Genomic DNA, 70,224 nt, shown 5'->3' on the forward strand with positions numbered 1-70,224 from the left:
TCCAGTATGGTGCAACTGTACTGCAATATTACATGGACTACAAACACAATGACTCATACATGAGCTCTCTCTTTCTCGCTCTCTCTCTCTCTCTCTCTCTCTCTCTCTCACACACACACACACACACACACTTTTAACAAGGGGTCAGCCCAGTCCTTGTCCAGAGTGTTTCACAGTGTCTTCACGGGTTTCCTCTGGCTTCTCCAGTTTCTTCCCATCTCCTAAAAACATGCTAAGTGATATATGTTAAATTGCTCCTAGGTGGGGTGCCACGGTGGTGTAGTGGTTAGCACTGTCGCCTCACAGCAAGAAGGTTCTGGGTTCGAGCCCAGCAGCCGGCAAGGGCCTTTCTGTGTGGAGTTTGCATGTTCTCCCAGTGTCTGTGTGGGTTTGCTCCGGTTTCCCCCAAAGACATGCAGGTTAGGCTAAGTGGTGGCTCTAAACTGACCGTAGGTGTGAATGGTTGTTTGTCTCTGTGTGTCAGCCCTGCGATAACATGGCAACTTGTCCAGGGTGTACCCCACCTCTTGCCCATAGTCAGCTGGGATAGGCTCCAGCTTGCCTGTGACCCTGTAGAACAGGATAAGCGGCTACAGATAATGGATGGATAGATGGATAATAATATTGGCTGGCTTTTTTTTCATGGTATAGCAGATATATCTTGTATCATATCAGATTTATGGTATATATCTCAGGCAGCACAGTGGTGTAGTGGTTAGCACTGTCGCCTCACAGCAAGAAGGTTCTGGGTTCGAGGCCAGTGAGGGCCTTTCTGTGTGGAGTTTGCATGTTCTCCCCATGTCTGTTTGGGTTTCCTCAGGGTGCTCTGGTTTCCCCCACAGTCCAAAGACATCCAGGTTAGGCTAATCAGAGGCTCTAAATTGACTGTAGGGGTGAATGCGAGTGTGAATGGTTGTTTGTCTCTGTGTGTCAGCCCTGCGATAAGCTGGCGACTTGTCCAGGGTGTACCCTGCCTCTCGCCCATAGTCAGCTGGGATAGGCTCCAGCTTGCCAGCAACCCTGTAGAACAGGATAAGTGGCTACAGATAATGGATGGATAATAATATTGGCTGGCTTTTTTTTTGTGATATAGCAGATATATGGTATATCTTGTATCATATCAGATATATGGTATATATGTTATATCTCAGGCAGCACAGTGGTGTAGTGGTTAGCACTGTCGCCTCACAGCAAGAAGGTTCTGGGTTCAAGCCCAGCAGCTGGCGAGGGCCTTTCTGTGTGGAGTTTGCATGTTCTCCCCGTGTCTGCATGGGTTTCCCTCACAGTCCAAAGACTTAAGGCCAATTTATGCTGACAACCCAGTCCTCGCAGACGGCGTCGCAGATGGCGTCTGCGTAGCCCCCCCACCTTCGCAGACGCTCTGCACGCACCTCCCAAAAATTGTGACCACCGCAGAAGCGTCGCAGACAAGAGGGCTCTGATTGGTCCACTCTACATCCGCTGTACACGCACTTCCGCTTCCCTACTTTCCCGGTTTGGTTTGTTTTCACGACCGCCATTTTTAAAAACACAAGCGAAGATGGAGCAACACGAAGAGCGGTTGATCGAGGAAGTGAGGAAGTACGTACATCTATACGACTCCAGTTCTAGTCATTATAAGTAACCGGAGGATAAACACTCCACTAACCACACCCACCAACTACTCCTAGCGATTTCGCGACTTCGTGCCCCCTTGCGTTGTGGTGGTGAATAACATCGCACACGCCTATTACTCCCCGCTCAACGATAAATTACAACTGTCTGCGAAAAGCTATCTGCGAAAGCCTTGTCGCAAGAGCATGCAGAGGCCCTTAGGCTAATTGGTGGCTCTAAATTGACTGTAGGTGTGAATGTAAGTGTGAATGGTTGTCTATGTGTCAGCCCTGTGATAACCTGGCGACTTGTCCAGGGTGTACCCCGCCTTTCGCCCGTAGTCAGCTGGGATAGGCTCCAGCTTGCCCGTGACCCTGTAGAACAGGATAAGCAGCAACAGATAATAGTGTGTGTGTGTGTGTGTGTGTGCGCTACCCTATGATGGATTGCCTGCCATCATAGCTGGGGTGTATTCCAGCCTAACGCCCAGGATTCTGGGAATAGGCTGTGGATTCACAGCACCTTGGTTAAAAATAATGCATATAGTTTTATATAAACTCAACAAAAATAAAAACTTTACACTCGTTTCAAAGTCAATAATTTGAACATTTTGGAAAATAGGTTTGAAAAAACGATTGTATTCAATTATCTTGTCATTAAAGATGCTATAGCATACAGATCATGTTTGTCATGGAATCGGTTCCACCGGAAATGCGACAACAATGTCCATGATCAAAAACTGTGAGTCACAACTTAATGCAGAGCAGAGCGCAGGCGATTTCGAATGGTTTGGGCAGTCACTCGACCTCCAAACAATTCATTCCCAGTGGATGTGGCAGTGACAAACCGATTACGCAAATGACGTAAGACAATCTGTCAGTCTTCTGCGTGTGACGTCACACGTGGTCGACCAGGACGGGGGCGGTCGGCTGTGGTGCCAGTTTGATGGAGACGTGTCTGGAGATTATGGATGGTCTGTCGACTGCATCCCATAACCCTCGCAACGTCAGTGACGGATGTTCCCGTATTCAGCATGCCAATGGCACGTTCACGCTGAATGTTTGACAGTCGTGGCATTGCAAATTAACGAATAATTAACCATAAAACCTTGTTTTTCTGAGATGACACTCTACTCTGCTACCGTGAGATCAATTGCACGTGTATCAATAGGTCACGTCACTTGTGTCATGTGGAAACGTGATTTTAGCGTGCAGTGCCCTCGCACGTGCTACGTAGGCCCGACCAGTAGAATGAATGTGTGACGTAATGCCCTTGACAATGCATTTAACCATAATCACAACAAGAACTCTTTCAAGAAAAGTTTCTAAACACTATTTGAAAAATAATGAGGGTCAAGTTTTTATTTTTGCTGAGTATATAAACAGTTCCTCTGTTTAAGGAAATGGTTCCTCCAGCAGAACTGGAGTGAAACGCTGTTGAAGAGGTTAGTGCGAGTCTCATCTCATCTCATTATCTCTAGCCGCTTTATCCTTCTACAGGGTCGCAGGCAAGCTGGAGCCTATCCCAGCTGACTACGGGCGAAAGGCGGGGTACACCCTGGACAAGTCGCCAGGTCATCACAGGGCTGACACATAGACACAGACAACCATTCACACTCACATTCACACCTACGGTCAATTAACCTGCATGTCTTTGGACTGTGGCTGAAACCGGAGCACCCGGAGGAAACCCACGCAGACACGGGGAGAACATGCAAACTCCACACAGAAAGGCCCTCGCCGGCCACGGGGCTCAAACCCGGACCTTCTTGCTGTGAGGCGACAGCGCTAACCACTACACCACCATACCGCCCTTATCTAGCTACTCATTTCATTATCTCTAGCCGCTTTATCCTGTTCTACAGGGTCCCAGCTGACTACGGGCGAAAGGCGGGGTACACCCTGGACAAGTCGCCAGGTCATCACAGGGCTGACACATAGACACACAACCATTCACACTCACATTCACACCTACGCTCAATTTAGAGTCACCAGTTAACCTAACCTGCATGTCTTTGGACTGTGGGGGAAACCGGAGCACCCGGAGGAAACCCACGCAGACACAGGGAGAACATGCAAACTCCACACAGAAAGGCCCTCACCGGCCCCGGGGCTCGAACCCAGGACCTTCTTGCTGTGAGGCGACACCACCGTGCCGCCCGTTAGTGCGAGTCAAATCTCATAAATGACGTTGTGTTTATGATCATGTAATATTGCAGCACTGTTGATACTTGTTTGGCCGTCCAATCATACGCGCTACCTTATGAATATTAATTTGATGACGCAGTTACTTCCGCAAACTTAGCCGAGTTATGAATTTTGGGGTTGTTGTTGTTTTTCCCCTCAGCTGAGGGTGGACCGGACCTGCTCGGCTCGGCTGAGCTGGTGCTCTTTATTATGTCTCTCTTCTTTCTTTCTTTAATTTATTTTAAATGTAGACAGATAAAGAAGCTACAGGGATGTCGATGATTTTATTAACTCGTTTCTGTAAAGTTAGTCAAGCTAGCATAGCTCGATAATTAGCTTTTGCGTTCAGGGTCCGAACAGAAATGGATACGCGGATATCGGAGCTTTTCGGGACAGGTTCCGTTTTTAAACCCGGTGCTGCTCCAGGAACCGGTTCGGCTTCAAATAACGCCGCGGCAGTGGCTCTGAAAAAGGCGCCGACGAAAAATGGTAAAAAAGCAAAGAGCCGCTCGGTCCGATATCCCAAATCGAGCAATTATCCGCCTTATCTACCTCCAGAGGTGAGCCGAGCTTCCTTCTTTATTATTCTTTATTATTATTTATTATTAGCAGCAGCTTTGGTCAGCTGAAGTAAATATTAGCGCTAGCTAGCTAGCTAACTCTGTACTTCCACTGGTCCATAGCTCAATAATTAGCTTTTATTTCCACTGTAAATAACATGTTCATGCTTAACCCCAACTTGTACAAGCAGTTTAAATATTTGGTTCAAATACAAGCGTAAAAAAACCCCTAATTTTATTTAAAACTAAAATGTTCCCGGCTGAGAAAAAGTTAGCTCCTGTGGCTGTTTTTTTTTTTTAATCTAACTCTACAGGACACGTCGACGAAGTTCCTTTGGTCTTTATTAGGTTTCTTTTTCGAAAAAGAAAGACTGTCAAACCACTAAACCTCATCCTGAATAATACAAAGAGTTTAATAAGTTACATTTTAATTACATGAGACTGAGTATGAATTTTGTCCAGCAAAGTGAGCATATCTGTGGAGCTGAACCGGTCTAACAGCTGTGTTTGTAAATATGATAGAGGGAAGAAGAAGAAGAAAAATGTTTATACTACAATATAAACCATTCATTTCAAAATATTCATGTTTGAAAGATATCTTGTGCTGACTTTGCTTTAAGGGTTGTTTTACAATCAGGGTACAAAGTTTGTGTCACAGGGGTCCAAAATTCAAATTGATTCAAACTGGTTTAAAAAAAAAAAAAAAAGTGTGTGTATATATATATATATATATATATATATATATATATATATATATATATAAAATCTGCACTTTTGGAAATTAATACACATATGAACATAGGCGGGCGGCACGGTGGTGTAGTGGTTAGCGCTGTCGCCTCACAGCAAGAAGGTCCGGGTTCGAGCCCCGTGGCCGGCGAGGGCCTTTCTGTGTGGAGTTTGCATGTTCTCCCCGTGTCCGCGTGGGTTTCCTCCGGGTGCTCCGGTTTCCCCCACAGTCCAAAGACATGCAGGTTAGGTTAACTGGTGACTCTAAATTGACCGTAGGTGTGAATGAGAGTGTGAATGGTTGTCTGTGTCTATTGCCGCTTTTCCACTACAAACGCGGCTGAGTTGGGCTGAGCCGTGCCGTGCTGAGTTGGGCTGAGTCGAGCCGAGTGGGGCTGTTGGAGTTGCATTTCGACTACCACCGTGCTGGCTGGAAGTGGGTGGACACATTGGGTGGAGTTAGCGAAAGTGGGTGGACGTCACGTGATGTCGTTAAGCGGCGCAAACAGTGACATCAGTGACCTTTTAAGCGGTAGTCTCACGACCCAAATAGTAAACAATAAACATGGAGGACATGGAGTTGTTAGTGTTGCTGGTCTTGGTGCTGTGGCTTGTTGTCACCGACAACGCCAACAGATACTGGCAAGAGCGTATAGATGAGGCGAGGTGCATAAGGCTTCAGAAATTCTCGTAATTCGTAATTATTCTTCTTCCGGGTTTGCGGTGTTTACAGATCCCAGCGTGCTCATGGGGCGTGTGTGGGCATGTGAGGACACTCCTCCTCACCAATCAGTGCACAGGGGAGTGTCTGCTCACGCCCCTAGCCTCACTCAGCTCGGTTTGGCTCGCTTCAGCCCCACTCCAAAACCGTGTGAGTTTTAGGGGCTAAGCAGGGCTGAAGCGAGCTGAGTCGTGCTGTTTTGAGATAGTCGAAAACGCGAGCCGTGTCGGGCTGAAGCGAGCTGAAGTGAGCTGAAAAAGGGTAGTGGAAAAGGGCCATATGTGTCAGCCCTGTGATGGCCTGGCGACTTGTCCAGGGTGTACCCCACCTTTCGCCCGTAGTCAGCTGGGATAGGCTCCAGCTTGCCTGCGACCCTGTAGAAGGATAAAGCGGCTACAGATGATGAGATGAGATGAACATAGGCATGTGTAATAGTTTGTATTATAACAAGATTAAGTGTAGCTTTAAGCAGGGCTGGGAGAAACAAATGGAGTGATTCTCGGAGAGGACTTTTTTTTTTTTGATAATTCAGAATCCACTACTTCCATAGTGCTTTTAAATATAAGGCTGTAAGCTTTGTGTTAGTTGTCTCTAATATTTATGTCCCAATATCTTGACCACATTTTAGGATGAAAATCATCATTTTAGATATGTTATTTTATATTGAAAAATTAGCTCTCTCGGAGAGGACTTTTTTTTTTTTTGACACAATTACATACTAATTTGATCAAAATAGTCTGAAACTTACTGGCATTCAACATTAAAACTTAACTATGTTTCCAATGATATGGAACCAATATGTGTTTTATGGTATAAAGAATGATTTAAGTGCATCCCTTTTGGAGCTACCTGTGGTCAAAAAGCAGTTTTTCTAAATGACACGAGTAATTTTGCTAAATATGATGTATATATTGCCATACATTCACCAAAAATAACGTTATCACCAATATTTTTTTGCATGGTAAATAGAGCTATCACAGGGCTACAATAAACAACCAAGTTTATTTAGTCAAGCCTTTTGATATTGAAGATAATAAGTGTTAAATGTGACTTTTAGCTTGCGTACCCTGATTGTAAAACAACCCTTAATATATAGCCGTTAGGAACACGGATTACTCCTGAGGTAAGATGATATGACTAACCTCAGCCTGAGCTGTCTGTGCTATTTAAAAACACTGCTGTGTGAAGTTCATTCATTCATCTTCAGTTATCACATCCTGGGAAAACTGGGTACGAGGCACAACTACAGTGGTGCTTGAAAGTTTGTGAACCCTTTAGAATTTTCTATATTTCCGCATAAATATGACCTAAAACATGATCAGATTTCACATAAGTCCTGAAAGTAGATAAAGAGAACCCAGTTAAACAAATGAGACAAAAATATTATACTTGGTCATTTATTTATTGAGGAAAATGATCCAATATTACATATCTGTGGGTGGCAAAAGTATGTGAACCTCTAGGATTAGTAGTTAATTTGAAGGTGAAATTAGAGTCAGGTGTTTTCAATCAATGGGATGACGATCAGGTGTGAGTGGGCACCCTGTTTTACAACCCCGATTCCAAAAAAGTTGGGACAAAGTACAAATTGTAAATAAAAACGGAATGCAATAATTTACAAATCTCAAAAACTGATATTGTATTCACAATAGAACATAGACAACATATCAAATGTCGAAAGTGAGACATTTTGAAATTTCATGACAGCAACACATCTCAAAAAAGTTGGGACAGGGGGCAATAAGAGGCTGGAAAAGTTAAAGGTAGAAAAAAGGAACAGCTGGAGGACCAAATTGCAACTCATTAGGTCAATTGGCAATAGGTCATTAACATGACTGGGTATAAAAAGAGCATCTTGGAGTGGCAGCGGCTCTCAGAAGTAAAGATGGGAAGAGGATCACCAATCCCCCTAATTCTGCGCCGACAAATAGTGGAGGCAATATCAGAAAGGAGTTCGACAGTGTAAAATTGCAAAGAGTTTGAACATATCATCATCTACAGTGCATAATATCATCAAAAGATTCAGAGAATCTGGAAGAATCTCTGTGCGTAAGGGTCAAGGCCAGAAAACCATACTGGGTGCCCGTGATCTTCGGGCCCTTAGACGGCACATACAGGCATGCTTCTGTATTGGAAATCACAAAATGGGCTCAGGAATATTTCCAGAGAACATTATCTGTGAACACAATTCACCGTGCCATCCGCCGTTGCCGGCTAAAACTCTATAGTTCAGAGAAGAAGCCGTATCTAAACATGATCCAGAAGTGCAGACGTCTTCTCTGGGCCAAGGCTCATTTAAAATGGACTGTGGCAAAGTGGAAAACTGTTCTGTGGTCAGACGAATCAAAATTTGAAGTTCTTTATGGAAATCAGGGACGCCGTGTCATTCGGACTAAAGAGGAGAAGGACAACCCAAGTTTATCAGCGCTCAGTTCAGAAGCCTGCATCTCTGATGGTGTGGGGTTGCATTAGTGCGTGTGGCATGGGCAGCTTACACATCTGGAAAGACACCATCAATGCTGAAAGGTATATCCAGGTTCTAGAGCAACATATGCTCCCATCCAGACGACGTCTCTTTCAGGGAAGACCTTGCATTTTCCCAACATGACAATGCCAAACCACATACTGCATCAATTACAGCATCATGGCTGCGTAGAAGAAGGGTCCGGGTACTGAACTGGCCAGCCTGCAGTCCAGATCTTTTACCCATAGAAAACATTTGGCGCATCATAAAACAGAAGATATGACAAAAAAGACCTAAGACAGTTGAGTAACTAGAATCCTACATTAGACAAGAATGGGTTAACATTCCTCTCCCTAAACTTGAGCAACTTGTCTCCTCAGTCCCCAGCCATTTACAGACTGTTGTAAAGAGAAAAGGGGATGTCTCACAGTGGTAAACATGGCCTTGTCCCAACTTTTTTGAGATGTGGTGTTGTCATGAAATTTAAAATCACCTAATTTTTCTCTTTAAACATTTTTGATATGTCATCTATGTTCTATTCTGAATAAAATATGGAATTTTGAAACTTCCACATCATTGCATTCTGTTTTTATTTACAATTTGTACTTTGTCCCAACTTTTTTGGGATTGGGGTTGTATTTAAAGAACAGGGATCTATAAAGGTCTGATCTTCACAACACATGTTTGTGAAAGTGTATCATGGCACAAACAAAGGAGATTTCTGAGGACCTCAGGAAAAGCGTTGCTGATGCTCATCAGGCTGGAAAAGGTTACAAAACCATCTCTAAAGAGTTTGGACTCCACCAACCCACAGTCAGACAGGATGTGTACAAATGGAGGAAATTCAAGACCATTGTTACCCTCCCCAGGAGTGGTCAACCAACAAAGATCACTAGATCACTCCAAGAGCAAGGCGTGTAATAGTCGGTGAGGTCACAAAGGACTCCAGGGTAACTTTTAAGCAACTGAAGGCCTCTCTCACATTGGCTCATGTTCATGAGTCCACCATCAGGAGAACACTGAACAACAATGGTGTGCATGGCAGGGTTAGAAGAAGAAAGCCACTGCTCTCCAAAAAGAACATTGTTGCTCATCTGCAGTTTACTAAAGATCACGTGGACAAGCCAGAAGGCTATTGGAAAAATGTTTTGTGGACGGATGAGACCAAAATAGAACTTTTTGGTTTAAAAGAGAAGTGTTATGTTTGGAGAAAGGAAACCACTGCATTCCAACATAAGAACCTTATCCCATCTGTGAAACATGGTGGTGGTAGTATCATGGTTTGGGCCTGTTTTGCTGCATCTGGGCCAGGACGGCTTGCCATCATTGATGGAACAATGAATTCTGAATTATACCAGCAAATTTGAAAGGAAAATGTCAGGACATCTGTCCATGAACTGAATCTCAAGAGAATGTGGGTCATGCAATGAGACAATGACCCTAAGCACATAAATCATTCTACCAAAGAATGGTTAAAGAAGAATAAAGTTTATGTTTTGGAACTGCCAAGTCAAAGTCCTGACCTTAATCCAATCGAAATGTTGTGGAAGAACCTGAAGTGAGCAGCTCATGTGAGGAAACCCACCAACATCCCAGAGTTGAAGCTGTTCTGTATGGAGGAATGGGCTAAAATTTGTCCAAGCCGGTGTGCAGGACTGATCAACAGTTACCGGAAACGTTTAGTGGCAGTTATTGCTGCACAAGGGGGTCACACCAGATACTGAAAGCAAAGGTTCACATACTTTTGCCACTCGGAGATATGTAATATTAGATCATTTTCCTCAATAAATAAATGACCAAGTATAATATTTTTTGTCTCATTTGTTGAACTGGGTTCTCTTTATCTACTTTTAGGACTTGTGTGGAAATCTGATGATGTTTCAGGTCCTATTTATGCAGAAATATAGAAAATTCTAAAGGGTTCACAAACTTTCAAGCACCACTGTATGTACACCCTGGACACTTACAAGTTCTCACCCAGGAGCAGATCATAGTGTCATAAATTCTTGATGCATCTTGGTCGGGAGTCTGGTAACAGTATGAGTTTGACCCCGAACAATCATCATTCATGTCCTAGTATGTACTCAAATGAGGAGGGTCAAGAAATTCAGTTCTGTTTGCGGCTTAGTTGTCAAACTAGGCGAGAAAATACAAAAAATTCTGCCGTGCTAGACTGTGTGTCATGAAGCGTCCCAGTCGCTGCCACATTGTCTCACCACTAGTTATGTCACTCAACAAGGACTGTTCGTTGTGCCTGACGCTGGATATTTTGTTGACTGTGACAAAATTGTGTCCAAATCAGGCAGAATTTGTGTGGTCTGATCCTGGCATTAGAGTACCCAGTCCATCTTCTGGCATGTTTTGGGACAGTCAGAAGAAATCTGCACAGATATAGGGAGAACACGCACGCACGCACGCACGCACGCACGCCACTGCTACTAGTCCATCCATCCATTATCCGTAACCTTTACATTATATACACATTATCCTGTGCAGGCTCACGGGCAAGGTAGATCCTATCCCGGCTGACTACGGGTGAAAGGCGGGGTACACCCTGAACAAGTCGCCAGGTCATCACAGGGCTGACACATAGACACAGACAACCATTCACACTCACATTCACACCTACGGTCAATTTAGAGTCACCAGTTAACCTAACCTGCATGTCTTTGGAGGAAACCCACGCAGATACGTGGAGAACATGCAAACTCCACACAGAAAGGCCCCTGTCGGCCACTGGGCTTGAACCCAGGACCTTCTTGCTGTGAAGCGACAGTGTTAACCACTACTAAAAACTGACTCTGGGTCAGCTTACTTATTTCCGCGTTCTATCAGTTTATCCCCTTTTTTTAAGCTAAATATAGAAAGATTATTGGTTGTTAGGGTTTAAAGTACAAATATGTACTTTAAACCCTATTTTGAACCCAGATTAAACGTGGCTCATACCATACTGAATGGATTACGCAATTATTACACTTAAAGGAACAGTCCACCGTACTTCCATAATGAAATATGTTGTTCTCTGAATTGAGACGAGCTGATCCGTACCTCTCTGAGCTTTGTGCGACCTCCCGGTCAGTCAGACGCGGTGTTGCTCCTGTTAGCAATGTAGCTAGGCTCAGTATGGCCAATGGTATTTTTTGGGGCTGTAGTTAGATGCGACCAAACTCTTCCGCGTTTTTCCTGTTTACATAGGTTTATATGACCAGTGACATGAAACAAGTTCAGTTACACAAATTGAAACGTAGCGATTTTCTATGCTATGGAAAGTGCGCACTATAATGACAGGCGTACTAACACCTTCTGCGCGCTTCAACAGCGCATTGATACCTTCACTCGGAGTTGTACCATTTTTTTTTTAGACAGGGCGGACGGACCAGGGCATTCGCCCGCCTGGCCGTGCCCGACGAGGAGCGCTCTCGGCCGGCTTGGGAGGCAGACGGCAGTCCCTCCTGGAAGTGTGGTTTTACCATGGGCCTCATGCGGAAAAATGACAACGTCCCATTTTTACCATGGGCCTTAGGCTGAAAAAATGACACAGTCCCAGTTTTATCATGGGGCTCGAGCTGTACCTTTTTTTTTTTTTTAAAGACAGGGCGGACGGACCAGGGCATTCGCCTGCCTGGCCGTGCCCAAAGAGGAGTGAAGGTATCAATGCGCTGCCGAAGCGCGCAGAAGGTGTTAGTACGCCTGTTATTATAGTGCGCACTTTCCATAGCATAGAAAATCGCCACGTTTCAATTTGTGTAACTGAACTTGTTTCATATCACTGGTCATATAAACCTATGTAAACAGGAAAAACGCGGAAGAGTTTGGTCGCATCTAACTACAGCCCCAAAAAATACCATTGGCCATGCTGAGCCTAGCTACATTGCTAACAGGAGTGACCGCGCGTCTGACTGACTGGGAGGTCGCGCAAAGCTCGGAGAGGTACGGAGCAGCTCGTCTCAATTCAGAGAAGAACATATTTCGTTATGGAAGTACGGTGGACTGTTCCTTTAATATATTTTGGTTTAACCTAATTTCTGTTTCCCCGAGCGCAGGGCAGTGTGTCCACTCAGGTGTTTCGCTTTAGATGGTGAATCCTTTGTGTCCTGTCTGATCGGCTTTTCAGTGTGTTGGTCTATGCTTTGTGACCTAGAAAACTAAAGCGCGTTAATTATTGTTTCAGTCCTATTCATTAAAGACTCTGGCCTTTTCTTTTGTTTCAGGCTGAAGAGGGAAATATAGAGTACAAGGTAAGCTTTTATGATTTACTTCTTGCTTCATAACTTCTCATTAGCCAGAATTTGAGACCTTTCCATGAATAGTGAAACAGATTTTGACTTTTTTTCTTGAACAAAATTGTCATTGGCAAAGCACTTTTGAGCTTTTACTAGAACATAAAATTGTATGATTGTTTTTATGGTCCTAGATTAAACTGGCTTGCTTCCTCGTTCAAGCAGGACAGGAGACATAAATCTGTCTCAATATTTTGTTTTTCCAAGCTGTGCATGTGTTTTACTGATATATATATTTTTTCTTCTTGAGATGTTTTGGGTATTTTAATATTACAAGTTTGTATCTGCCACTTATTTTTAATCCAGTTATAACTTTACAATATAAAGGTCACCATTTGTAACATCATACCACATAGATTTGTTGATGCTGTATCCAGCCCTTATCACTTCTCTGGCTTGTAAACAACCTGACAGACACTGGTTTAAAGAATGATGCATGTTTTAAGATTTGTCCTAATCTCCAGTTTAATGGTTTTATGGCTCTCTGGCTCAGCTGAAGCTCGTGAACCCCACACAGTATCGCTTCGAGCACCTGGCCACACAGATGAAGTGGAGGTTGCAGGAAGGCAGGGGAGAGGCCGTGTATCAAATCGGCGTGGAAGACAACGGTTTGCTGGTCGGATTATCCGAGGCCGATATGAGAGCGTCGCTCCGGACCCTCCACATGATGGCTGAGAAGTATGATCTTATTTGTATTTAAACTGTTGCATTGTTGGAAGAGGACAATACTGAAAGATGGCATGGGGTGTTTTTTGTTTTAGGCACCACAAATGATTGATAATGAGTAAGCAGCATAGAGGACTAGAGAGTACCCTCGCAATGCTGCGAAACACTACTATTTAACAGTTGTTCCACGAAATCGAGTCGTATGTGAGCTGATGAGGTGCATAGCTCCGAGTCGGCTATAAGCCATGTATGATGAGATTGAGTGGAATAACTGTTTTATTCTATCCAGGTTCACTGGATTTTGAGAAACGGAGCATTTTTATTTCTTGCGAATTCGATAAATAAAAAATTTATACAAAACGTCGAAATGACAGGAACAATTTGTGAAAAATGCTCTAATAATAATTTGAAAAAAAAGTATGTTATATACTTTCAGTATGTTAAATACTGGCAGCACGGTGGTGTAGTGGTTAGCGCTGTTGCCTCACAGCAAGAAGGTCCGGGTTCGAGCCCTGTGGCCGGCGAGGGCCTTTCTGTGTGGAGTTTGCATGTTCTCCCCGTGTCCGCGTGGGTTTCCTCCGGGTGCTCCGGTTTCCCCCACAGTCCAAAGACATGCAGGTTAGGTTAACTGGTGACTCTAATGCCGCTTTTCCACTACAAACGCAGCTGAGCCGTGCCGTGCTGAGTTGGGCTGAGTCGAGCTGAGCGGGGCTGTTGGAGTTGCATTTCGACTACAACCGCGCTGAACCGTGCTGGCTGGAAGTGGGTGGACACATTGGGTGGAGTTAGCGAAAGTGGGTGGACGTCACGTGATGTCGTTAGGCGGCGCAAACAGTGACATCAGTGATCTTTTAAGCGGTAGTCTCACGACCCGAATAGTAAACAATAAACATGGAGGACATGGAGTCGTTAGTGTTGCTGGTCTTGGTGCTGTGGCTTGTTGTCACCGACAATGCCAACAGATACTGGCAAGAGCGTATAGATGAGGCGAGGCGCATAAGGCTTCAGAAATTCTCGTAATTCGTAATTCTTCTTCTTCCGGGTTTACGGTGTTTACAGATCCCAGCGCGCTCGCGGGGCGTGTGTGGGCATGTGAGGACACTCCTCCTCACCAATCAGTGCACAGGGGAGTGTCTGCTCACTCCCCCAGCCTCACTCGGCTCGGTTTGGCTCGCTTCAGCCCCACTCCAAAACCGTGCGAGTTTTAGGGGCTAAGCAGGGCTGAAGCAAGCCGAGTCGTGCTGTTTTTTGGTAGTCGAAACGCGAGCCGTGTCGGGCTGAAGTGAGCTGAAGCGAGCTGAAAAAGGGTAGTGGAAAAGGGCCATAAATTGAGCGTAGGTGTGAATGTGAGTGTGAATGGTTGTCTGTGTCTGTGTCAGCCCTGTGATGACCTGGCGACTTGTCCAGGGTGTACCCCGCCTTTCGCCCGTAGTCAGCTGGGATAGGCTCCAGCTTGCCTGCGACCCTGTAGAAGGATAAAGCGGCTAGAGATAATGAGACGTTAAATACTTTCATTCCATATTTTATTGTGGGTTATTTTTTGTATTTTTAGGGGTTTTGTTTTCAAATAGAGTTTTTTTTTTTTTTTTTTTTTTTTTAAATTTCGTCCTCGGTTGGTTCAGCACCACCCTCCGCCATTTTGTTTTTCTCTACTCACAGTATACGAGCTGATATTCTGGTAGTAGAGTAGCCAATCGGAGTGCGCAATTGCTCATATCCAGTGAATGTGGATAGAAGAATAACACTTACTGGGCCACTGAGTTTACGTGATTATCCACATCTTTGTGGTGGTCTCTTAGGGTGGGTGCTGACATCACAGTTCTCAGAGAGAGGGAGGTGGACTATGACTCGGACGAGACACGAAAAATCGCAGAAGTTCTCGTCAGGAAAGTGCCAGATGACCAGCAGGTCAGAACTCATGTTTACAATTTAAAGCAGATATTATGTTGTCACACACACACACACACACACACACACACACACACACACACACACACACACAATTAATACAATGAGCTAGTTCTCTGACCCTTCTGTGTGATTATATTCGTAGTTCCTGGACCTACGGGTAGCTGTGCTGGGTAATGTGGACTCGGGGAAATCCACTCTCCTGGGCGTGCTCACTCAAGGGGAGCTGGATAATGGCAGGGGCAGAGCACGATTAAACCTCTTCAGGCATCTCCATGAGATTCAGACCGGCAGGACCTCCAGTATCAGCTTTGAGATCCTGGGCTTTAACAGCAAAGGAGAGGTGAGGGATCGAGTTTTTGTGTCCTATGTCCAGAGCTCAAGTCTTCAAGTCTATCTTTTGTTTATTTTTGTGTTAAAAATCGGTGCTTCCTGCTTTTCCCCCCCCAGACCATTTGCTTTGTATCTGCATTGTTATTTGATGATGCGTTCTGGGTGGAATTAAGCATTACTTTCCATTATCACACAAGAGGAAGTTGTTTAGATCGTGTTATGTTGTCCCTAATGGTTTTAATGACCGTCCATTCTGCAGGTGGTGAATTACAGCGAGTCACGGACAGCAGAGGAAATTTGTGAGAGCGCCTCGAAAATGATAACCTTCATAGACTTGGCTGGTCATCATAAATATCTAAAAACTACCATCTTCGGCCTCACCAGCTATTGCCCCGACTTTGCCATGTTGGTGGTCAGTGCAAACACTGGTATCGGTAAGTCAGTATCTTGGTCCTAGCTCTGCGTTTAAAGATGGTAGTATAGACTGCAGGACCTTCCGTTCTCTACAGATGGTTAAGGTGACTTGGTTAGCAGAGCACGTACTGATAAATGTTAGATAAGAGGGTAAAGTAACACAAAGCAGCCTTGCAATATTTAGCTGCACTGCAGTCTTATCACACTGAAGCAGACTTCTTGCGGCTTCTCAAATAACCCGTGTAGCTTATGTAATTTTCTTATGTAATAAAGAATGTTGGAAACCCCCCATCCCCCTCTTCCCCGAGCACATTGTGTATATCCCAGCCTTCCCTGATTAGTGTAAGAGGTGGAGTCTGGGAAGATTTGAGCAGTCCGGAGTGGAGACTTGGTTAGCACTCAGTAGTTTGAACCCTGATAACCTAGTGCTGACTCGACACACTTCAGGATAAGACAGAATTAGGAGTAATGATTGATTGGAGGAGTTTTAAATTGGATTTCAGCACAAGGGTTTTCATTTGTTTGTTTGTTTTTTTGTTTACAAATATCAGTGGGTCAGACAGAGGCTTCATAACCAAGAATCTTCGATTACTCACAATCCTACACTGGAAGGTCACGTTATACATAATGCAACAAAGAACTTTGTGGTGTCTGAGTCTCGGCTCTGTCTGCAGTAAAAGGAAGGAGTCCCTGTGTTGCAAAGGGAGGATTGTAGATTTTGACACTATTTCTAGAAGCAAAATGACCGTTTACCAGGATGCTATTTGAAATCCCTGAGGAGGAGAACACTGCTCTTTACTTACTTGCTTCAGGGTTAATTATTTGTTGAAGTCAACGTTCATAATAAGTGTCCTATTCCAAGGGTTTTCAAAGTGTGGGAGAGTCAGCCCCCCCTCAGAGAGCAAAAAACCAACAGTGCCCCCCCCCCCCCCCCCCCCCCCCCCCCTTTACAATTTTCAGGGGTGATAGCGTTCCGGCGCCGCGCCGGATTTCCGGCGTACCGTGGCTGGGGAAAAAAAAAATCTAGTTCGCCCATTGTCCTGTGTCATTCTGAGATGCGCAGATAGACAGTAAAGGGAATTCGGAATTCCCTTTACTGTCTATCTGCGCATCTCAGAATGACACAGGACAATGGGCGAACTAGATTTTTTTTTTTTTTTCTCCCCCAGCCACGGTACGCTGGAAATCCGGCGCGGTGCCGGAACGCTATCACCCCTGAATTTTTGTTGTTGCTATACTTAATGTTCCATTCGTATTTAAAAAAAAATGGTGGTTGTACACATTTTTTTTTCTTTTACACATTTTAAACTTCTGTGCTTTTTTTAAACATCTTGTTTTACACATTTTAAACATCTCATTGCATCGTTAGCTAGCACCTCTTGGCAGACAACACACTGTGGCAGTGGAGCATCTTCAGATCCAGTCCATGAAAATCCAAACTTTAAATAATCGTGGTCATACTTCCTTCTTTTTTTGCTTGGCCCAGACTCTGTCTCCTCACTCACTGTAGCTTTAGGTACTAAAAATCGAACCATTTTGTCTCTGGCAAAGGCTAGCTGAAGTTCGCTAAATGTCCACAATAGTAACTTATTCTGGTTTATTTTTCCTCACGTTGCGCCCCCCCGAAGAACTCTGGCGCCCCCTAGGGGAGGCGCGCCCCACACTTTGAAAAGCCCTGTCCTATTCCATCGATTGCTTGCATTCTGATATAAGCAAGAGCGGGTGGATACGTAAGTGAGCAGTAGCTCACAGCTGATCTTGTTTCTGATCGTAACAAAATTTATGCATCTGATCAGGGCTCAACATTAACTTTTAAACCCGCTTGCCCTGGGTTAATTTCCACCACATCACTTGCCCCCTATTTTGCGAGTCCCCTTTTGTTTTTTTTAAGTTAAACCATAGAATAGTTGTGAATTGCAACATAAAATGAAGATCACACACTGAGTTGAAGTTTGGTTATTGATTAAGTTTATTATTAAGTTTGGTTACTGATTACTTTTTACTTGTAACGGACAATAACAATTTTATCCAAAATAGCTTTTCCTGCCTTAGTCGATTTATCTCCATTTCACATGCATGCAGCTGTTGTAAAGTTCGGTGTGTTTGTGTAGAACTCTCTCAGTAGAAATCATGAAATAGAAATCTATAGCAAAGTTTGTATGAAGAAAACAATAGGGTGCCAAGACTTTTTTGAACAGTACTGTGTTTGAGAATATCTATATATTTATTTTTTTCGCAGTGCGGTTTTCATCAAATCCTGCGTTCTGGGACATAATTAACATTGTTTATTGTACTAAGTTTAATATAAATATATAAACAACCTTTATTTCAAAACTCAGTTAAAAAGAACTCCAGAAAATACAATAATTCTAAATATAGTACAATATAAATAATTTGTACAAAAAGTTTAGTTTTATTACTTATCATCTACAACAGTGTTTTTAATATAATAAGAATAATATTAACCACTAATAATAATTAGTAGTAATAGTAGTTATTATTGATTATTAATCATTACTACTTATGAATTAGTGATTAATAAGTACTAGGGATTATTAAATGTTATAAAATTAAGTTATTAAAATTATTACAAATAATTATTAAAACGTAGTAATTGGTAGAATACAAACAAACATGGATTATAGATAATTTTTTAAAATCGTGAACATTGATATGAAATAACTATACTACTACTACTACTACTACTACTACTAATAATAATAATAATAATAAACAATACTACTAGTAATACTTGTTAATGTTATCAGTTCAATTGTTATATCAATGTTCACTATTAAAAACAAATTATTTATAATCCATGAATAATTGTTTGTATCACTACTACTAATAATATTTACTACTTTTTTAATAATAGTTTTAACTAATCTTATAACTCAATTTTATAGCATTTTAATAATCACTACTTATTAGTATAATTTAGTAGTTGATGATGATAATTACTAATTATTAAATTACATTTTGATAATTACTGCTTATTAAGTAGTAATTAATAATACTGAATTATAATAATTGCTACTCTATTAATTAATATAGCTAATAAGTAGTGATTATTAAAATGTTATAAAATTGAGTTAATTTTTTTAATTATTATTAAAAAAGTTATTTATTATTATTATTATTAGTAGTAGTAGTATTAATACAATTATTCATGGATTATAGATAATTATTATTTTTGAATAATGAACATTGATATAACAATTGCACTGATAATTAGTTTACAGTTATTACAACACATTGATTAATATTGATAATGATTATGAAAGGTGACAGTTGTTTTTCTGTGTTTAATGTAACGCTCTGATGATTGTATGACTGCATAAACAGGTTTATGCTGTTACCTGCTATAATGCAGAAGATACTCGAGAACTTCCTCAGCCAGCTGTATACTGTACGACACTCAGACTGATTTTGCTGTCGGACACAAAATCACACATCATCAAAGATAATCTTTGGGGATTGAAATAGTGCCGGCTAAGGTTGTTCAGCTGGTTCTACTTGCCGTTTATTGTTTTCGTTTTTGAAATGATTCATGGTGTTTTCTCCAGTAAACACCAGTCTTCTCCTTTGCTTCAGCTGTTTGCATGTCTAACAGTTGCCATTGATGCACCCTGTTGTTCACCAATTGTGTGAATTCTTCTTAAGGTTCGTAAAAAAACTATTGCAGAAAAGTTTTAAGTTGTCGTATTTATCGTTTTCTTTGTCAAGGTACAGTCTTAATTTTTCCATTTAGAGGTCTTGAAAAGGTCTTAAGTCTTTAAATTTGTACTTGAAAAATGTGCAGATACCCTGTAATTAGGGCTGTGCGATATATCGAATATACTCGATATATCGCCAAAAATTGTGCGCGATACATAAAATTATTATATCGTAACTATCGAGTATTTTATGGTCATCTTCCAACCTGCGTTTGTTCCGTGTTTGTTTAAAACCTTTTCCGGTGGTTTTCTCTCTGTCCCTCAGGCAGTAACGTGAGAGGCTGCCTAAGGGTAAAAAAAAAAAAACAACGTCACGCACTCGCCAACCAATCCCGGGCGACATCTCTGTGCTGAAAGGAACTCCCGGGAAGATTTTCTAGTTTCGGTTGTGTTGCCAGATTGGGCGGTTTTAAGTGCGCTTTGGCGGGTTTTGAACATATTTTGGGCTGGAAAACGTCAGCAGTATCTGGCAACACTGCCGGCGGGAAGATTTCCTACTTCCGGTTTACAGCGCTGACTCAGTTCGTGCAATCGCTGGTGCTGCATAGGCTACCGTGTAAGCTCTGGCAATTTCAGCGACAAATTAAAAATGGAAGCGGACAAATTGGTTCCTAAAAGAACTAGTAAGGGGTCAGCCATCTGGCATTTTTTTGGATATCGCGAGGAGGACGTGGAACAGCAAATGCCAGTTTGTAAAGTGTGCAAAAAAAACCCTGTCATCACGAAAGGCAGCAGCCGGAATTATACACATCTGAGAGGCAGAGCCAGAAAACATTCAGTTCAAAAGTGTGCAAAGAGAAAAATGATGTTTTGCAGATCTCTCTCTTCTCTCCCTCAATCTCTCTCTCTATTGTGAATGTTCCAGTGGTTCTCAGTAGTCAGGTTAATAGCTTGGAGATCTATTTTTTAAAATAATTTAATGAAAGAGCACTTTTCTTATTTAGGCTAAATGTCTCAGTGTTGAGCTTGCACTTTATTGGTTTGAGCTCTGAGCAGCTCTGTATTGTGTTGCCCCTTTGTTGCAATTTTCAAGATTGTTTTTGCAGTTTGTGCGACAACTTTGTTGAATAAAAATAGTCTTATTTCAATTAAATTGTGATTAATCACCAACATGAAAATTTAAAATGTGTTGTTGAAAACCACCTGTAAAGTTAACCAAGAATGTTATTTAATCTGCAGGGATTGTAGTGAAAACAGTAAAGAGTAAAAGTTAGATTTCATGGGGTCCTTTAGAGGAGATTTAAATATATCGAGATGTATATCGTGAAATGGAGAAAATGTATTGGGATATTCATTTTTTTCCCATATCGCACAGCCCTACCTGTAATACATAATATTACTTTAGGTAAAAACTTTTAAACCAGTACAATCTCTTCTTCAAAGTTTCACCAAATGGCTTGATTTATGCAATATAAAGGTCATAATACTGTATAATTTTGGTCGAGCAAAAACACAGAGCAAAAACATGGCTGAATCCTGAATGACTCAATTTTGTATAAATAGGGGACTACATACGTAGGCAGCAAAATGTAGTTTTTTTTTTTTTTCCTGCCATGGAAGTGCACTCGTATACCGAGGAGGAAGCCATTTGCATTACAGCCGTGAATGAGGATTCAAAATGGCGCCTCGGCTCAGTTTTCCCTTCGGGCGCTCTCGCTTTCTGTTAGAATTTGGTAAAGAAAAAAATAAATATATTATTTACCGGGCGGCACGGTGGTGTAGTGGTTAGCGCTGTCGCCTCACAGCAAGAAGGTCTGGGTTCAAGCCCCGTAGCCGGCGAGGGCCTTTCTGTGTGGAGTTTGCATGTTCTCCCCGTGTCCGCGTGGGTTTCCTCTAGGGATGGCGAAAACTAAAAAAAATCTTGACCGACCACTGAGCCTCATTGGTCGGTTAAAGTCGGTTAACCTAGGAGTTTTAACAGGGATGCAAACGGCGCGCCTTTTTCACGGCTCGTGCAGATCCGATTTTTTTTTTGGGGGGGGGGCGTTGGAGTGTGAATAATTTCATCAGAGTAAATTCTGTATTAAAATTACTACATAAGCAAATGCCGTTACAGTCCGTGAAAAAGTCGGCATCTGCGCCTTTAGTTTGTGTGGAGAGATCTGATCTGCAGTAACATGCATTGTTGGCTACAGACCGAAACATACTTTCAGAATGCACTGGCCAAGGCAGGACTAAACTCCATGTGCCTTCTAATAATAATAAAAAAAAAAAACAGAATGGTAATTTGTAAGCTAAAAAGCCTGTGTCTACACTTTTCTCTCGCCGAGTGGCAGCTGTGTTCAACTGGGGCGGGACATGACTGAATGGGTGTTTTCTTCTTCTGTCGATTTATTGGCGGTTAAGAATGGGTGTTTCTGATTTGTCAGCTGTCTTTAACTGGGGCAGGAGGGCGGGACATGACTGAATGGGTGTTTCTGATTTGTCAGCTGTTGTCCTTACACCGCATGGCATGGCCCAAGCGTTTACAAACACAGAATTCCAGGTTCTCCGCTCCAAAATCGGCAGCTTCAAAACGATTGATTTTTTTTTTTTTCACCAACAACTTAAAAAAAATTAACCGGTTGACGTTGATTCGGTCAACCACCGGTCAAACGGTCATCGGTTAACGTCCCTAGTTTCCTCCGGGTGCTCCGGTTTCCCCCACAGTCCAAAGACATGCAGGTTAGGTTAACTGGTGACTCTAAATTGACCGTAGGTGTGCGTGTGAATAGTTGTCTGTGTCTATGTGTCAGCCCTGTGATGATCTGGCGACTTGTCCAGGGTGTACCCCGCCTTTCACCCGTAGTCAGCTGGGATAGGCTCCAGCTTGCCTGCAACCCTGTAGAACAGGATAAAGCGGCTACAGATAATGAGATGAGATATTATTTACCAGCTTAAGGTCGGTCCGTATGGTGAAATACCGTGACCTCGGCCTTGAATACTGACCTCGGCCCAGAGGGCCTTGCTCAGTACTTTCAAGACCTCAGTCACGGTATTTCACGATACGGACCTCCCAGCTGGTAAATAACATCATCTTTTTGTGTGTGTGTGTGGTGGTGATCCACCTCTCGTTAAAATAAATAAATAAATAAAAACATGTGCTGTGTCATGACAGACAGGATAATGTTTGAGTTTAAAATTGTATAGCATGTAGGTTGTGGGTGTTTTATACAGACCTGGCAACCTGTAACTGAATCAGTGCAACCGGCCTGTCGGGGGACAGTGCAGGTGTTTTTTTGTTTTTTTAAATAAACCTAGAGGTGGATGATAAAAGATATAAATATTTCACACAGGACTGTTCGTCTGATAACAGAAACAAAGCTCTCTCTGCTCTTAATCTGTTCTGTTCTTTCAGGATTTATTGCGCATGTCGCTCCTTGTTGAGTGGTATAGGTCTTTTTTAAATGCCAGAGTTGTTTGAAACCAGTCTGGGTTTTCCGTGTCGAATAAGGAAGCGGCTTCACCTTTAAGAAAATCAAACACCTTCATGAAGGCACTAACTCGAATGCGAGGAGAAAAAAAAAGAGAGAGAGAGATTCTTAAGCAAACTCTTCCATCCTCACTTCCGACTTTGTTTTTGTAAAATACATTTTAAATACGATCGTGAATTTCTCTGGAGTTTCCAGGCTGAGCTCCTCTCCTTGTATTCTTTAACCACTCATTTCTTCGTTGTTCTTGAAGCATTTGCTTCCATTTGTTAACATTTTTCTTGATAGTGGGGAGACGGTAATGCCTTTTATCCATTTCTCTGTTTGAACAAGCAAAAATTAAACATATTGAAGACCGATTAAGCCTTGCTTGCATGAAAGACGGTGTCTGTCTGACCCTGGCTGTAATTATCACGTGATGCATGACGTCATGCACAAGGGGGTTTATAAACCATACGTGTACCATAGTACAACAGCGGGGGGGGGATATAAAATAACTTGCAAAGCAGTAAATGAAACCGAGACTAATGCCCCTTTTCCACCAAAGCAGTTCCAGGGCTGGTTCGGGGCCAGTGCTTAGTTTGGAACCGGGTTTTCTGTTTCCACTGACAAAGAACTGGCTCTGGGGCCAGAAAAACCGGTTCCAGGCTAGCACCAACTCTGTGCTGGGCCAGAGGAAAGAACCGCTTATGTCAGCGGGGGGGGCGGAGTTGTTAAGACCAACAACAATAGCAAGACCGCCAAAGCTGACATAACACCGGCTAACGTTGGCTCATAACAAAGGCTAACATAACCATCTCACATTCAGTGTAAGAGTCAAACCGTTATTAGGTTATTACCTGTCTCCTAGAACGTAATCGCCGTCCACACAAAACCTGTCGATCAACACAAACATATTGGATCTGCCGTTTTCTGATCCCAATGAAGCACCGTAAAGCCAGAAGCAACAGCTGTACAAACTCGAAGTCATCCATTATTATTGTTGTTGCATCGATGTTTGCGCCAAGGTTTATGCAAACGCAGCGACGTAAGTGATGTAATGACGTGGCTCCCCTGAGCACCCCGAGCTATGGAAAAGCAAACTGGTTCTCAGCTGGCTCGCAAGTTGAACGAGTTGTGAACCAGTACTAGCACTGGCCCCGAACCAGCCCTGGAACTGATTTGGTGGAAAAGCAGTATAAGAAAACAGCCAAGACATGGTGGATACGTAGTGAGGGATGCTTTTAGGAACTGAAATAAAAGATCAAAAAGCCTAATTTTTGTGGTGCTAGTCCGTAACGTATGCTCATTCCAACTTGCCCAGTCGGGCATGTCAGGGACATATCCCACTCGCCCGAATGCGTGTTTCACTTGGCAATCAGGCAGCGCTTAATGTTGAGCCCTGTTGATCATTGTGTTCAAGCAATGCTATCTCTACGACCTCCATGGTGGATTCAGAGCTGTATCAAAAGACCTAGAGCTGTTTCCAGGAAAACATTTGTCTGTATTGTAACATTTCAAATGGTGTTTTTGGTTTTTCCAAGTGTGTTTTGCATAACAAAACTGTGGCTTGAGGTCAGGAAGACGAGTGGCAGGAGGACGAAAACAGTATGTGTCGCAGTACGGAATCAATTTTGTGCCAAAATGTTCATACAATACTTTTGAAATATCAAACAAAAACGATAAATCAAAATTAAAAAAAAAAAAAATTTTTAAAGTAAATTTTTTTTAGACTGGCAAACAAATTATTCATGTAATCGTGCAAAATCTCAGTCTATTACTCTTCAGAAACCTTTTACTTTTGTTCCGCGTCTTTCTCAGTTTTGCTTGACGTAATTTATTTTGGTTGCGATTCCAGCTTTCTCGTTTGCGCTCCCTGACTTTCTGCTTGCAGTTTTGGCACAAACTTCACGTGTGGGTGGGCTGTCCAGGAACGCATTCCCATTGGCTAACTTGTGTTTGACTGACAGCTACGCTCAGCCATTCCCTACTCGGATTCTGGCGGACTGTTTGACGAGTGACCGATCCATTGACGGTAAACAAGGATCGAGTGGACTTCAGTGGCGACTATGATATTGAATTAATTCAATAAAGTGTCAGTACGGGACAAATGTGTTGTATGTGTTGCAGTAGTGCACATTATGCAGGTGTGTTTAACGTTAGCAAGACAGCTATTATATTGGGTAGTGGAGCGAAGGCTAACATTTGACTTGCCACGAAACGCCTGCATAATGTGCACTACTGCAACACATACAACACATTTGTCCCGTACTGACACTTTATTGAATTAATTCAATATCATAGTCGCCACTGAAGTCCACTCGATCCTTGTTTACCGTCAATGGATCGGTCACTCGTCAAACAGTCCGCCAGAATCCGAGTAGGGAATGGCTGAGCGTAGCTGTCAGTCAAACACAAGTTAGCCAATGGGAATGCGTTCCTGGACAGCCCACCCACACGTGAAGTTTGTGCTAAAACCTCAAGCAGAAAGTCAGGGAGCGCAAACGAGAAAGCTGGAATCACAACCAAAATAAATTACACCAAACAAAACTGAGAAAGATGCAGAACAAAATTAAAAGGTTTCTGAAGAGTAATAGACTGATATTTTGCACGATTACACAAATAATTTGTTTGCCAGTCTAAAAAAAAATAGTCAATTTTTTTTATTTTGATTTATCGTTTTTGTTTGATATTTCAAAAGTATTGTATGAACATTTTGGCACAAAATTGATTCCATATCGCAGTGGCTTCTTGTAAGGCGTTATAGGAGACATCAGGGTTTGTGGGTGTTTTTTAAATAAATACCTTCACATTAGATTTAGGGCGGCACGGTGGTGTAGTGGTTAGCGCTGTCGCCTCACAGCAAGAAGGTCCTGGGTTCAAGCCCTGTGGCCGGCGAGGGCCTTTCTGTGTGGAGTTTGCATGTTCTCCCCGTGTCCGGTTGGGTTTCCTCCGGGTGCTCCGGTTTCCCCCACAGTCCAAAGACATGCAGGTTAGGTTAACTGGTGACTCTAAATTGAGCGTAGGTGTGAATGTGAGTGTGAATGGTTGTCTGTGTCTATGTGTCAGCCCTGTGATGACCTGGCGACTTGTCCAGGGTGTACCCCGCCTTTCGCCCGTAGTCAGCTGGGATAGGCTCCAGCTTGCCTGCGACCCTGTAGAAGGATAAAGCGGCTAGAGATAATGAGATGAGATGACATTAGATTTAGAAAAACTATATATTGCTTTAGTCATCTCGAGGTTGCAGTATAGCTTTCCTTGATGATGCTTTCTTTAGTTAGTGGACGGGTGTGTTCTGTTCTGTTCTGACAGAAGTGTATTTGTCAACCCTGACATGACCTCTGTAGAGCCTCTCTGCTCTCAGAGCTGCTGTTCAAACGCACGTCTGTATGAATAGCTCACATAATACCATAGAATACAGACTGTTCCTGGACCAGCGTTTCCTTGTGCATTATGGATTATATAATATCCTTAGGGTAAGATCTACAATGTTTATGTAATTATATACAAAGTTTACATGATGTTTTTTGTTTTGGCCATGATTCTTCCTTACAATGACCGCAGCATGCACATGAAATATGTTACTCTTGAAATCATAAATGTGTTTTCGATTTCTGTGTTTTCCCATGAGAAGTGCTAAAGTTTAAAAAAAAAAGTGTATATAAATGTCATGTCACATGCACAAATGTGATCTTATTTTCAGTGGGCACCACGAGGGAGCACCTTGGTCTGGCCATGGCTCTGAAGGTGCCAATCTTCATCGTGGTCAGTAAGGTGGATCTGTGCACAAAAGCTACAGTGGAGAGAACTGTACGTCAGCTGGAGCGCGTCCTCAAGCAGCCTGGGTGCAACAAAATTCCACTCGTGGTGAATTGCGAGGACGATGCAGTCACGTCAGCCCAGCAGTTTGCGCAGTCTCCCAGGTATAATGAGCTTTAAAAAAAACGGCACAATAATAAGCACTTGTAACAGGATTCGACTGCTTTAAACCAGAATTGTTAGAATAGATTCGCTTTCATTGCATGAGGAAACCAACTGAAATAAGCTTTGCAGTGCTGAGGAGGTTTACTGCGTTTGCATTCTGAAACATGGCTGTCTGTACCCTGGCTCATATTAATTTTGGCTTTACGTTGTTGCTCTGTTTAGCATCACGCCGATCTTCACGTTGTCCAGCGTGTCGGGGGAGAACCTAGAGCTGCTCAAGGTGTTCTTTAACATCCTGCCTCCCCTCAGCAACACTAAAGAACAGGAGGAGCTCATGCAGCAACTCGCCGAGTTCCAGGTTCATATAACGAACGACGTGTCGTAGCCAAGATTTTACCAAGCAAATCCAGCGCATGCCTTAAAGCTAGACGGCCTTTCGATTTCATAAAATCGGTGAAATTTAATTCCCTCTGAAATTTGGTCAGCGTGATGCATGTGTACACTACTGTTCAAAAGTTTGGGGTCACTTTGAAATGTCCTTATTTTTGAAAGAAAAGCACTGTTCTTTTCAGTGAAGATCACTTTAAACTACCGTATTTTCTGGACTATAGAGCGCACCTGTATATAAGCCGCATCCGCTCTATTTTTTAAAAAAAAAATTTAAAAAAAGATATACAAGCCGCACCGGGCTATAAGCCGCAGATATCTATGTTGAAAAATTAGATATTTACTGCATGTACAGAACGATTTTGTACTGTAAATGTACATGTATGTACCTGAACAGATTCTTTCCGAACAGTGCCTTTTAACACGGCTAGACCCCGAAGCCGTTTGTTTTCAGGATAATGGCTGGCTGATGAAATTATTGGCTGGCTAGCTGACTCAGCCAAAACCTTAATGGCTGCTGCAGCCACCAAAATGTTTATGGCTACAAATGGCTGATACTGGACGTCACTGTGTGGCATATATCCGGGCGAACGGATCAAACAAATGGGGGGAATAAATAGCAAATTACCACAGGTCCCCTGGTCTCTTACTTCATTGTAAATATAAATCTAGCAAGATTGTAGTTCAATGCTAATAATAAGCTAATCTGGATTGTTCGAGGAAGGCATCTAGCTATCTACTCTCACTAGCAATGACCAGTGAAGGACTGGCAGCTATCTTACTATGATGAAAGTAGAGTGGTGGAGTACTTTTTTTTTTTTTTATCAATCTCGAAGTATGTGAATAGGGTTGCCACATCTGAGTTGTAATAAATGGGCACTACCACAAATATTATTACAAAAAATAATTTCATATAGGAATGATCTTATTTGGACGCCAATATTTTTTTTAACAATATTTTTTTTTTCTTTTTGACAGGTACCGGATCTTCTACTTCATTCTGTCCGACTCCCTCATCGTCTGTCTCTCCTCCCATTCCGTTTCCAAATCAAAATAATACAAATATAATCAATATAATTTCTCTCAGTCTGCTTCGTTGTTGTTTTAGCCTTTTCTCTGGAGAACTGAACTTTAAAAGTTAGACTACCGTATCAGACCAAATAGCCCTAATCCTTTGTTTTAATCACAAGAGAGAGGTGCTATGTTATTGGGAACTGATTTATTCATTTCTCACGCCAGTGTTCAGGCATTCTTTTTTGATATATTTAATGATTTATTTAATGATTCATTTATTGATGAAATTGGCCCAGGCTTTAGAACCAGCCTTTATCAGAATCAGAACATAGGAAGTAGACAGCCAGCCTACTCGCGCACCGACCAAGGGAACTCTCACCTATTGTTTGGTATTACGGTATTCCAGTATCTTTGATTTCGCGCGGCCGCCGTTGTATTGACCACGATCACCTAGCAACGGCGACTGGCTGCGTGCGCAAACATTCGGTGAGGCCACACAAGCAGCTGCCTACAATATGCCTGCCCGCTTACGTGAAAACTATTAATATGTTAAGTGGCTGCGAGAAACATTAATGATTTGTGTTTATTTCAATGGGGGATAATGTGAGGAAGTAAAAAAAACCGGGACAAAACGTGTCCCGGGAAGGTTATTCCATTTTCCTGGACATTTTCCATTTTCCACAAAAAAACCGGGACAATCCCGGAAAAACCTGGACGTGCAAACAAACAAACAAACAAAAAATACCTTTACGCTTTCCCTCAGCAGCGGCAAAGAATGCAGCCATCTCGTCGATATCGGAGTCGATTGATGCTCTGGGTGGGTTCCCGGGTTCCCCAGTGTATCGTGGTAACGGTGTGAGGGGCGGGAAGCCAGACAGGTAGTCACAACGGCAAGCTCGTGGTGGCTCTCTGTGCTGTGATATCAGTTCTAAATCTCTACAGTGTATGCCTATACGTCTCTATTGTGTTACTACTAGTGTGTACAGTTGATCATGTTTGTGTCACTTTTCTTGTAGCTCATGATGTGGATAAACCCATTATTTGATGTACACAATTCTTAGTGGCTCAGCCAAATTTTATTAGATAGCGGCTCAAATTGGCTTACAAAATTATTGGCTGGCGGCGGCTCAAATTCTAAATGGCGGTTTTAGCGGCGCCTGGCGGCGGCTTCGGGGTCTAAACACGGCAGCAACTTTGCTGATTAAAACGGAACAGAACCAAGAGAAAATAACCGGTATTTATTTACCTTCATTTCTCCTGTGTTTGAAACCACAAGTCACTTTAATCATCTTCGCTGGATTTGAAAATAATTACCAGTTAGTAATTTGTCGTGCGTGTTCTATCTGCTAAAGATCTGCTAATTCTTCTTTGCATTGATTTTTCGTCTCTCTTATTTTTGATTCTACTTCCGGTTAGAGCGCCCCTAGCGGTGGAAGAAAAATCCACAGAATAGCCGCACCTTTGTATAAGCCGCATGGTTCAAAACCTAGGAAAAAAGTAGCGGCTTATAGTCCAGAAAATACGGTAATCAGAAATGCACTCTATACATTGCTAATGTGGTAACTGACTATTCTAGCTGCAAATGTCTGGTTTTTGGTGCAATATCTCCATAGGTGTATAGAGGCCCATTTCCAGCAACTCTCACTCCAGTGTTCTAATGGTACAATGTGTTTGCTCATTGCCTCAGAAGGCTAATGGATGATTAGAAAACCCTTGTACAATCATGTTAGCACAGCTGAAAACAGTTGAGCTCTTTAGAGAAGCTATAAAACTGACCTTCCTTTGAGCAGATTGAGTTTCTGGAGCATCACATTTGTGGGGTCGATTAAATGCTCAAAATGGCCAGAAAAATGTCTTGACTATATTTTCTATTCGTTTTACAACTTATGGTGGTAAATAAGTGTGACTTTTCATGGAAAACACAAAATTGTCTGGGTGACCCCAAACTTTTGAACGGTAGTGTATTCTGTAATATCTCAAAATATCAGGCCATTCTGTGGCTGGGAAGTTATTTAATTTGAGGGGATTCCCGAGCAAATAATGTGCATGAAATCACTCACTTGGCGCAGACAGAGGAAGTCCGTGTGTGTGCGTGCGCAGGTTTACCTTTGAGCGTGCACTGACAGTTCCATCATTCTGTCGCTAAACGAACAGCTGATCACACCAAGGTGCTCGCTGACCGCCAGTATTTATTAGTTTGGTCCTGCATTTCCTTTCCTTCGCAACATGACCTTCTCGCTTTCCGTTACTGTAGCAGAGATGCCTACTAGTACGGATTGGCCGTATTTTGTACGGAAAAGTTACGTAAATACGATGTTACGGCAAACAGTGTTATTCTGTACGGAATTATTATAAAGTCTTAAATTCCAGTGAGTTGTTTTTAAATGTCCAAGCGACTTTTTCAATCCATGCACGATTCATGGCTAGGCTGTTTATTTTTACGACAACCACACATGCTGTGTGTGACGTGCAGATTCCGCACATTTGTTCGCGCTATTTTCGATACGGTAGAATGGCCGTGCATTACACCCAGTCAAAAGGGTAATGGATACGCGCACTGCGAACTGTGTAGAACTGACATTAACATCACTCATGGTGGTCGCGATGACTGCACGCGGCATGTCAACTACAAAAAAAAAGCATATGGAGTATGCTGAAATGGCGAGTCAGGCGGAAAGTAAATCTGGGGGTATCCAGCAGTTTTTTACGGAATCTGTGGATGAAAAGACACGGAACGTGACACACGCTGAAGCGGTGATGGTTGACCGATGCTTGGAGTTGAACTTGCCGATTAGTGCCCTGAAATGTGAGTTAAACTTATTCAGTTTCTTTTTCCATGTCTGATTTTTATTCACTGAAATATCAAACACTGGCTGGACTTCTTTAATTCAAAGTCTTTTCAGTGTTGCAAGTGCAAATGTACATGTAGTATGATCAAAAACAGAATTTTATGATTAGTGCTGTTGGGATTGTGGCAAAAAATTGATCATTCCACTGTTTTAAATACAATTATAAATGTCATTTTATTCAATGTCTCTTCTGAAGCATTATGCTGAAGTATTTATATACTGGGACATTAAGGGCGTATTCACACCTACGTTGTTTGGTCCGGACCAAACGAACCAAATTTCCCTTGGTCCGGACCTTTTGGGTTGGTCTGAATACAAACCACCGAACTCTGGTCCGGACCAAACAAGCGGACCGAGACCGAGCTGCAAGGTCGGACTCGGTCCGGACCAAAGGAACCCTGGTGCGGATCTTTTGGAGGTGTGAAAGTAGACCGGACCTAATCCGACAGTTTTGCTTTTTTGTACCTCGGGAGCTTCCGTCGTTTGTCGAGCATTATGGGAAACAGAGTCTTGACACTCCACCGCAAAGCGCAAACACTGTTTCGGTTGTCAAGGGAACCTTACAACAGTCGTTCAGTCATTCAGACCAGTGGTAGGCTAGACTACAGAGTACAAAAAATGAGTAGGGGGCAAACGTGGGCCGAGGAAGAAACGCGTACCCTTGTGGATATATGGGCAGATGTCCACATATCTGAGTTTTTGGAGAGAACACACAAAAACGCCGACGTGTTTGCTGTATTCAGTGAGAAAATGAAGGAGAAGGGGTTCACGCGCTCCCCAGAACAATGTCGGCTAAAAGTGAAGAAACTCCGTCAGACCTACGTTAAAATCAGGGACATTCTTTCAAAAAGTGGCGGTACTAGCGACTTGCGTGAAGAGCCAGAACTGTCACAACATGATGTGCGCTCATCAGCGCTATCCTCCGTGACTACTTTTGGACTTAACGCTTTGTGCGCGTGTCGTCTCTGACCAATAGCTGAACGACCTCAGGGCGCGTGGCTTTGTTGACAGATTTTGGTCCGCTTACTAAAATGTACAGTGTGAAAGCGAACCGCACCAAAATGAAAAAATAAAAAAAACATTTGGTTCGGACCAAAGCAAGTGAACTATCCTGGTCTGAATACACCCTAAGATAACAATGTTGGACTCTCTTTGGCATGAAATAAGAAATTTTTTTTTAATTTTATTAGAATCCGTTAACAGGTAGAACATTTTGCCAGGCAATATAATATAATACTTTTGAGGAGTTACATTCCATACCAATGATTGGTAGTCAACCGTAATGTCTGCAAACAGGGAACACTATTGTATTTATAAAAATGTGATGTATTGTATGCTCTAGAAATTTGTTGAGTGGAAATTCAGTTGAGATGGCTGCTCGCGACTTGTTTATTCAATTCACACAAAACAGTTCTTTTTAATAATTTTAAATGTTAAACATATTGGTATATACACCTCTTTATAATGGAAATGTGCATAAATTAATGTTACTGAAAGTCATTCCAAAATACTGAAAAATGTTTTCAAGAATACTGAAATTCAAAATTTGAGGTAGGCATCTCTGCTGTAGTCAGTCTTTCACGTTTCATTCGCGTCCTCTATTTTTCTGTCCTGTTTCAAATCTGTATCCCGCAATGCCTTTGCGCGAACGAGGAAAGCCCACCACATGATGCATGACTTAGTATCTTTAATTGGATCATTGTTCTATTTAAAAAATAACAGTAATAAAAATTGGAAGTCTGTGATTCGAATTCAGTAGCTTTCGGTCCACTAAACAAAAATAATTGGGTGTCGGGAAAAATTCTTTTTATGACCTACACTTAATCTGAAAAGGCTGTCTAGCTTTAATCCTTTTAAAAGAATCCCTTCTCCCCCAAGTACTCAAGATTTAGACCTGCTTTTATTTGTCCTGCAGGTTGATGAGATCTATACCGTGCCTGATGTTGGGACTGTAGTAGGTGGAACTCTTTACAGGTAATAACATGGACTGCGTTTTGAGGCATCAAGGTTGTAGAAATCAGTGTTTTTATTAATCGCGTCCTAATCCACTTTGCTTCGGTGCAGCGGTATCTGCCGAGAGGGGGAGCAGTTAGCGGTAGGGCCGATGGACGACGGCCAGTTCCGCGATCTCACGGTGTGCAGCATCCAGAGAAACCGCTCAGCATGCAGAGTGCTTCGAGCGGGACAGGCAGCTACACTGGCACTCGGCGAGTTCGACCGCTCGTTATTACGAAAGGTTTGTGTCTGTGTGCAGAGTACGATTTGCGTAAAGGGCTTGTGCTTATATATATACATGCTCGTTTTGCTTTAGGGAATGGTGATGGTGAGTCCGGAGATGAATCCCACGATCTGCTGGATGTTTGAAGCTGAGATTGTACTGCTTTTCCATGCTAAGACTTTCCACAAGGGCTTCCAGGTGACTGTGCATGTGGGCAACGTAAGACAGACAGCCACAGTGGAGGCTCTGCAAGGGAAGGTGAGATTGTTTGTGCTCTAAGCGGGTTTTTTTTTTTTTTTGAGTGCAATGTTATTGAGCATACAAGGTGCACAGATGTCCATTTACTTATCTGGGTTTCACATGACGTCACATCCGCCTCATTAGTTATTCAAAACTTTAGCTGGTGCTCAACCAAAACTCAGTTGACAAAGCGTTTGTATGGAGAAGGTGCATTGCTTGCATTAAAGTAGTTCTAGAATTTTAGAACCCACTATTGATGAAAATGTAGTATAAGGATATATATTCAATGTATGCAAATTAAAAATAAAAAATTTCCCCATCAAAGGGGTGTATTTGAGCGACAAAACCGAGCTTCTGGGAAGCATTTCCTGGAAATCCCAGTCGGGAGTCACGTGACCGATGACGTAGTAAATTGACCAGGATGGCAGCATCCAGTATAAACACAAGCGAAATGAGTGAATCAGACAGCGATTATTCAGACGAAATTGCGTCTGAAGACGAAAGTGAATCGTGTTCCAGTCGAGGTGAGTCGATGCACAACATTTTTTTCTACTAAATCAGAGGTCTGGGCCGAAATGTGCGTCGTGATCGGCAGTATATTTGGGGCGAACCGATGGCGTTCAAGCGGCCTTTCCAACAACACGGAAATGACTGCAGCTGTCAAAGTCTGCTTTGTGTGCGTTCGGAGCTTGGGGAGAAGAAAAATGCGGGCCTGAATGGGGACAGTCACGGCTGTATCGTAGAAGTGCAAAGCAGGAACTCGTCCAGGGATCGTCTAGTTCTTGTTTAGTTAAAGAACCCTTTAATTGTCCTAAAGGTTCGGGAAGCTCGTTCAAAGCGCGCCTCAAGATTCTCCCATGGACTATAAAAACCACTTTTCCCTTTACACTCACCAGCATAAATATGTGCACTAGCCTTCAACTAGCACCAGTCTGCCCTCGTCCGCTTTACTTGCCGGTTCCACTCAGCGAGATCGTATCCATTATTCTGATCAGGATCAGGGAACTGATGCAGAGATACTCTGTCTTTGTTGGTTTTAGAACAGCCGTACGCGACACACTTTTTTACCATCGTATACAGTGGAAATAATCCGTAGATCTGCGAATTGTCACTCAGTCACAGTATGTACAGGAAGTGAGCTGTCTAGCTTGTCAATTTACTATGTCATCGGTCACATGATCACGGCACGATGTTTTGCTCATGGGCTATCGCAGAAAATCCTCTATAAAATCATTACGGATAAACATTTTTTAGTGATTTTTTTTTTTTTTGTAATATACTACAAATATCCGGAGATCAGGTCGTCGAGGCCCCTGCCTTCGACTGCCACCCAATCCACATTGCACCAGTCCCCTACTGCTACCTCTGTGGGTGGTGAACCCACAGGAGGTCGGGCCCACGTCACCTCTTCGGGCTGAGCCCGGCCGGGCCCCATGGGCAAAAGCCCGGCCACCAAGCGCTCGCATACGAGCCCCAACCCCGGGCCTGGCTCCAGGGTGGGGCCCCGGCTGCGTCATCCCGGGCGACGTCACGGTCCTCGGATTTTTCTCCATAGGGGTTTTGGTGAACTGCTCTTAGTCTGGCCTGTCACCTAGGACCTGTCTGCCTTGGGAAACCCTGACAGGGGCATAATGCCCCCGACAGCATAGCTCCTAGGATCATTCAAGCACACAAACCCCTCCACCACAATAAGGTGGCAGTTCTAGGAGGGACTGTGTCTCTCGGCTGGCCTGGGAACGCCTCGGTGTTCTTCCCGAGGAGCTGGCCGAGGTGTCTGGGGAAAGGGAAGTTTGGGCTTCCCTGCTTAGACTGCTGCCTCCGCAACCCGGTCCCGGATAAAGCGGAAGAAGACAAGACGAGATACTACAAATGTTAGTATTCATCGTTACATGCAAAGGCGATTTTCAAATTCTAAAACTACTTTAAAAATGCCTTACGCTTGCGTTGTTTTAGGTTGTTCGAATCGATTAAACCGTGAAACTGATAAGTTTCTTCAGGGTTCCCCATGAACTAATTTAAAAAAAAAAAAGGGTGAACGAACACAGGATTTCACAAAAAGATGTTGAAAAAGGTGGCTTTTGAACCTCTCACTGAAATCGAAGGGAGTCGAGTCGAAGCATGCTCGAGTTTGCAGTGATCACTTGGTGAAAGGTTTGTATCCCTCTCAGCTATGGCCTTGGGGCCCGTTTACACGAGGACGCTGTCGGGTAAAAACGACTAAATATTTTATCGGAAGTGCCTTTCGTCTACACGGGGACGGCGTTTCCGAGGCTGAAAAATGGAAAAAATTGAAAACGCCTTCTAGAGTGGATAAGTTAAAAACAGCCCCCGTTGCATATCCGTCTAAACTACCCAATACGCGAAACTCTGCTCGAATCTGCTCACGTCGGGTACGCGTTTACGTCATACATATGTCATATACTGTACATGCCAGCCCGGGAAGTAAGAAAGTAAGTAAAAAAGTAAGAGCATGTCTGATTACATCGATCCAACGGACCTTCAAGCTGCTCTGGCAGCTTTAATAAACGTCCAGGAGTCCTTCGAACATCTATACCGAATCTGCACATATACCGTTAATGAACAGAGGCGGGTATAGTATGCTCTTAGTTTCTTACTTACCATAGCCAGAGTAGTCAAAGTTTTCGCGGCGCAGATGTGCAGATCAGACAAGACGGAAGACGTTGCGCATGCGTGCAGACATAGCGGAGGTCTTTCACAGCACCACCTAGCCGCCTGGCATGCACATCCAATTGAATTCCACACATTTATGCGTCACCGTATAGACGCAGATTTCCTCCTTGAAAACGGTCGTGTAGACGCGGAAAAAAGTGAGAACGAAAACGGACTTTTGCGTTTTTGTTTCAGACCGTCCCCGTGTAAAGTGGGCCTCAGTGGTTTTTTTTTTTTTTTTTTTTTTAAGTACTTTTCTTGCTATGTGGTGTTATTTTACGGTACTTTTTTATATTTTTATATATATATATATATATATATATATATATATATATATATATATTAAAAATATACAGCGCCCTCCACAATTATTGGCACCCCTGGTTAAGATGTGTTAAAAGCCTTAAAATAAATTCTATTTTTATTGCAGAAGCATAATCTCTCACTGAAAATTGTAGAAAAATTTAACCTTTAACTCATGTGAATTTAAAAAAAAATAATCCCTGACTAAGAAATAATTATCTCATCTCATTATCTCTAGCCGCTTTATCCTGTTCTACAGGGTCGCAGGCAAGCTGGAGACTATCCCAGCTGACTACGGGCGAAAGGCGGGGTACACCCTGGACAAGTCGCCAGGTCATCACAGGGCTGACACATAGACACAGACAACCATTCACACTCACATTCACACCTACGGTCAATTTAGAGTCACCAGTTAACCTAACCTGCATGTCTTTGGACTGTGGGGGAAACCGGAGCACCCGGAGGAAACCCACGCGGACACGGGGAGAACATGCAAACTCCACACAGAAAGGCCCTCGCCGGCCCCGGGGCTCGAACCCAGGACCTTCTTGCTGTGAGGCGACAGTGCTAACCACTACACCACCGTGCCGCCCCAGAAATAATTATTTCTCATAAAATCACCTGTTCCACGATTATTGGCACCCATAACAATTCCTAGAAAATAAATGTAATTGAAGCATTTCTGTCACTTCTACTGTAGTTTGTAAAGTTGATCAGAGTATCTAGGAACCTTTTAATTAGTAATTCATCACATCCTGTTTCCCTGGGGCAGTGTTTTTCAACCACTGTGCCATGGCACACCAGTGTGCCGTGAGAGATCGTCAGGTGTGCCGCGGAAAATTGTTCAATTTCACTTAATCCGTTCAAAAAATATTTATTTTATAAATAATCTCATTGTTGAGTGTCTGTACCTGCAATGTAGTGGCTGGCTAAGTAATTAAATACTCTTCCAAGCCAGTGGGTGGCAGTAGGTTGTGCAATAATTATTCATTTAAGACAAATTAAAGATGCACGGGAGAAGTTGCAGTAGGTTATAATGCAACAGCAATGGATAAATTTTTGAAAAGGAAAAATGCAGACTATGAACTGGGTACTGGACAAAATTCAAACCCAGATGAAGTGCCTAGTAGGAGTGGTGATCAAAAGAAAACGAAAACCGTGAGCTCGAGGCAGTACAGCGAAGGTTATCTTTCGTTTGGATTTACTTTCACTGGGGATCCGGCTGCACCGACTCCGTTATGCTTGGTGTGTGGGGAAAAGCTATCCAACGGTGCCATGGTCCCAAGCAAGCTTAAACGTCATCTCCAAACAAAACACCTGTCACTTCAAAACAAGACCACGGACTATTTTGTTCGCTTGCGTGAACAAACCGAGAAACAGGTAACTTTCATGAGAAAAACCACAAAGGTGTCTCAGAGAGCTCTCAAAGCTAGCTACTTAGTAGCTGAACTCGTAGCTAAAACAAAAAAGCCACACACTGTTGCAGAGACATTAATACTACCTGCCTGCAAAGCCATTGTGACCGAGATGCTCAGCCCTGACGTGGCTAATGAAGTAGCTAAAGTTCCTCTCTCCGATAACACAATTGCCAGACGTATTAGCGACATGTCTGCAGACATCGAAAGCGTTGTTTTGGAAAAGATGCGCATCAGTGGGAAATTTGCAATGCAACTTGATGAGTCCACGGACATTAGTCGACATGCTCAACTCTTGGCCAATGTGCGTTTTGTGGATGGGGACGTAATCAGAGAAAACTTCCTATTTTGCAAAGCATTGCCAGAAAAAAACAACAGGTGAGGAAATTTTTCGGGTCACATCAGAATACCTTGAACAAGAGGGGCTTAATTGGGAAAACTGCGCGAGTGTCTGTACTGACGGTGCAGCAGCTATGGTCGGCCGCACCAAAGGCTTCGTTAGCAGAGTAAAAGAGCGACACCCAGACGTGGTTGTTACGCACTGTTTTTTGCACCGTGAGGCGCTCATTGGTAAGACTTTACCTGCAGACCTAGCTCTTGTTTTGGATGATGTTGCGCGCATGGTAAACTTTGTAAAGACAAGACCTCTGAAAAGTCGCATATTTGCATCTTTATGTGAGGAAATGTGAGCGGAGCATAAAGCCTTATTGCTCCATACGGAAGTCCGATGGTTGTCGCGCGGCAAAGTGCTGGCTCATGTATATGAGCTGCGGGAGGAACTAAAAGTGTTTTTGACTGATGAGAGGTGCGATGACGCAAAGCTGCTTGCAAGTGATGAGTGGTGTGCAAGGCTGGCTTACATGGCAGATATGTGTCAGAAAACAGAATCCAGGGACACATGTCGGCCCGGGGGCATTTTGAGTTATTGACCGATTCAGAAAGTACAGTTTCTAAGCTTTCCAGTGATGCCTTCCATGTGGAGATCTGACAATATTTGAAGAATGTGTGGCCTTTTGAAAGTGTATACTTCTTAAAACAGAAAAGGGAGAAAATCGCCCTCAAAGTTTTCCATCTCCGCTACTCTGGGTGCAGGGCGGGCACATAATGCTGCTCATCTGCATGATATTAAGGAAAGCCCTACCCCCTACTAGCTAGCACGATACTACTTTCATGTAAATAAAGATCACCACGTCAATTTTCCTTCCATGCAAAGTATGCCCAAAACAATTATGAAGTACAAAAATAAGTCCTAAAGTATACTTTAACGTTTTGTGGTTGAAAAATTACTCACACCGTAAGAAAGAAAGATAGCACGATGATTACACAACTAACACAACACTAGTTTCATGTAAAGCCTCGGTCACAACCGGCCGTACCATGCTCCTACAGCCGGTCTACACGCAAAAAACCGCAAGAAACACACGGAGAGCGCGCATGAAACGCACGAGAGCGCGCGTGTGACGTGCTGATTTTCGAGCCGCAGACCGGCCACAGAGGTTCTTTGTCATGTCAAACAAACTCTACGGGCGCTTACGTTTTTTTTCAGGTTGCAAGACAAACTTACGGCCAACGCGCGTCTTTCTCCGTGAACAAAAAAAAAAAACGCAGCAATTTGGGAAACGCCAAAAATCACACGGCCAAAAACCAAACCACAACACTCTCGGTTACATGCAAAAATGACCACACAGCCTTAGATTAATAAACTCACCCCATCAGAAAGAGAAACGGCGCCTTGCACACACCAATGCCTCCGATGGAAAGTAGTCCTAGAACGGTCCGTGTATCATCCGATCATTCAAGTATTCCATTCAATCTGGAAAACGAGGTTGCGGTTTTTTTTGCTAGAAATGGTTATCTCCGATGTAAATACCGTGTGTCTGTTTGCTTCGCGGTGTTTCAGCTCCTCTGCGCTCTGTTTAGTAACTCATTCCATAGTGAAATTAGATGCCTGTATGCAGCTAAGTAGCCATGCGCTCAACTCGTATCATACAGCTGATTCGCGAAAAAAAAAAAAAAAAGACTTAAATCATCATGTGAATGGCTCATATGGTAATTTACCCACACCCCCCAGCAGGCTACAGTCCTGACAAAAACGAGACAATTTGCAACAAAAAATGTATGATTTTCCAACAAAACAATCTATTATCTGAAATACTGATTGCATTCTTCAAGATCTCAACTTGGACATGATGGAAAAAACCAAAAATCACAAATTTCGAAAAAAAAATGCTTCTTTTGCGATTATCTCGGATTCGTTTCGGCCGACATGCGTCCCTGGATTCGGTGAGGGGTCACACATATTTCAGCATCTAAACGAACTGAACACGCGAATGCAAGGCCAACATGAAAACCTGCCCACAAGCACAGACAAAATGAATGCTTTCCGTTCAAAGGTGCACCTCTGGCAACATCTTGAAAGTGCCAACCTTGACATGTTCCCCCTCACCCAGAAATGGTGAGGAGATGTTAACACTGCTGCACTGTGTGAGGTAATAGGCAAACATTTGAAAACACTGGAGAAGTTATTTTATTTCCCCTCCACCTTCACTGAATGCCTTGACTGGGTCAGGGACCCATATAGCTCAGCAACAATTTTTGGAAAGGACATGACTTTGCAGGAGCAACTAATTGAACTAAAACAAGACCGTGGTTTCAAACTAAGCTTTGCTGATCTACCTTTGGACAGTTTTTGGTTGACTGCTGCCAAGGAGTTCCCCATTCTGGCAAACAGGGCTATTTCGACACTGCTCCCGTTTTCCACAACATATTTATGTGAGCTGAGCTTCTCAAGCATGACTGCTATGAAAATGAAAAACAGAGAAAGACCGAGAGCTGTTGAGGAAGAGCTTCGTGTGTGCCTTTCTTCAGTTCCTGCCAGGATTTCAGCTTTGTGTTCATCTAAACAGGCCCAAGTTTCACACTGAGCGAGTGTTAACAGGTTAAAAGGCTAAATTGTCATTATACCGTATATGCTGCATTTGGCTACAATGTGTCATTTTTGTAATTTTTTTTTTTTTTTGGTGTGCCTCAGGATTTTTTTTCATGTAAAAAATGTGCCGTGGCTCAAAAAAGGTTGAAAAACACTGCCCTGGGGTATAAGTATGATGTGACACAGAGGCCTATTTCTCTTATCCACTCTTCAACATGGGAAAGACAAGAGAACACGCCATTCAAGTAAAGGCCAATTTATGCTGACAACCCAGTCCTCGCAGACGGCGTCACAGATAGCGTCTGCGTAGCCCCCCCACCTTCGCAGACGCTCTGCGCGCACCTCCCAAAAATTGTGACCACCGCAGAAGCCTTGCAGACAGCGTCGCAGACAAGAGGGCTCTGATTGGTCCACTCTACATCCGCTGTACACGCACTTCCGCTTCCCTACTTTCCCGGTTTGGTTTGTTTTCACGACCGCCATTTTTAAAAACACGAGCGAAGATGGCGCAGCATGAAGAGCGGTTGATTGAGGAAGTACGTACATCTATACGACTCCAGTTCTAGTCATTATAAAAAAAAAAGTTCTAGTCATTATAAGTAACCGGAGGATAAACACTCCACTAACCACACCCACCAACTACTTCTAGCGATTTCGCGCCCCCTTGCGTTGTGCCGGTGAATAACATCGCGCACGCCTATTACTCCCCGCTCAACGATAAATTACAACTGTCTGCGAAAAGCTATCTGCGAAAGCCTTGTCGCAAGAGCATGCAGAGGCCTTAAGGCAGATGTGTGTCGACCTTCATAAGTCAGGCAATGGCTACAAGAAAACAGCCGTTCGCCTACACCTGCCCATATCTACAGTCAGAGGAATCATCAGGAAGTTTAAAACAACTGGAACAGTGGCAAACAAGCCTGGACGAGGATGCAAGTTTATCTTATCTTGCCACCACGCACAGTGAGGAGGATGGGAAGGGAAGTAAAAAGTTCTCCAAAGCTCACGGTTAGAGAATCGCATCAAAGAGTAGCATCTTAGGATCACAAAGTCTCCATAACGACCATCAGGCGCTATCTACATGCCAACAAGCTGTTTGGGAGGCATGCACGGAAAAAGCCTTTTCTCACTTACAAGCATAAATGTAAACGTCTGGAGTTCGCTAAGCGGTACTGGTACCGTGTGCTTTCGTCAGATGAGACCAAGATGGAGCTTTTTGGCAACAAACATCACAAAAGATGAGTATGTGGAAAAGCACCTCATGCCCACTGTGAAGTATGGGGGAGGATTGGCGATGCTGTGGGCCTGTTTCTCTTCCAAAGGCCCCGGGAACCTTGTTAGGGTGCATGGCATCATGAACTCTCTGAAATACCAGGACATTTTAAATCAAAATCTGGTGGCCTCTGCCCGAAATCTGAAGATGGGTCGTCACTGGGTCTTTCAGCAAGATAATGACCCTAAACATGTGGCCAAATCGACACACACATGGTTCACCAGACACAAAATCAAGCTCCTCCCATGGCCATCTCAGTCCCCAGACCTCAACCCAATTGAAAACCTGTGGGGTGAGCTGAAGAGGAGAGCGCATAGGAGAGGACCCAGGACGATTTAGAGAGATTGTGCAAAGAGGAATGGTCGAAGATCCCTCTCTCTGTATTCTCCCATCTTGTGAAATGTTATAGAACAGGGGTTTTCAAAGTGTGGGAGAGTCGGCCCCCCCTCGGAGAGCAAATAAACAATAGCGCCCCCCCCCTTACAATTTTTGTTGTTGCTATACTTAATGTTCCATTCGTATTTTTAAAAAAATGGTTGTTGTACACATTATTTTTTTCTTTTTCACACTTTAAACATCTGTGCTTTTTAAAACATCTTGTTTTACACATTTTAAACATCCCATAGCATCGTTAGCTAGCACCTCTTGGCAGACAACACACTGTGGCAGTGGAGCATCTTCAGATCCAGTCCATGAAAATCCAAACTTTAAATAATCATGGTCATACTTCCTTCTTTTTTCAGTCCCCCCAGGATTCCGCGGGCCTTTTGTGTGATTGTTGCGGGCTAAAATGTCTGATGTTGCGGGGGTTTTCCAAAAAAAATTGCGATGAAAGTTGGTGTTTTTTAGGTTTTTGTTGCGATTACATTGCGGGAGGAAGTGAAAGTTGCGAGAAATTATTGCGATTTTCTCTTTTTGTGATTAAAATTGAGTGATATGTTAAATATTAAGTTATTACTGAAAAACTATTGATTAAAAAAAACAAAGAGAAATGGTCCTATAAACAACTTTACCAATATAAAAGATTAGCAGGACTACAAAAATGCAGAAAAATAGGCTTTACTTATCCAAATGCACCTGTTGGTTCAAAAGTTAAAGTGCATAGAACCTCACAGCACAACATGAAGTTACCTTAAAATATAATATAATTGCCTCAGCTTTCATGTAAGAAAAAAAAACTATTAATACTAGTACTGTGTGCAGGCAGTCTCTCCTGAAGACTAAATTAAACACTAATTATAAACTAATAAAATAAATGGCTCAGGCTTCATAGAAGAAAAAAACAATTTGAACAGAATCTCACAGTATGATGCTGAAGCTACCTAAACAATGGAAAATAAAATACCATTTTGGCAAAAATGTTGGCATCCATTAATTTCTTGTATTAAGTAAAAAAAAAAAAAAAGTGCACACAGTCCTTCACTGTAAACATAACACACTTTCAGTGTTGCCAGATACTGCTGACGTTTTCCAGTCCAAAATATGTTCAAAACCTGCCAAAATGCACTTGAAATCGTCCAGTCTGGCAACACTGCGCGCATGCTGCTTCTCTTGAACACACAGAAGTAAGGCGGAAGGTAGTTTGTCGACGTCCCCTCAAGATGACGCCAACGATTGGTCAAATTTGCGGGAAAGTTGCGGTGATTGGATATAATTGCAACACCGCCCTGAATTCGCGGGGATTGGTTGAATTTGCGCTGAAGTTGCAAATCGCAACATCCTGGAGGCTCTGTTTTTTTGCTTGGCCCAGACTTTGTCTCCTCACTCACTGTAGCTTTAGGTACTAAAAACCGATCCATTTTGTCTCTCACGTTGCGCCCCCCCCCCCCCCCCGAAGAACTCTGGCGCCCCCCGGGGGGGGGCGCGCCCCACACTTTGAAAAGCCCTGTTATAGAAGATTAAATGCTGTCTTGTTGGCAAAAGGGAGTTGTACAAAGTATTAACATCAGGGGTGCCAATAAATGTGGCACACATGATTTCATGTAAAATAATTATTTCTTAATGTGGGATCCCCCCCCCACTGAATGCACTTGAATTAAAGGTTGGATTTTTTTTTTTTGCATTGTTGTCCTATATTATTTAAAAAAAAAAAAAGAATTTATTAGAAGCCTAAGAACATATCTTAACGAGGGATGCCAATAATTGTGGAGAGCGGGGTATGTATGTCACGAAGCGCTAAAGTCCCTAGCTCTTTCTTTGTTTCCTCCTCACAAAGTCTATATGCATGAAGGTGGCAACAAAATCCTTCCCCAGCCGTACAGTTACAGTGTGCCGTGATCACTTCTCCGTCTTGTTTAATTAAGATCCAGGTCTTTAAAGGGGTTTCTGATGATCTTTGTGAATGATTTACCTGAGAGATAAGCGCCAACACAAGTGAGAATCAAGCGAGCTGTTTGTTTACACTTCAACTTGCAGTGCTTCGTTGTAAAGACGTGAATAAAAAGTTTTTAAAAAAATACACGGGCAAAAACAATACAGGATTCATTCGGCAGCGACTTGATAGCGAGGTCCTTTACCCAGCCGTGTACAAAAAAGCTGTAAGCCTCCGTACTCTTCCACGCTTTCATCTGTTTTGCGGTGTAGAAGGACGTCTGCAACAGCAGATAGTTCGAGATGTCGGGGAACTCGACTGAAGGGTAGTTTTCGAGATCGTATGACAAATCCTTCTTTCCCAGACTGTACGGGTCGATTCCATTGCACACAGCAACCTTCTGAGAATATCTAAAGCCAGCAGTGGCTTCTAGATTACGAGCATACTCTGATAATTTATCGCTAGTTGTTTGCACTACGACAGCCGTTTAGACCACCAGCTATTTCACTTCCGGTAAAACCGCTAAGAAAAGTCACATAACTGAAACCCAGCAATAGTAACCATCAGGGTTTCCGCAGAGTCTTAAAAAGTCTAAAATTTGATAATCCTAATTTAAGGCCTTAAAAAGTCTAAAATACGAGCATATTTTGCATTGTAGGTCTTAAATGTAATTTTGTGAAGTCTTAAATCCTTACGTCCATTTACCCCATTTGCTTTTTTTTTTTTTTTGTTAAATGCGTTTGTGATATTCATAATTAGTCATATAGGCTAGGCCTACTTAGTATCAGTAGGCTACGCTGCAAACTACAAATGAGACACAGTGGAATCCGGTGTCTAGCCCGGTTGGCATGGTGATGCACAGGGCATGGTACGCGCGCATTTAGACAGTAGAGCCTAAAAGAAGCGAGGGGGAGTGTCACGGTTTGTAGCAAAATGGGCAAATGCAAGTTTAACGACTGCTGGCTTGAACGCAATGATTTCGTAGACTGGTTAAAACGTGTACCAAATAATCCGTTTGAGGCGTACTGCACATTGTGCAAAAGAACACTCGAACTCGGCACCCTGGGTGTAAAGGCACTGGAATCGCACGCGAAAGCGGAGAAGCACCAGGCTGCCCATAAAAGTCTGCAACAATCGCATGCCATCACTCAATTTTGTTCACCGTTGTCAGGTCCAAGCACATCTCGAGACGGTGTATCAGCTAACTCCGTGCAAACTGTAACGTTACAACACACAAACCGTACGGAATTGAATGCCTCATCCTCAAGTGATTTGCGGGATGTCTTTGGCTCCACTGCAACTTTAAAAGCCGAAGCGTTGTGGATTTTAAACACGGTGACAATGCATCACTCATATAAAAGCAATGACAAGATTGGGGAGCTTTTTCAGGCCATGTTTCCCGATTCTAACATTGCCCAAATGTTCTGCTGCGGCTGGCAGAAGAGGCAGAGAGCAAGGCTGGTAGCCGAATGGCCCAGCTCCTTTCAAAATCGAATGCCCTTAGGAGGGCTTGTAAAGAAAAAATGCTTGAGTTGAAAGGATTAGAGGAGGAGGTTGCAACCAAAGGAGCAGAGCTCAGATACCTGTACAGTGGTGTTTGAAAATTTGTGAACCCTTTAGAATTTTCTATATTTCTGCATAAATATGACCTAAAACATCATCAGATTTTCACACAAGCCTTAAAAGTAGATGAAGAGAACCCAGTTAAACAAATGAGACAAAAATATTATATTTGGTCATTTATTTATTGAGGAAAATGATCCAATATTACATATCTGTGAGTGGCAAAAGTATGTGAACCTTTGCTTTCAGTATCTGGTGTGACCCCCTTGTGCAGCAATAACTGCAACTAAACGTTTCCGGTAACTGTTGATCAGTCCTGCACAACAGCTTGGAGGAATTTTAGCCCGTTCCTCCGTACAGAACAGCTTCAACTCTGGGATGTTGGTGGGTTTCCTCACATAAACTGCTCGCTTCAGGTCCTTCCACAACATTTCGATTGGATTAAGGTCAGGATTTTGACTTGGCCATTCCAAAACATTAACTTTATTCTCCTTTAACCATTCTTTGGTAGAACGACTTGTGTGTTTCGGTTCATTGTCTTGTTGCATGACCCACCTTCTCTTGAGATTCAGTTCATGGATAGATGTCCTGACATTTTCCTTTAGAATTCGCTGGTATAATTCAGAATTCATTGTTCCATCAATGATGGCAAGCTGTCCTGGCCCAGATGCAGCAAAACAGGCCAAAACTGTGATACTACCACCACCATGTTTCACAGATGGGATAAGGTTCTTATGCTGGAATGCAGTGTTTTCCTTTCTCCAAACATAATGCTTCTCATTTAAACCAAAAAGTTCTATATTGGTCTCATCCGTCCACAAAACATTTTTCCAATAGCCTTCTGGCTTGTCCACGTGATCTTTAGCAAACTGCAGACGAGCAGCAATGTTCTTTTTGGAGAGTAGTGGCTTTCTCCTTGCAACCCTGCCATGCACACCATTGTTGTTCAGTATTCTCCTGATGGTGGACTCATGAACATTAACATTAGCCAATGTGAGAGAGGCCTTCAGTTGCTTAGAAGTTACCCTGGGGACCTTTGTGACCTCGCCGACTATTACACGCCTTGCTCTTGGAGTGATCTTTGTTAGTCGACCACTCCTGGGGAGGGTAACAATGGTCTTGAATTTCCTCCATTTGTACACAATCTGTCTGACTGTGGATTGGTGGAGTCCAAACTCTTTAGAGATGGTTTTGTAACCTTTTCCAGCCTGATGAGCATCAGCAACGCTTTTTCTGAGGTCCTCAGAAATCTCCTTTGTTCGTGCCATGATACACTTCCACAAACATGTGTTGTGAAGATCAGACTTTGATAGATCCCTGTTCTTTAAATAAAACAGGGTGCCCACTCACACCTGATTGTCATCCCATTGAATGAAAACACCTGACTCTAATTTCACCTTCAAATTAACTGCTAATCCTAGAGGTTCACATACTTTTGCCACTCACAGATATGTAATATTGGATCATTTTCCTCAATAAATAAATGACCAAGTATAATATTTTTGTCTCATTTGTTTAACTGGGTTCTCTTTATCTACTTTTAGGACTTGTGTGGAAATCTGATGATGTTTTAGGTCATATTTATGCAGAAATATAGAAAATTCTAAAGGGTTCACAAACCTTCAAGCACCACTGTACATGTAGTGCTCTCTCTCTCTCTCTCTCTCTCTCCATTTAATGTTAATGATCTAGCGTAATGCAGTGGTTTTCAAACTTTTTCAAACCCTTTCCTAACATCCCTTTCTCCCTCTCTGACCCCCCACCCCACCCCACACCACCCCACCCCACCCCACACCCCCATTTTAGTTGGTTTGTCAATGATCTAATGCCATAACGTTCCACTTCATGTTATATTTCAGTTCCTCATTAATGCAAGCGCGCACCCTAGGGATGTAATGAGTTCATTGGTGAATGATAATAAATTTTGTTATTTTGAAAGTAATTCAGGCTCTCCCAATTTTATTTTTTTGTGTGGCATAAGTCTTACATTTAACCTGTTATGGTCTTGAAAAGGTCTTAAGTCTTAAATTGAACTTGTTCAAGCCTGCAGAAACCCTGAACCATTAACCATGTCATTACTTTCTGCTTGGCTTCGTAGAGCTCACATGCAGGGATCTGAGAATGACCTCCATTTTATCTAATTCACTCGGTGAATTATTTTTAATTAATTGCGTCATTTACAATTTTATTAGCTTAGATTTTTTTTTCGTTAATTTACAAGATCCATAGAATACCTTTGCTAACTCATGAGGGCTTTAAGAGAGGAAATGAATAGTATAAAATGTACAGGATGCAGGCCTGTTATTGCCCAGTTTAATTGCAGGAGCATAATGTTCAGGCTCTGGGGCCAAACAATGGGTCCCTTAACAATGATATTAATCAGGAACTTGCAGTGGATGTTTCATGCCACGGCACATAGTTGTCTAGGAGTCTGAAAGTCTGACTGCCTCCCCACTATTGAATTGCACACACTCACAAGAGCAGCAAGGGACTTTAAAAAGCACAGAGTGGGCTTGAATTTCAGTACTGAAGACAAGCTAATGAGCTGCTAGACGACGAGGGATTTGTTCTTTGCAGTAGGATCTAAACACTTATCCAATTCTAATATGCGTCAGACAGTAGAGAAGTCTTGATAACATCTGGTATGTCCTCATTCACTTTTTTTTTTATTGTCCATCTCTAGTGCTCTCTGATTTGTTCAATTACTTTTTATATTGACAAAATTTGGGTTGGGTTACATGCCCTGTGTCCGAAATCACTCCCTTTTCACTATATAGTGGACTATGTAGTGAGGTCACCATTTTGTAGTGCTGTGAGAATTATTACACCCTATATAGTGCACTCATAGTATCCCACAATGCATCATGAAAAGTATTGTACAACCAATGGTCACTAACCAAGCAATATATACCATCATGCATTGCGGTTGCACTGGGGAGTGTGTTGGGGTGAATGGACGGAGGAAGAAACGCATGATAAACGGACATTCACGTACAATTAAAAATAGTAAGAGAATAGAAAATGAGCTAAAATAGAATCAGACAGATAAAATGCAAGAATAAAAGTGACCGTGCAGAGCAAGGAATTAATCAAAAGCCTCAAATTTTTTTTTTTTTTGTTAATATATTTTTATTGCTTTCACATAGAAACCGTTGTTACACACCAAACAGCAATGCATAATGTATAAAAGACAAACGAGCAAACAAAAAACAAAACTAAAAGTATGTGTGTGTGTGGGGGGGGGGGGGTTTTACACTTCTTGAAACTCAGGTAGTTACAGGGAAAGAGCAAAACATAGGCTACATATCATGACATCAGATACATGAAGTATTTTAAGAAAAGAAAGATATGGCAGCTGACCAGTTGTCAATTGTCCGTGGCGTGGCTTTATGATACCTTGCTGTAGCACGCTCAAGAATTAAAATGTCCAAAATATAGGAACGCCAAACCGCTGCCAGATTTATGTCGGACTCAAACCAACCTTTCAAAATGGCCTTTTTTGAGGCAGTCAGGGCCGCCATCAATAAAAAGCCTCAAATTTGATTCAATAAAAGGCAAAGAAGAAAGAAAGGATTCAGCCTTGATTTAAAAGAACTGAAAGATGCAGCAGACACAAAGTACTTTGTATTGATTAATGTGGGAAATACGCTGAGGATACAGGTAGTCGTCGACTTACAACCGATCGACTTTACGACCGTCTGGTTATGACTGGCAAGTGTTTCCCAGCTGAGCTAGCTGAGCGTACGACAGTTTCCGCCCCAACTCCCGGCAGCGCCTCTCGCCACGTACAACGGTTTCCGCCCCAGCTCCAGGCACATGCGCAGTCTCCCTCGCGCACTCCATCATATAGTTTCTGCTCCAGCTCCTGGTTTATGAAACGAGCAAATCCTCCCGCCAGCCCGAGCGCTGCAACAGCTGATGATGACGTAGACGACCCACAGCCAAGCACCAGTGATGCCAGCGGTCACTAAATTTTGTATTTTGCTATGTTTTACATTTGTATTTTGGTATGTTTCAAACTAAAATGATGGTTTTTTTTCTATTTTTCACACCTGTATTTTGTATTTTTTGTATTGCACATATTAAACGAATTGTACTGTACGCAGTGTAGTATGCAGTGTTTGACTTAAAGGTCCCATGGCATGAAATTTTCACTTTCTGAGGTTTTTTAACGTTAAAATGAGTTCCTCTGACCTTCTTAAGTCACCCCAGTGGCTAGAAATTTCATAATGTGTAAACCAAACTATGCCCAACATTTGAGAATGGCACATCAAAACGGCGCGTTGATAAGCTCTTCCCTTTACTACGTCAGCAAGGGAGATGATCCCCACGCCCCTCCTCTGGATTCCCACCCACTGTATGGATTGCCCGCCCAGCTCAAAAGTTGCCACCAAACATGGAAGTTGCGCTGTACATGGATGTGACAACACAGAAAGGAGTCTGTTTTTACTGCCGACGGGAGAGCCCCTGAAGACGCAGTGGCTTAATTTTATTTACTCCAATAATACGCCGTCGAGTCTACCTAAGACGGTGCATGTTTGTCGGAAGCATTTTCCTGATGAATGTTTCCACAACTTGGGACAGTACAGGGCAGGTTTTGCACATCAACTGTCACTGAAGCCTGGGTCCGTACCAAGCATCCCTGCCGCATCAGCCACAAACACCGAACAAGTAAGTGTATAACTGTTAAGTCGTTTTGCCGTGTTTTAAAATCGGTGCCACGTTAGCCTTGCAATGGCTACATTAGCTGTGCAGCTAACCGCTTCCTGCAGTTAGCCAGGTACTCTGTGCTACAAAACCAAAAAGCATGCAGCATGCTCTGTTAAACTGAGTTTAGTCTGGAAATTGACTAACTTATGAGCTTATGTTTTGCCGTGTTTTAAAATCGGTGCCACGTTAGCCTTGCAATGGCTACATTAGCTGTGCAGCTAACCGCTCCCTGCAGTTAGCCAGGTACTCTGCGCTACAAAACCAAAAAGCATGCAGCATGCTCTGTTATAATAGCCAATCAAAACAGTTTTTACAAAGACACCCACATTCTTTTTTTTTTTAAGTCACTCGTTCATTTTATTTGTTTGTTCAGTAAAAACCCAAACATTTGTTGAATTTTTTATTTCCTCGCGTCGCACCTTAATGACGTGAGCGCGCGGTATTTTTCCCTTCGCGGTTTGTTCCTTCTCTCTCGCCATAGTAAGACACCCACATCCGCTTGTTCTGACCCACTGGAGGGAGCGTCACAGTGCTGTTAGCCAATCAGAGGTAACACGTTTACATGTCATGAATATTAATGATAAGACCCGCCCCCACCCTCTACCCTTCCCCACCTCCTGCTTCTCATTAGCAAAACGACGCACTGGGAAAAGCGCTGAAATGGGGCTTTCTCCCAGGAGGCTATATCTACGTGCCGAGGGTTCATTTCGAGAAAGGCTGCGGAATATAACATCCGGAAACCTCCACGAGCCCGTTTAAAGCATCAACAAACCACCATGCCATGGGTCCTTTAAACCAAATAATGAGCCAAGGTAATGAAATAAGAAAATGTTGATAAAATAAGACTTTAAGATGATTACAATATCATTACACATCACAATATACTTCCGTTCATTTAACATAGGCCGACTTACGACCAGATCGGTTACAACCGGTTGACTTACAACCTGTAATATGGACTTACCACAAAAATACATGCATGCATTTATTATTTTGAAAACCCACCAGCCGACTGATCTGGCACGTTTTAATTGTGCAACAGTAATGACGTAAAGCAGGAGTTCTCAACCTTTTCTACTTTAAGGCCCACCTATTCATACTTCTAACAAGTCGGGGCCCATTAAAAAGATTCCCAATTTTTTTTGGCTCATGTATTCTATTAGAATCTAATAATCTACTGTAAAGTGTATTAATGGGATGCGACATCACTCCTTGTTACAGATGGAAGCCCAGGAATTAAATAAATGCAAGAAAAGCAAGCTGTTTTTAATTGTAGGTATTGTATTTAAAACTGCACGAATGTGCCAGAAGCCAAACCATGCATGCAGGACATTCTCAGCCAAAAGGGATTAATGATCCAAAAGTGGAGTCTGGTCCATTAACACAAGAACTTATTGCCATGTTTGTGTTCAGCGAACAAGCAAGTTATTAAAACCAAGAAGTGGGTATAGAAACCACTCAGTGGGATTAGATCCTTACACGCTAACAAAGAAGGATTTTTCTTACGAGTTGGAAAATTTATCCATCCATTGCGTTCCCCGACATCTCAAACCACCTGGTGCTGCAGACATCGTTCTACACAGACACACCGATGAAAACCGAAGAGCATGGAGGCGTACGACTTTTTATATGCGGCTGGGTTAAAGATCTGGGGATCAGGACGCTACAGGATAGATGGTGGTAGACGGATCTAAGTGCAGGAAGAGTGTTTATTGGCAGGCATGATATTTAAGTCAAGTTTATTTGTATAGTGCTTTTAACAATAGACATTGTCGCAAAGCAGCTCTACAGAAAATTAAAGACTTGAAACACAAGCTAATTTTATCCCTAATGAGCAAGCCTGTGGCAGCGGTGGCAAGGAAAAACTCTCTCAGACGACATGAGGAAGAAACCTCGAGAGGAACCCATCCTCATTTGGGTGATCACAGATGGCGTGATTTTATACAACCCTGATTCCAAAAAAGTTGGGACAAAGTACAAATTGTAAATAAAAACAGAATGCAATGATGTGGAAGTTTCAAAATTCCATATTTTATTCAGAATAGAACATAGTTAGGTCCATAAATATTTGGACAGAGACATTTTTTTTCTAATTTTGGTTCTGTACATTACCACAATGAATTTTGAACAAAACAATTCAGATGCAGTTGAAGTTCAGACTTTCAGCTTTAATTCAGTGGGTTGAACAAAATGATTGCATAAAAATGTGAGGAACTAAAGAATTTTTTTTTTAAACACAATCCCTTCATTTCAGGGGCTCAAAAGTAATTGGACAAATTAAATAATTATAGTTAGTTTTTTTCTTTTTTATCAGACATCTAGTTTTTAGGTTTGTTTACCTGACACGTTTCGACATACGACTGTCGTCTTCCTCAGAGTGTCACCAGATGTTATTGGTGACGCATCTTTTATCAGCTGATGTTTCCGAAGGCGTGGCCTTCCTGTCTGGTTTGACAGGTTGGTCACGCCTTCTACTGTCTGTTCGTCCCCTGCAAGATGGCACTCCAGGTATGGGAGAGCATGTATGCTCCCTCATCCCGGTTGATGGTCCTCGGACTTCGCTTACGGATCTCCATGGCCTCCCTGATCCAGCGCTGATGTTTGTTATCTTCTGTGCGGATGACTCTGGCATTCCCCCAGTCCATAATATGATTTTCCCTTTTGCAGTGATCTGTTATGGCTGACTTATAATTTTCCTGTTGTGCCTTTTCTTTTATTGTTCGGGTTTGTCTTGTAGCTGTCTCCTTTTCGCACTCTTTTTCTTATGTTCATTTTTCCTTGTGTTGAAACTCCTTCCTGTCTCCCCGATGCAAGTTTTATTGCATAATTGGCATGGAATCTCATATATGGTGTTGCATCTGCTGTCCGGATGTATTCTGTCTTTGGGATGTTCTTACAGGTTAAGAACAATAAAACACAGAAGAAAGAGAAAAAACAAACCAACAAACGAAAACAGGGGAGTAGTGACATTACCATACATCAGGGGAATAACGGAACGCGTTCAAAGAGCAATGAGGAAACACAACATTAACACACCTGTCAAACCACACACAACACTCCATCAGATCCTGGTTCATCCCAAAGACAGAATACATCCGGACAACAGCTGCAACACCATATATGAGATTCCATGCCAATTATGCAATAAAACTTGCATCGTGGAGACAGGAAGAGGAAGGAGTTTCAACACAAGGAAAAATGAACATAAGAAAGAGTGCGAAAAGGAGACAGCTACAAGACAAACCCGAACAATAAAAGAAAAGGCACAACAGGAAAATTATAAGTCAGCCATAACAGATCACTGCAAAAGGGGAAAATCATATTATGGACTGGGGGAATGCCAGAGTCATCCGCACAGAAGATAATAAACATCAGCGCTGGATCAGGGAGGCCATGGAGATCCATAAGCGAAGTCCGAGGACCATCAACCGGGATGAGGGAGCATACATGCTCTCCCATACCTGGAGTGCCATCTTGCAAGGGACGAACAGACAGTAGAAGGCGTGACCGACCTGTCAAACCAGACAGGAAGGCCACGCCTTCGGAAACATCAGCTGATAAAAGATGCGTCACCAATAACATCTGGTGACACTCTGAGGAAGACGACAGTCATACGTCGAAACGTGTCAGGTAAACAAACCTAAAAACTAGATGTCTGTTAAAAAAGAAAAAACTAACTATATTTAATATATGACATAATGAACATAATTGAAAGAGAAATTACATAATTGTAAATAAAATGTTCATTTCTAATACTTGGTTGAAAACCCTTTGTTGGCGATGACTGCCTGAAGTCTTGAACTCATGGACATCACCAGATGCTGTGTTTCCTCCTTTTTAATGCTCTGCCAGGCCTTTACTGCAGCGCTTTTCAGTTGCTGTTTGTTTGTGGGCCTTTCTGTCTGAAGTTTAGTCTTTAACAAGTGAAATGCATGCTCAATTGGGTTGAGATCAGGTGACTGACTTGGCCATTCAAGAATATTCCACTTCTTTGCTTTAATAAACTCCTGGGTTGCTTTGGCTTTATGTTTTGGGTCATTGTCCATCTGTGTTATGAAACGCCGACCAATCAGTTTGGCTGGATTTGAGCACACAGTATGTCTCTGAATACCTCAGAATTCATCCTGCTGCTTCTGTCCTGTGTCACATCATCAATAAACACTAGTGACCCAGTGCCACTGGCAGCCATGCATGCCCAAGCCATCACAATGCCTCCGCCGTGTTTTACAGATGATGTGGTATGCTTTGGATCATGAGCTGTACCACGCCTTCGCCATGCTTTTTTCTTTCCATCTTTCTGGTAGAGGTTGATCTTGGTTTCATCTGTCCAAAGAATGTTCTTCCAGAACTGTGCTGGCTTTTTTTAGCAAAGTCCAATCTAGCCTTTTTATTCTTGAGACTTATGAGTGGCTTGCACTGTGCCGTGAACCCTCTGTATTTACTTTCATGTAGATTTGGATATTGATACGCCTACCTCCTGGAGAGTGTTGTTCACTTGGTTGGCTGTTGTGAAGGGGTTTCTCTTCACCATGGAAATTATTCTGCGATCATCCACCACTGTTGTCTTTTGTGGGCGTCCAGGTCTTTTTGCATTGATGAGTTCACCAGTGCTTTCTTTCTTTCTCAGGATGTACCAAACTGTAGATTTTGCCACTCCTAATATTGTAGCAATTTCTCGGATGGGTTTTTTTCTGTTTTCGCAGCTTAAGGGATGGCTTGTTTCACCTGCATGGAGAGCTCCTTTGACCGTATGTTTTCTTCACAGCAAAATCTTCCAAATGCAAGCACCACACCTCAAATCAACTCCAGGCCTTTTATCTGCTTAATTGAGAATGACATAACGAAGGAATTGCCCACACCTGCCCATGAAATAGCCTTTGAGTCAATTGTCCAATTACTTTTGGTCCCTTTAAAAACAGGGTGGCACATGTTAAGGAGCTGAAACTCCTAAACCCTTCATCCAATTTTAATGTGGATACCCTCAAATGAAAGCTGAAAGTCTGGACTTTGTCCATTATATAACTATAACTTGAATATGTTTCAGTAAATGGGTAAAAAAAAAAAAAAATTGTCAGTGTCCAAATATATATGGACCTAACTGTAGATGACATATCAAATGTTTAAACTGAGAAAATGTATCATTTAAAGAGAAAAATTAGGTGATTTTAAATTTCATGACAACAACACATCTCAAAGTTGGGACAAGGCCATGTTTACCACTATGAGACATCCCCTTTTCTCTTTACAACAGTCTGTAAACGTCTGGGGACTGAGGAGACAAGTTGCTCAAGTTTAGGGATAGGAATGTTAACCCATTCTTGTCTAATGTAGGATTCTAGTTGCTCAACTGTCTTGGGTCTTTTTTGTCGTATCTTCCGTTTTATGATGCGCCAAATGTTTTCTATGGGTGAAAGATCTGGACTGCAGGCTGGCCAGTTCAGTACCCGAACCCTTCTTCTACGCAGCCATGATGCTGTAATTGATGCAGTATGTGGTTTAGCATTGTCATGTTGGAAAATGCAAGGTCTTCCCTGAAAGAGACGTCGTCTGGATGGGAGCATATGTTGCTCTAGAACCTGGATATACCTTTCAGCATTGATGGTGTCTTTCCAGATGTGTAAGCTGCCCATGCCACACGCACTAATGCAACCCCATACCATCAGAGATGCAGGCTTCTGAACTGAGCGCTGATAACAACTCGGGTCGTCCTTCTCCTCTTTAGTCCGAATGACACGGCGTCCCTGATTTCCATAAAGAACTTCAAATTTTGATTCGTCTGACCACAGAACAGTTTTCCACTTTGCCACAGTCCATTTTAAATGGGCCTTGGCCCAGAGAAGACGTCTGCGCTTCTGGATCATGTTTAGATACGGCTTCTTCTTTGAACTATAGAGTTTTAGCTGGCAACGGCGGATGGCACGGTGAATTGTGTTCACAGATAATGTTCTCTGGAAATATTCCTGAGCCCATTTTGTGATTTCCAATACAGAAGCATGCCTGTATGTGATGCAGTGCCGTCTAAGGGCCCGAAGATCACGGGCACCCAGTATGGTTTTCCGGCCTTGACCCTTACGCACAGAGATTCTTCCAGATTCTCTGAATCTTTTGATGATATTATGCACTGTAGATGATGATATGTTCAAACTCTTTGCAATTTTACACTGTCGAACTCCTTTCTGATATTGCTCCACTATTTATCGGCGCAGAATTAGGGGGATTGGTGATCCTCTTCCCATCTTTACTTCTGAGAGCCGCTGCCACTCCAAGATGCTCTTTTTATACCCAGTCATGTTAATGACCTATTGCCAATTGACCTAAATTTGGTCCTCCAGCTGTTCCTTTTTTGTACCTTTAACTTTTCCAGTCTCTTATTGCCCCTGTCCCAACTTTTTTGAGATGTGTTGCTGTCATGAAATTTCAAATGAGCCAATATTTTGCATGAAATTTCAAAATGTCTCACTTTCGACATTTGATATGTTGTCTATGTTCTATTGTGAATACAATATCAGTTTTTGAGATTTGTAAATTATTGCATTCCGTTTTTATTTACAATTTGTACTTTGTCCCAACTTTTTTGGAATCGGGATTGTAAATAACTTGCTTCTATAACTGTGTCCTATAGAGTCAGAGTATAACTGTGTCAACAGGAAATTCATTATGGTTTTAACATGAAGTCTGTTTTGTTGAAGTTATAAACTGTTTATTGATGGAAACCTGAGTGCAAAACTGTTCATGATGACTGCAGTCCTGAAGTTAGCAAGTCGACTGGAGTCCTCAGACATAAAAGCATTACTGTAAGTGTCCAGAGCCACCTTCCAAGTTTTTATTTCTTTTTTTACAAAAGCAAAACAGAAAGCAGAGTATTTAAACAGCGTTCTAAACATGGCTAGAAACAAACGTGACTGTGATGATGCTAATACTTCGCAAAGCCTCTGTGAAAAACAGCTTCCGTATCTGTGCATGCTGATTGCGCTCAAGTCAGCATCTGGTGTTTCCTATAACGACTGGGTCCCAAGCGCACGCACAACGCACTCTGTGATCGTGCGCGCAACTGCTCGAGTTGTGCCAGATTCGTGCGTACAAAGGTGCGACAGGCAGGTGTTCACCTACTGTGTGACCACAACTTTTAGCTCACATGTATATCGCCATCAAAATGCCTCCTTTTCATCGATTAATCCATCGCAAAGCATCTTGAGCTGTAGTGTGACCGTAGCTTAATGAGGCAGATGTGACGTCGGATGCAACCCAGCAATTATACCCTACTATGAGTAAAAATTGGCTTCAACTTGGGGGGAATCGCAGCCCACTAGATGGCACTTCACGGCCCAGTGGTTGAGAAACACTGACGTAAATAACGGCCTGGCGGAGTAGTGTCCGAAAGTGGTGTTGTGTGGTGTGTTTTTTTTTTTTTTTTTTTTCCCCCCATTCATTTTATCAATAAGGTCCTCTATGAAGGGAGTAGTGAATGAGTGAGTGATTTCGGACACAGGGTTGGTCTATGAATATTCATGGTAAATATGTAGCACAAAGAAATCTGTCTATTATTTTTTCTCTGTCAGGAGGAGCTGCGCACAGGTGAGAAAGCAGTGGCACGATTCAAGTTCATCAAGCATCCAGAGTACCTCAAAGTGGGAGCCAAGCTGCTTTTTAGACATGGAGTTACCAAAGGCATTGGACAAGTCACCAAACTACAACCATTGTCTCAGTACCAGCACTAAACATTAGTCTGTCTTTTTCTTTCTCTCTCTCTCTCTCTCTCTCTCTCTCTCTCTCTCATATCTTTGTCTCTTCCAGCTCAGAGGATACAAGCACAGCCTACCAGAATACACCAGTTCTTCAGTCAATCGGAGTCCTTTTTTTGTAACGAGCCCCAATCTCATTTTATACTTCCTTTTACCAAAGCCTTTCCTCCAACGACCTCAAGCCTTTTTTAAAGAGCCTCTTTCTCTTAAAGGAGATGTGCAGAACCTTTATTTTAATATAAATTTCTGAGTGGATAGTATCTCCATCCTTGACTCGTGTGTGTGTGTGTGTGTGTGTGTGTGTGTGTGTGTGTGTGTGTATTTGAGAGTTAAAATCGACCACGAAGTTGGTATTCGAGCTGCCCCGCTGAGCCAGCCAGCCCTGAGTGCGTGACATCACAGCGGTAACCGGTTTTAAAGGAACAGTCCACCGTACTTCCATAATGAAATATGCTCTTATCTGAATTGAGACGAGCTGCTCCGTACCTCTCCGAGCTTTGCGCGACCTCCCAGTCAGTCAGACGCGCTGTCACTCCTGTTAGCAATGTAGCTAGACTCAGCATGGCCAATGGTATTTTTTGGGGCTGTAGTTAGATGCGACCAAACTCTTCCGCGTTTTTCCTGTTTACATAGGTTTATATGACCAGTGATATGAAACAAGTTCAGTTACACAAATTGAAACGTGGCGATTTTCTATGCTATGGAAAGTGCGCACTATAATGACAGGCGTACTAACACCTTCTGCGCGCTTCGGCAGCGCATTGATATCTGAGCTCCGTATCAATGCGCTGCCGAAGCACGCAGAAGGTGTTAGTACGCCTGTCATTATAGTGCGCACTTTCCATAGCATAGAAAATCGCTACGTTTCAGTTTGTGTAACTGAACTTGTTTCATATCACTGGTCATATAAACCTATGTAAACAGGAAAAACGCGGAAGAGTTTGGTCGCATCTAACTACAGCCCCAAAAAATACCATTGGCCATACTGAGCCTAGCTACATTGCTAACAGGAGTGACAGCGCGTCTGACTGCGTCTGACTGATTGGGAGGTCGCACAAAGCTCGGAGAGGTACGGAGCAGCTCGTCTCAATTCAGATAAGAGCATATTTCATTACGGAAGTACGGTGGACTGTTCCTTTAAGGCTGAAGCCTTTGACAGCTATAGACCAAAGTCATATAAATAAAAATTTACAGTGAAAGTAAGAAATCCCGTTACCGACTTGCTCAACTAAGACTGATTTGACTTCATTGATTGTGGGTTGACTCTCATTAAAACAGGATGGGTGTTATAACTTGCGCAACATACATGTACATGCATGCATTTTCACTGATAAAACGTAAAAGGCTAATTAAATAATCAGATGAACTGAGACAATCACATTCTGAAGCAAATTAAATAATGGGTAACTTAAACGCACAATACAAGTTACATGTATTAATCTAAACGCAGGTAAACAACGTAGTGTTTTTGTTTTGCATCCAAATGAGAGTCGGAGCTTACCCGTCTGCGTTCTCGCTTCTTGAAGGCCGACCTTGTGGCTGGTTGTTTTTGAAACAATCTGACTTTCAGTTCTCCATTCATTCGCTTCTTCCACGTAAGGGTGAGATATTGCTGCTGAGGCAAGTATATCCAGCGGAGAAATCAGACGGCTGCTCCACTCATTCTCCATTTTCTCCATACTGGGTACTCTGCCATTACTGCTCGGCTCAGGCAATTACTAAAACCCGGGATGGAACGTCACCAGTTTTAGCAACAACCGCGGGGAGGTCACTGCCCAAGCAATAGGTCCCGTTCCGTCCTGGGTTTTAGCAACAACCCTCGGCTCACACTCCGGGAGAACTGGTGCACCTGAGCTTACTTTCCTTTTCTTGTTTTCCCTTAATTGTTGGTACTGCACCCTCTTTCAATACGGCCTTATAGCCGATGCTCCTCAACAGATCAGAGGTCTCGTACGAGTCTTCAGTAAAACGTGCAGAGCAGAGGAGAGACCACTTCATAGCTGCCCAGTGTGCCTGTGAACTTCTCGCAAAACGCATCCAAATCTTTGCAGTTTGAACATTCTTGGGCCATGAATGCAACGTAAATCCACCTTCTGTCGTGTTGCCGCACCCGCCAGCAACACATCTACATAGCATGGTGATAAATTAGCTCAAAATGGAGGATCGGAGTTGCAGTCAGCTCTGTGTTTTAGTATAGCAGAAATGGCGATGAGACCGATAGACTTCCTGCTGTGACGTTACGGACGTCAAGGTCATTCACTCAGACCGCTACCTATATGAATCACTTTAATTGTAAAAATTACGATATTAGATTTATTGTTAACGCTTAAAACTATTCCTGCGTCATTCTTGAGGTCTCAAAGAATTAATAAACGAAAAGTGAGGCCATGGCTCTGCGTATCTCCTTTAAGATATTAGTCTGGTGCATAGATTTTTTTTTTTTAATGTTTTTAACTATGGCAATAGTAATTTTGGCAAAGGTTACTATATCAAGGTTGAATGTGAAGTAGAAGTCGTCTCATAGCTGAGCTTGTCAATGTGAGTGGACACGTAGTGTGGGTGTTTTCTTTTTTTAAAAGCAAATGTCAAACCAACTGACTGGCTAAAAGGTAAATGACAAGCTGAACCCAAATGCTGCCAGGCCTGCGTTATTAACCTCATCAGCATGGTTGGTTTGACTTTTTTTTTTTGCGCTTTAAAGAGCTTGCACTAAGAGTTCACACTCGTTTGCCACAATATACAAGCAGAGTAAAAGCATGAGTGTGCTTCGTCACCCTTTCAGAATTTAGTCCCAGAATGTTTTCACACAAGCAGAGCCAGGTGTGTTGGAGCTAAACTCTTGGTAGATCTCCCGGAAATGTATTGGAAACCCCGACGTTAATAATTAAACTCGACGTACTTCAGGATCTTGGGAGGCATTTTGAATGCGAGTTTATTCTCTTTTCATCTGTAACCAATGTTTTTTCACAAATGTATGGTGTTGGGTATTTAAATGGCAGCTACATTGGTGACTGAGTTTTAGCACCAACTTTTAAAATGAAACCGCCAGCACCGTTGGCGTAAACCTGGTAACGGTCTCTGGTGTCTTCCGTTAAAGGATGACGGACATGAAACGAGGCACTTTAATGTAGTGGCAGGCTCAGGCTTTACAGGGTCGACTGTTTCAAGCTCAACGAGACATGCTGAAGGTGTCTCGCACTGCCTTACCATCATGTGATTGTCTGTCTGTGCTTCACTGTTGCTGAAATACCACTTCGTGTGACAATTATCAGTTTTGTCCCGTTGATTATGGTGATCTTCTTGCCTACACTCAAGTGCTTTAGTTGCTCAGGAAATGTTGCATGTTCCTCCTTCACACTGACCCTAGTCAAGAGAAGTAGACATCGACTCGAGCAGCGTCTCCCACAAAGCATCTCTGCTCTTTTACTGATTATGCAAAATGTACAGCAAGCCTCAGGTGGGTGTTTTTTTTGTTTGTTTTTTCCTGCTCTGTTAAGTCGCTGATTTATGTTGTTGACTCTTTTATTTTCTTTAAGTTACTGGTATCACGATGTTAATCAAGGTGCTGTCTTTTGTAGTGCCTTGTGTCTAACAAGCTCCTTTGCAAAGTTGGACGTTAAACCATACAGTTACGGTAGCTTTTTGAACTTGGTGCTAAACCTTTACTATTAAGAACATAGAGGGTTGACACATGAGTTTCTAAACCCTGACTATGTGTCTGTCTACAACAACCAGTTTATGCATGTCGAGTTCCCGTAAGTACCACAATAAGGCACATGTTAACACCTTTTTTAGTATGTTCATTGTGTTTCTTGTGCAATTGTAGAGATGAAAACAAATGTATTTAAACCAAAATGTAAGAAGTTTTTAGTTATTGCTACCGGTCAGCTTGCCCTGAAAAGAGATGCTGGAAAAAAGAATTTAAGGGTCTTCTCTCTTTCCCCCCCATATTTTTAAAGATTTTAGACTTTTAGCTTTACATTTTGAATTGATGTTAAAAAAAAAAGTTTGTATATTTATTGTGTGCCTGTGTGTGAGTGAGAAAATAAAATTCAACCTGATTGATTCCTTTAATTTTTTTGTTGCTTAATAATTGTTGTATAGTATAGATGTCTTGTCCCTCCACCACCAGTACGGTGAATGGTTTGGTTTGCATATTTACTACATGGCCAAAAGTTTGTGGACACCTGACCATCACACCATACTGTTGCCACAAAGTTGGAAGCAAAAAACTGTGTATGATTAAATAATATATTGGCAGGCACGGTGGTGTAAGTGGTTAGCATGGTCACCTCTCAGCAAGAAGGTTCTGGGTTCGAGCCCAGCAGCCGCCGAGGGCCTTTCTGTGCAGAGTTTGCATGTTCTCCCCGTGTCTGCGTGGGTTTCCCCCACACTCCAAAGACATGCAGGTTAGGTTAATATGGGACGACCTTGGGCTGAGGTGCTCTTGAGCGAGGCACCTAACTCCCAACTGCTCCCCAGGTGCTGCTGCCCACTGCTCTGGGTATGTGTGTGTGTTCACTGCTTCAGATGGGTTAAATGCAGAGAGGAATTTCACAAGTGTGTGTGATGAATAAGGTTTTGCTTTCTTTTCTTTCTTTCAGGCGTTGAGTGATATCAGATACAGTGGTGCTTGAAAGTTTGTGAACCCTTTAGAATTTTCTATATTTCTGTATAAATATGACCTAAAACATCATCGGATTTTCACACAAGTCCTAAAAGTAGATAAAGAGAACCCGGTTAAACAAATGAGATAAAAATATTATACTTGGTCATTTATTTATTGAGGAAAATGATCCAATATTACATATCTGTGAGTGGCAAAAGTATGTGAACCTTTGCATTCAGTATCTGGTGTGACCCCCTTGTGCAGCAATAACTGCAACTAAACGTTTGTGGTAACTGTTGATCAGTCCTGCACACCGGCTTGGAGGAATTTTAGCCCATTCCTCCATACAGAACAGCTTCAACTCTGGGATGTTGGTGGGTTTCCTCACATGAACTGCTCGCTTCAGGTCCTTCCACAACATTTCGATTGGATTAAGGTCGGGACTTTGACTTGGCCATTCCAAAACATTAACTTTATTCTTCTTTAACCATTCTTTGGTAGAACGACTTGTATGCTTAGGGTTGCTGTCTTGCTGCATGACTCACCTTCTCTTGAGATTTAGTTCATGGACAGATGTCCTGATATTTTCCTTTAGAATTCGCTGGTATAATTCAGAATTCATTGTTCCATCAATGATGGCAAGCCGTCCTGGCCCAGATGCAGCAAAACAGGCCCAAACCATGATACTACCACCACCATGTTTCACAGATGGGATAAGGTTCTTATGTTGGAATTCAGTGCTTTCCTTTCTCCAAACATAACGCTTCTCATTTAAACCAACAAGTTCTATTTTGATCTCATTTGTCCACAAAACATTTTCCAATAGCCTTCTGGCTTGTCCACATGATCTTTAGCAAACTGCAGATGAGCAGCAATGTTCTTTTTGGAGAGCAGTGGCTTTCTCCTTGCAACCCTGCCATGCACACCATTGTTGTTCAGTGTTCTCCTGCTGGTGGACTCATGAACATTGGCTAATGTTAATGTGAGAGAGGTCTTCAGTTGCTTAGAAGTTACCCTGGGGTCCTTTGTGACCTCGCCGACTATTACACACCTTGCTCATGGAGTGATCTTTGTTGGTCGACCACTCCTGGGGAGGGTAACAATGTTCTTGAATTTCCTCCATTTGTACACAATCTGTCTGACTGTGGATTGGTGGAGTCCAAACTCTTTAGAGATGCTTTTGTAACCTTTTCCAGCCTGATGAGCATCAACAACCCTTTTTCTGAGGTCCTCAGAAATCTCCTTTGTTCGTGCCATGATACACTTCCACAAACATGTGTTGTGAAGATCAGACTTTGATAGATCCCTGTTCTTTAAATAAAACAGGGTGCCCACTCACACCTGATTGTCATCCCATTGAATGAAAACACCTGACTCTAATTTCACCTTCAAATTAACTGCTAATCCTCGAGGTTCACATACTTTTGCCACTCACAGATATGTAATATTGGATCATTTTCCTCAATAAATAAATGACCAAGTATAATATTTTTGTCTCATTTGTTTAACTGGGTTCTCTTTATCTACTTTTAGGACTTGTGTGAAAATATGATGTTGTTTTAGGTCATATTTCTGCAGAAATATAGGAAATTCTAAAGGGTTCACAAACTTTCAAGCACCACTGTATATATTCCATTCAGCTAGCATTATACTGAATGAGTTGAAGACGAGTTCAATATCATGCTAGTTGAATGGAATATATCTGATAGAACATGAAAAAATTCCAGCCCATAATATTATACTTGCACATTCCTTTCGGGTGTTCGACATGTCTTTTTCTCTCTCTTTCAAAATTCTCTCAAAATCTTCCATACTTAATGAAGCAAACCTGGTGGCCATGTTTGTTTCCAAATTGTCTCAGTCGCTCGCTAGCATGGAAGTTTTACGTCTCCGGTGTGTGAGGTCATATTGTCTTGACAACCATGCAATATCGTAAACCATATTCAATGCTCATTCTCCACTGGGTAGAGTGATGGAATTAGGGCTGCACAATTAATCGAATTTTAATTGTAATCACAATTTTGGCTTCCTATGATTTAAATTAACGTGATTGAAAATGCATCCTCAGCCCATACAATGCTCTGCTGCAAAGCAAATCAAGCGCTCCGTAAATCACTGACCATGTGCCTGCCGTGAGTCAATCACAGCTGCTCCCAGCTTCGCATAGCCAGAAACTTCCTGGATGCAGTCTGAGATGTAATCCATGTAGGATAAGCGATTTATGCTAACAGTATTGCATGCTATCAAACCAAATGAATGGAACCCACACACAAAAGTGTCCTGCATGTATAATATTGTATATTGACTTGTTCCTTTTGCTGGAACTAAGAAACCCAAACCTGTTCCAACATGAAAATCCTCCTGAGTCCAAAGTGAAGACCTAGTTTAGTGAAATTGGAGTGGAAGAACTTGAGGGGCTGGAACAGAACCCTGTCTTCAACCCTTTTGGATGAACTGGAATGCTGACTGAACCCCAGACTTCCTCATCTAACATCAGTGCCTGATCTCACTAATGCTCTTGTGGCTGAAATACCACCAACTACGCTCCAAAATCTAATGGAAAGCCGTCCCTGAAGAGTGGAGGCCGTTCTCGCAGCAAAGCGGGGACTAAATCAGGAATGGGAGATAGATGGATAGATAGATGCACATCTTACTGTGCTGATTAGGTGTCCAAAAAACCTTTGCTCATATAGTGTACAGAAGGTGTGCATGATGAAATGGGCCGTCAGCCTTGTTTACTGAGACTGAAAGCTGATGTAAGAAGCTGCAATCACATTCCACCACAATGAATGCCAACAGTGACAGCATATTTCCTGTTGTCATGCAAATGGAAAACAAATCTGTCACTACGTCTTCAACTCAGGAAAGACGACGTGTAGTGCAGAACAATTTCAAATACCAGTGGCGGCTGGTAGTCTTTCAAACAGGGGAGGCTGGTCGGTTACGATATTTCCAGATTTTAAGAGAAAAAAACACAAATTTTGCCCATACTCTTGCCTCTGATCTGGCTGATTGTTGGCAGGGTCACAAACTGTGAAATAACAGGTTCTTTTGGCCCATTAGCCTACTGTCCAATATACATGATAGTGGTGTTGGGGGGGGGGTATATTTTAACATTTTATATTTTAAAATTGTGGCATGTTTAAAAATTGATCATTATTGAAAGCAGCTCTTTGTCAGGAACCTCAGCAGTAACAGCAGAGTGTTCTGGAATAGGCACAAGCACCGACCTTGGGGAGCCAAACATAGAGCTGGGTGCCACACATTTCATTCAATGACACTTTCCCTATATTTTACTTATTTTGACTGAGAAATGTTTTATTGACAATTTTGATAACCCTTCACTTTTAATCCAGGTCTGTAGTGTGAAATGTTCTCGGCTGTGTTTTTGTTTAAAAATGTTTTCCAAATTGTAGCTGTTTAATTCATATCCAGAAAAATATATATTCCAATATAATATACTCAGCATAAACATTTTAAATAGATTCTATATTTTTGGTCCGTCCATGACATATTACTAAAGTAGCCTATTTACTGTTGTTGATGTGGGTCACTTGCTGTTAGCCAATTCACTTTCTCGTACCAGGAGAGCTGAAAGGAACGAGTATTATTCCCTACCTTTTTCACCAAGTCAATTTGAGGCGTTGGTCTACCCTGCTCTTTAATTTTTTCCTCGAAAGGAAGACTGGCAAATGGCTTCGCCAAAATTAAATCAGCAATGCTTGGCATCTGTGCGCAGCTTTCTTGCTAGCTGACTAGCCCCCTCAAGTTCAAGTTCAGTCACTCAAATAAACGAAATTTCTGGAACTAAGATAGCAAACTTGACAACACTATATTTACACTTTATTTACAATGAAAATATATACAAACTAAAGCTGGTAGAAACCGTATGTAATGAATGAAATCGAAATGTAAGCTGATCTCTTACAATACACCACAGCACTTGTGAATCCGCATGGGACTGAACTGAGATTCACCGCTGCCTGTCTATATTTGAAACGAGCTGTCAATCAAAGGAAATATCCGGCCGCTTTCACCAATCACCAGTCTCCTCGCGGAAACTGCCATGTCCCTCCCACTGTGAGGCTCGGAGTCCGTAGGCGGGCGTTTTCGCAGTATTTGTCCAATAATCGTCTTGCATTTTGAGATTGAAAAGCGCATAGCTCCCAAATGCCATTGAAGTGCACTGAGGCTGGGCTGCATCGCACTGTCACGAGGGGAAAAACTCACGCACACATTAGGCGAACTGGGGAAAATTATAACGGAATGATTTTGCACTGTAGTTGGGTTGAGCACATATTTCTATGACTCTGGATCTGAAATAGCAATGTTATAAGGTCGGCTATAACATAAGCCTAGCGCAATTCATCCTACACGATGTTCGTCATTTTTAGAGGAGGCTGAACCTCCCTCGTTGTCTTAGAGCAATCGCCCGTGTCAAATACCTTTTCTAACTTAAACTACTCTGGTGTATCGCTAAAACCTCATGTAGGTGTTGTGTTACTGAGGTTTGAAGTAAATCCAGTCAATTCAAATCACAAGCCCTTCTTGGAAAATCACTTATAAGACCTAGAAATGACAGGAGTAAAGTTAAACATTGGTTAGTTTGGATAGTAAGAGTGAAATTCAGTCGTGCTTGTTTTGTTACACATTACCACAAGTTGGCCTAGCGGTTAGCGTGTCCACTTCTCGACCGGGAGATTGCAAGTTCTAATCCTGGTTGGGTCATATCAAGGACCATCATAAAAATGGTACCAACTACCATCTGGCAAGGCACGCTGCAACACAGATGCGAGTAGGGAAGTCAAACTCTCGCAGTTACCAGAAGACCAGTCCTCCACTGTACAGGTGAGAGGCTGAGGGCTATCGAAACGGAGCTTGGCGCCGCACCCATATGCCTTAAAGAGTTGGTTAGTACTGGGACAGGAGACTGCCTGGGGAGACCAGATTCTGGCGTGAGAGGGACTTTGACTTGATACTTACACAGAGGTGAAATACAATACCAGTATCTACATCTGTTTAGAGCTCCAAATAGCTGTATCTGGATTTAAACCAAAAGTGGGCATCTCTTTTTCTTTTTTTTTCCTTTAATTAAATATGATCCCTTCCATTATTGCCCCAGAAATACAGGAAAACAGGTAGTAAGAACAGCTGACAGTTCCTCAACCTCAGCTACATCACTTGAGTTCATACTGGTCTCAACTAGAGAGATGTGTCTGCAGGACTGTTTTTTTTTTTTAAATCCCATTCATGCAGCACATTATTTTTGAACATTTTTTTTGTTTTATTTAGCAAGATACAACCCCATTTCCAGAAAAGTTGGAATTCTTTCCACAATGCAATAAAAAAAATTTAGTTTTTGATTTCATTTCTGAGAGCCTTTGTTTAACTGATAAAAATACGTTATTTACCAGCTGGGAGTTCCGTATCGTGAAATACCGTGACCGAGGTCTTGAAAGTACTGAGCGAGGCCTCTGGGCCGAGGTCAGTATTCAAGGCCAAGGTCACGGTATTTCACCATACGGACCGACCTTAAGCTGGTAAATAATATATTTATTTTTTCTTTACCAAATTCTAACAGAAAACGAGAGCGCCTGAAAGGGAAAACCAAGCCGAGCCGCCATTTTGAATCCTCATTCACGGCTGTAACGCAAATGGCTTCCTCCTCGGCAGACAAGTGCACTTCCATGGCAGGAAAAAAACTACATTTTGCCACCTATGTAGTCCCCTATTTATACAAAATTGAGTCATTCAGGATTCAGCCATGTTTTTGCTCGGCGTTAGCAGGTTAGAGGTTTTTAGCTTTCTCCTGAAATGTTTTTTTATTTCGTCTTCCTCAGGGTAGTAAAACTCGCTTTCGCTGTGAACACTGTCGTTATCGCTATCCATGCTGTAAAATTAATGCTATTCTCCTGAGAAATGCGAAAATAAATGTTGACAAAAAAATTGTCAACAAATGTTTGTTGTTGTTGTGAACAAGCGAGTCGCCAAAAGGTCCATAACCAGGGTCTGGCTCGTAGGATTCCGGGCCGCTTGCGAGCCAATCAGAGCACACAATTTGATGAAAACCAGACCGCAAAAAAAATAAAAAGAAAAGATTTTTAATAGTTTTACTGACTAGCTTAACTGTATTTTGTAAATATAAACAAAGTTAGAATTTGATTCTTAAAACACGCAAAGTTGGAACAGAGGCATTATTACCATTGTGTTATATCACCTTTCCTTTAATAACACTTTTTAATCGTATGGGATCTGAGGATCCTAATTGTTGCAGTTTTGCAATTTTTGTCCATTCCTGCTTGATACAAGACTTCAGCTGATCAACAGTCCGTGGTCACTGTTGTCTGATTCTCCTCTTCATGATGCCACATACAGTACATTCTCAATCAGAGACAGATCTGGACTGGCAGCAGGCCAGTCAAGCACACGCGCACTGTGTCTACAAAGCCACTTTGTTGTAGCCCGTCCAGAATGAGGCCTGGCATTGTGCTGCTCAAATAAGCATGGACTTCCCAGGAAGAGACGTTGCCTTGATAAATATATCTCTCTAAAATCCCAATATATGCCCCAATAGATCAATGGTACCTTCACACATATGCAACTCATCCATGCCTTGGGCACTGATGCCCCCATACTATCACAGATGCCGGCTTTTGGACCTTTCTCTGATGGTAAACTGGACGGTCGTGTTCACCTTTGGCACTGAGAACTCGACATCTCATCTCATTATCTCTAGCCGCTTTATCCTTCTACAGGGTCGCAGGCAAGCTGGAGCCTATCCCAGCTGACTATGGGCGAAAGGCGGGGTACACCCTGGACAAGTCGCCAGGTCATCACAGGGCTGACACATAGACACAGACAACCATTCACACTCACATTTACACCTACGGTCAATTTAGAGTCACCAGTTAACCTAACCTGCATGTCTTTGGACTGTGGGGGAAACCGGAGCACCCGGAGGAAACCCACGCGGACACGGGGAGAACATGCAAACTCCGCACAGAAAGGCCCTCGCCGGCCCCGGGGCTCGAACCCAGGACCTTCTTGCTGTGAGGCGACAGCGCTAACCACTACACCACCGTGCCGCCCCAACTCGACATCTGGTTTTCCT

The 70,224-nt window shown here is 42.6% G+C and overlaps 1 protein-coding gene across 2 annotated transcripts; it reads left to right on the forward strand.

Annotated features, from left to right (window-relative positions):
* Window positions 1-3,884: 3,884 nt before the first annotated feature.
* gtpbp2a (GTP binding protein 2a) lies at window positions 3,885-58,953 on the forward strand. Of its 2 annotated transcripts, XM_060925442.1 has the most exons (12): window positions 3,885-4,339; window positions 12,465-12,491; window positions 13,027-13,211; window positions 14,999-15,107; window positions 15,253-15,450; window positions 15,700-15,874; window positions 26,663-26,882; window positions 27,106-27,241; window positions 33,049-33,107; window positions 33,198-33,369; window positions 33,445-33,609; window positions 58,322-58,953. In XM_060925442.1, exons 1-12 carry the CDS (start codon window positions 4,142-4,144, stop codon window positions 58,478-58,480), a joined length of 1,803 nt encoding a protein of 600 aa, XP_060781425.1. In that variant the 5' UTR covers window positions 3,885-4,141; the 3' UTR covers window positions 58,481-58,953. The 2 variants fall into 2 exon arrangements, with proteins under 2 accessions (XP_060781425.1, XP_060781426.1); XM_060925443.1 differs by lacking the exon at window positions 58,322-58,953 and having other exon boundaries at window positions 33,198-33,340; window positions 33,445-33,593.
* The last annotated feature ends 11,271 nt before the right edge of the window (window positions 58,954-70,224 follow it).

The sequence above is a fragment of the Neoarius graeffei genome, chromosome 7 (assembly GCF_027579695.1).
Source record: "Neoarius graeffei isolate fNeoGra1 chromosome 7, fNeoGra1.pri, whole genome shotgun sequence".
In the NCBI taxonomy this organism is placed as follows: domain Eukaryota; kingdom Metazoa; phylum Chordata; class Actinopteri; order Siluriformes; family Ariidae; genus Neoarius; species Neoarius graeffei.

What these genes read in the sequence shown, in the direction of transcription:
- gtpbp2a (XM_060925442.1), top strand. Translation starts at nt 4,142, where the DNA reads ATGGATACGCGGATATCGGAGCTTTTCGGGACAGGTTCCGTTTTTAAA. An exon ending in AAGTGCCAGATGACCAGCAG is followed by an intron (nt 15,108 to 15,252) that starts GTCAGAACTCAT and finishes TTATATTCGTAG; the next exon opens with TTCCTGGACCTACGGGTAGC. An exon ending in TGGAGGCTCTGCAAGGGAAG is followed by an intron (nt 33,610 to 58,321) that starts GTGAGATTGTTT and finishes TTTCTCTGTCAG; the next exon opens with GAGGAGCTGCGCACAGGTGA.